The 72089-nt window shown below is 42.2% G+C and overlaps 3 protein-coding genes across 3 annotated transcripts; 1 reads left to right on the plus strand and 2 right to left on the minus strand.

The window, feature by feature from the left end:
- Positions 1–35007: 35007 nt before the first annotated feature.
- LOC119356699 (protein RCC2 homolog) lies at positions 35008–42543 on the minus strand. Its single transcript, XM_037623674.1, has 16 exons — positions 42214–42543; positions 40908–40969; positions 40775–40842; positions 40469–40590; positions 40019–40124; positions 39835–39886; positions 39624–39741; positions 39504–39534; positions 39297–39320; positions 39093–39217; positions 38222–38303; positions 37942–38064; positions 37795–37848; positions 37633–37702; positions 36529–36562; positions 35008–35605 (listed from the first exon to the last, which is right to left on the minus strand). The coding sequence occupies exons 1-16, from the start codon at positions 42395–42397 to the stop codon at positions 35268–35270; spliced, it is 1593 nt and encodes a 530-aa protein (XP_037479571.1). The 5' UTR covers positions 42398–42543; the 3' UTR covers positions 35008–35267.
- A 5706-nt stretch (positions 42544–48249) lies between these two features.
- On the plus strand, positions 48250–49366 carry LOC119356701. Its single transcript, XM_037623676.1, has 2 exons — positions 48250–48609; positions 48948–49366. Exons 1-2 carry the CDS (start codon positions 48323–48325, stop codon positions 49267–49269), a joined length of 609 nt encoding a protein of 202 aa, XP_037479573.1. The 5' UTR covers positions 48250–48322; the 3' UTR covers positions 49270–49366.
- A 184-nt stretch (positions 49367–49550) lies between these two features.
- LOC119356700 (endoribonuclease YBEY, chloroplastic-like) lies at positions 49551–54567 on the minus strand. The gene is made up of 13 exons (XM_037623675.1): positions 54187–54567; positions 53850–54101; positions 53653–53748; positions 52601–52775; positions 52420–52500; positions 52232–52332; positions 51713–51805; positions 51270–51341; positions 50835–50954; positions 50693–50743; positions 50386–50571; positions 49899–50184; positions 49551–49815 (listed from the first exon to the last, which is right to left on the minus strand). Exons 1-12 carry the CDS (start codon positions 54511–54513, stop codon positions 50134–50136), a joined length of 1605 nt encoding a protein of 534 aa, XP_037479572.1. The 5' UTR covers positions 54514–54567; the 3' UTR covers positions 49551–49815; positions 49899–50133.
- Positions 54568–72089: the final 17522 nt, after the last annotated feature.

Here is a 72089-nt window from a genome sequence, read left to right on the forward strand (position 1 = left end):
GGAACTCCCTGAAATTTTCCTCCCCCTCGATTCTACCACGGTTTTTCCATCATGGACGGCCCAAAGAATGTCATGCAGCTGCGTCTCCGGCCCGCCCAGGACGAAAAGCCTATTTTCTATGACGATAATTGTGACAAAACCCGGTATCATCATAAAGTGCCCAGGATACCGGGTTTTGTCACAATTATCGTCATAGAAGTGTCATATGTATGACAGAAAAAAATTTCGTTCGGCCCAAAATGTCACGGATGTGTCTTTTTTTTGTAGTGATACTTTCTATTCGGATATAAGAAAACATAACTCATTATGTTGTCTTCCTTGTCCAACATCAACTTTTTAGCAAGTCATATTTTAATGAGTGCTCACAATTATAAAAGACGTCCAAGATAGTATATTTATATTTGAAGCCTCTCTTTATTTATTACTTCCTATGAATTGCAACAATGACCAAAACTATGTTTGTCAACTCCCAACAATTTTTATTCATCATACTCTTTATATGTGAAGTCATTACTCTCCATAAGATCAATATATGATCTTTTTATTTCTTTTTCTTTTTTTCTTTTTTTAACTCCCTCAAGATCATAGCAAGAAAGCAAAGCCCTCAACTCAAAACTACTCTTTATTATATATGTCAAGGACTCAATTACAAGGACTCAATTACATAGAGGGAACATAAAGCAAAACTCAAGGCTAGATCATACTAAAACTTTATTCTACTAGATCAAGATGTAACCAAAAGGATCGAACTAAGAAAAATGATAAAGATAAAGGTGTGATGGTGATACGATACTAGGGCACTCCCCCAAGCTTGGCAATTTCCAAGGGGAGTGCCATACCCATGTATTTAGATCTCTTTCTTCGGGGATGGTGATGTGATATTCTTGGCGATGATGCCCCTCAGGATACAATTCTCTTCCCCGAGCTTATTAATTTGCTGCTTAAGATCCATCACTTCCTTGCGAAGTTTATTCGTGACAGCTAGAGCTCCATCCACCCATGGATGTTTCCTCGTTGCGGGAGAAAAAGCAACACTCTTTTTCATATTTTAACAAGAGAGAAATCTAGCATTGGGAGGAATAATCGAATTTGGTATTGTTGAGCTCTGAAGTTCCTCCAGCATGAATCTGGTTTGAAGCAGAGAGGTAACTTCTTGATCCTCCTCCATGGCATCCACTCTTTTCAAGTCAGCCTCCATCTCTTCCTCCGTTGCTGGCCCAAAGTGGTTAGCATCTCTGTGTGCTCTTGGGCCTGGTGCCGGGTGAGATACCCAACTCTCCCCATCCGACTCTTGCGAAGACATCTTGCTCCAAATCTGCTGCAGGAACAACTCAAAACAAAAACAGAGGATTTTGTCGTGGTACGGTGGTCAAAACCTTTGGGAGATTATGTAATGAATTTTTACCAACCATAAGAAGTATCGTGCAAGAAAACGGAGTCCGAAAGGCACATGAGGTGGCCACAAGGACGGGGGCGCGCCCAGGGGGTAGGGCGTGCCCTCCACCCTTGTGGTGGCCTCGTGTCTCTTTCGGACTACTTTTAATTTTCCTATTTTTTAAATATTCCAAAACAGAGAAAAATTAACATTGGAAACGTTTTGGAGTCGGTTTACTTACGTACCACATACCTATTCCTTTTCGGAGTTTGAAGCGTTATGGAAAGTGTCCCTTATGTACTCCTCTGGTGTTACGGTATTAATTACATTGGTTTCAACATTTATGGGAGTACCTAAGGTATAATGTTTGATTCTTTGACCGTTTACCACCTTCGGATTTGCGCCTTCGGCATTGTTGATCCTTATGGCACAGGAACAATAGACTTCCTCGATAATGTAAGGGCCTTCCCATTTAGAGAGAAGCTTTCTTGCAAAAAATCTTAAATGAGAGTTGTATAGAAAAACATGATCACCTACATTAAATTCACGCTTTTCTATCCTTTTGTCATGCCATCTTTTAACTTTTTCTTTAAACAATTTGGCATTCTCATAGGCCTGGGTTCTCCATTCATCAAGTGAGCTAATGTCGAATAACCTCTTCTCATCGGCAAGTTTGAAATCATAATTGAGCTCTTTAATAGCCTAGTATGCCTTATGTTCTAGCTCAAGAGGTAAGTGACATGCTTTTCCATAAACCATTTTATACGGAGACATACCCATAGGATTTTTATAAGAAGTTCTATAAGCCCATAATGCATCATCAAGTTTCTTAGACCAATTCTTTCTAGATCTATTAATAGTCTTTTGCAAAATTAATTTAAGCACTCTATTACTCAATTCTACTTGACCACTAGACTGAGAATGATATGGAGATGCAATTCTATGATTAACATCATACTTAGGAAGCATTTTACAGAAAGCACCATGAATAAAATGTTAACCACCATCAGTCATTAAATATCTAGGGACACCAAACCTCAGAAAAATAACTTATTTAAGCATATTAATAGAAGTGTTATGATTAGCACTACTAGTTGGAATAGCTTCTACCCACTTAGTAACGTAATCAACATCAACTAAAATGTGTGTATACCCACTAGAGGAAGGAAAAGGTTCCATATAATCAAAACCCCAAACATCAAATGGTTCAATAAAAAGTGAATAGTTCATAGGCATTTCCCACGCCTACTGATATTACCAATTCTCTGGCATTCATCACAAGACAAGACAAACTTACGAGCATCTTTAAAGAGAGTGGGCTGCTACCTCTTGAGCTTGCGTTGGTTTTCCCTTGACGGGGAAAGGGTGATGCAACATAGTAGCGTAAGTATTTCCCTCAGTTTTTGAGAACCAAGGTATCAATCCAGTAGGAGACTACACGCAAGTCCCTCATACCTGCACAAACAAACAAGAACCTCGCAACCAACGCGATAAAGGGGTTGTCAATACCTTCACGGTCACTTACGAAAGTGAGATCTGATAAAGATAATAAGATAAATATTTTTGTTATTTTTGTTGTATAGATTGGAAAATAAAGATTGCAAAACAAACAGTAATAGAAATAGCAAGTTGATATAAAAATAATATGATGGAAGATAGACCCGGGGGCCATAGGTTTCACTAGTGGCTTCTCTCAAGATAGCAAATTCTACGGTGGGTGAACAAATTATTGTCGAGCAATTGATAGAAAAGCGCATAGTTATGAGAATATCCAGGCATGATCATGTATATAGGCATCACGTCTGCGAAAAGTAGACCGAAACAATTCTACATCTACTACTATTACTCCACACATCGACCGCTATCCAGCATGCATCTAGAGTATTAAGTTCATAAGAACAGAGTAACGCATTAGGCAAGATGACATGATGTAGAGGGATAAACTCAAGCAATATGATATAAACCCCATCTTTTTATCCTCGATGGCAACAATACAATACGTGCCTTGCTGCCCCTGTTGTCACTGGGAAAGGGCATCGCAGGATTGAACCCAAAGCTAAGCACTTCTCCCATTGCAAGAAAGATCAATCTAGTAGGCCAAACCAAACTGATAATTCAAAGAGACTTGCAAATATATTTAAATCATGCATAAAAGATTTCAGAGAAGAATGAAATATTGTTCATAGATAATCTTAATCATAAACCCACAATTCATCAGATCTTGATAAACACACCGCAAAAAGAATTACATCGAATAAATCTCTAAGATAATCGAGGAGAACTTTGTATTGATATCCAAAGAGAGAGAAGAAGCCATCTAGCTAATAACTATGGGCCCGAAGGTCTGTGGTAAACTACTCACACATCATCGGAGAGGCTATGGTGTTGATGTAGAAGCCCTCCGTGATCGATTCCCCCTCCGACCGAGCGCCGAAAAAGGCCCCAAGATGGGATCTCACGAGTACAGAAGGTTGCGGCGGTGGAAATAGGGTTTCGTGGTGCTCCTGGATGTTTTCGGGGTATATTGGTATATATAGGAGGAAGAAGTACGTCGGTGGAGCTGCAAGGGGCCCACGAGGGTGGGGGCGCACCTCCCTGCCTCGTGGCTTCCTTGCTTCTTTCTTGATGTCAAATCCAAGTCTCCTAGATCACGTTTGTTCCAAAAATAACTCTCCTGAAGGTTTCATTCCATTCGGATTCCGTTTGAAATTCCTTTTCTGCGAAACACTGAAATAGGCAAAAAACAGCAATTTGCACTGGGCCTTTGGTTAGTAGGTTAGTCCCAAAAATAACATAAAAAGGTATATTAAAGCCGATTAAACATCCGAAATATATAATATAATAGCATGGAACAATCAAAAATTATAGATACATTGGAGACGTATCAAGCATCCCCAAGCTTAATTCATGCTCGTCCTCGAGAAGGTAAATGATAAAAACAGAATTTTTGATGTGGAATGCTACCTAGCATAATTCTTAATGTAATTTTCTTAATTGTGGCATGAATATTCAGATCCAAAAGATTCAATACAAAAGTTTAATATTGACATAAAAATAATAATACTTCAAGCATACTAGCAAAGCAATCATGTCTTCTCAAAATAACATGGCCAAAGAGAGTTATCCCTACAAAATCATATAGTCTGGCTATGCTCCATCTTCACCACACAAAATATTTAAATCATGCACAACCCCGATGATAATCCAAGTTTCATACTTTTGTTATTCTCAAACTTTTTCAATCTTCACGCAATACATGAGCATGAGCCATGGACATAGCACTATAGGTGGAATAGAATGGTGGTTGTGAAGAAGACAAAAAGAAGAAGATAGTCTCACATCAACTAGGCGTATCAATGGGCTATGGAGATGCCCATCAATAGATATCAATGTGAGTGGGTAGGGATTTCCATGCAACGGATGCACTAGAGCTATAAGTGTATGAAAGCTCAACAAAAGAACTAAGTGGGTGTGCATCCAACTAGCTTGCTCGCAAAGACCTGGGGCATTTTGAGGAAGCCCGTCATTGGAATATACAAGCCAAGTTCTATAATGTAAAATTCCCACTAGTATATGAAAGTGACAACATAGGAGACTCTCTATCATGAAGATCATGGTGCTACTTTGAAGCACTAGTGTGGTAAAAGGATAGTAACATTGTCCCTTCTCTCTTTTTATCTCATTTTTTTGGTCCTTCTCTTTTTATGGCCTTTCTCTTTTTTTAGTATGGAGTCTCATCCCGACTTGTGGGGGAATCATGGTCTCCATCATCCTTTCCTAATAATGATGATCATCATACTTTTATCTACTTACAACTCGAAAAATTTACAACTCGATACTTAGAACAAAATATGACTCTATGTGAATGCCTCCGGCGGTGTACCGGGATGTGCAATGACTCATGAGTGACATGTATGAAAAATTATGAATGGTGGCTTTGCCACAAATACGATGTCAACTACATGATCATGCAAAGCAATATGACAATGATGAAGCGTGTCATAACAAACGGAACGGTGGTAAGTTGCCTGGCAATATATCTCAGAATGGCTATCGAAATGCCATAATAGGTAGGTATGGTGGTTGTTTTGAGGAAGGTATATGGTGGGTTTATGGTACCGGTGAAAGTTGCACGGTACTAGAGAGGCTAGCAATGGTGGAAGGGTGAGAGTGCGTATAATCCATGGAATCAACATTAGTCATAAAGAAGTCACATACTTATTGCAAAAATCTATTAGTTATCGAAACAAATTACTACGCGCATGCTCATAGGGGGATAGATTGGTAGGAAAAGACCATCGCTCGACCTCGACCGCCACTCATAAGGAAGACAATCAATAAATAAATCATGCTCCGACTTTTTCACATAACGGTTCACCATACGTGCATGCTACGGGAATCACAAACTTTAGAACAAGTATTTCTCAGATTCACAAGTACTCAACTAGCATGACTCTAATATCACCATCTTCATATCTCAAAACAATCATAAAGTATCAAACTTCTCATAGTATTCAATGCACTCTTTATGATAGTTTATATTATACCCAACTTGGATGCCTATTATATTAGGAGTAATTTTATAGCCAAAGAAAATTACCATGCTGTTCTAAAGGACTCTAAAAATGATATAAGTGAAGCATGAGAGATTAATAATTTCTATAAAATAAAACCACCACCGTGCTCTAAAAGATATAAGTGAATCACTAGAGCAAAATTATCTAGCTCAAAAGATATAAGTGAAGCTCATAGAGTATTCTAATAAATTCCGATTCATGTGTGTCTCTCCAAAAGGTGTGTACAGAAAGGATGATTGTGGTAAGCTAAAAAGCAAAGAATCAAATCATACAAGACGCTCCAAGCAAAACACATATCATGTGGTGAATAAAAATATAGCCTCAAGTAAAGTTACCGATAGATGAAGACGAAAGAGGGGATGCCTTCCGGGGCATCCCCAAGCTTAGGCTTTTGGTTATCCTTGAATTTTACCTTGGGGTGCCTTGGGCATACCCAAGCTTAGGCTCTTGCCACTCCATATTCCAAAACCCATCAAATCTTTACCCAAAACTTGAAAACTTCACAGCACAAAACTCAACAGAAAATCTCATGAGCTCCGTTAGTATAAGAAAACAAACCACCACTTCAAGGTACTGTAATGAACTCATTCTTTATTTATATTGGTGTTAAACCTAATGCATTCCAACTTATCTATGGTTCATACCCCCCGATACTAGCCATAGATTCACCAAAATAAGCAAACAACACACAAAAAACAGAATCTGTCAAAAACAGAACAATCTGTAGTAATCTGTAGGTTTTGAATACTTCTGTAACCCCAAAAATTCTAAAATAAATTGGTTGACGTGAGTAATTTGTCTATTAATCATCTTCAAAAATAATCAACCTAATCTCAATCTCTAGTAAAAAATGGCAGCAAATCTCGTGAGCGCTAAAGTTTCTGTTTTTTATAGCAAGATCGCAAAAACTTCCCCCAAGTCTTCTGAAAGGTTCTACTTGGCACTAACACTAATTAAAAGCATAAAACCACATCTAAAAATAATCTAGATGAACTATTTATTACTAAACAGAACCAAAAAGTAAGAAACAAAAATAAAATTGGGTTGCCTCCCAACAAGCGCTATCGTTTAACGCCCCTAGCTAGGCATAAAAACAAGAATAGATCTAGGTATTGTCATCTTTGGTTTTAATTTTTTAGCGGAGTCATGCTTGAATCCGGGAGATTCTTTACGTTTCCCTTCATATTCGGAAAATTTTAGATCTAAATATTCCAACCACTTATTGCAAAGGGTAATCAACATATTCATGTGGTGAAGGTTTCCGCTAACACTCTTAAGAGGTTCGAGAGACTTTTGTAAAATTTTCGTTACTACGCAAATCTTCTCAAAAACTTGTGTCTCTTCCTGGTTATGATGTGGCCCCTTTTGTTGAGGTAGTGTTCCCACTATTCCCTCTATGATTTCATGAGCAATACTGGGATCAATTTCAATAAAATTTCCTTTGGCAACGCAATCCAAGAGTTGTCTATGGGACATATTTAGTCCAACATAAAAATTACGAAGTAAAATTGTAAAACTCACCTCTAAGGTGCAATTGCGATAAGATTTCATCATCCTATACAAAGCATCTTTTAAGTTTTTTCCTTGTCTTTGTTTGAAGTGAAGAACTCCAAACTCGGGAGACAAAGGAGCAGAAAAAGGACTAGCCATAACAGCAAAACCAACGATCTAACACACGGACACACAAGATGCAAGAAAAAGGGCAAACGGAAAAGAGGCGAATAAAATGGCAAGGGTGAAGTGGGGGAGTGGAAAACAAGAGGCAAATGGCAAATAATGTAATGCGAGGGATAAGAGTTTGTGATGGGTACTTGGTATGTCTTGACTTGTGCGTAGATATCCCCGGCAATGGCGCCAGAAATCCTCTTGCTACCTCTTGAGCTTGTGTTGGTTTTCCCTTGAATAGCAAAGGGTGATGCAGCACAGTAGCGTAAGTATTTCCCTCAGTTTTTGAGAACCAAGGTATCAATCCAGTAGGAGACTACACGCAAGTCCCTCATACCTGCACAAACAAACAAGAACCTCGCAACCAACGTGATAAAGGGGTTGTCAATCCCTTCACGGTCACTTACTGAAGTGAGATCTGATAAATATAATAAGATAAATATTTTTGGTATTTTTGTTGTATAGATTGGAAAATAAAGATTGCAAAATAAACAGTAATAGAAATAGCAAGTTGATATGAAAATAATATGATAGAAGATAGACCCGGGGGGCATAGGTTTCACTAGTGGCTTCTCTCAAGATAGCAATTTCTACGGTGGGTGAACAAATTACTACCGAGCAATTGATAGAAAAGTGCATAGTTATGAGAATATCTAGGCATGATCATGTATATAGGTATCACGTCCGCGACAAGTAGACCAAAACGATTCTACATCTACTACTATTAATCCACACATCGACCGCTATCTAGCATGCATCTAGAGTATTAAGTTCATAAGAAAAGAGTAACGCATTAGGCAAGATGACACGATGTAGAGGGACAAACTCAAGCAATATGATATAAATCCTATCTTTTTATCCTCGATGGTGACAATACAATACGTGCCTTGCTACCCCTGCTGTCACTGGGAAAGGACGCCCCAAGATTGAACCCAAAGCTAAGCACTTCTCCCATTGCAAGAAAGATCAATCTAGTAGGCCAAACCAAACTGATAATTCGAAGAGACTTGCAAATATATTTAAATCATGCATAAAAGATTTCAGAGAAGAATCAAATATTGTTCATAGATAATCTTGATCATAAACCCACAATTCATTGGATCTCGACAAACACACCGCAAAAAGAATTACATCAAATAGATCTCCAAGAGAATCGAGGAGAACTTTGTATTGAGATCCAAAGAGAGAGAAGAAGCCATCTAGCTAATAACTATGGACCCGAAGGTCTGTGGTAAACTACTCACACATCAACAGAGAGGCTATGGTGTTGATGTAGAAGCCCTCCATGATCAATTCCCCCTCCGACGGAGCGCCGGAAAAGGCCCCAAGATGGGATCTCACGGGTACAGAAGGTTTCGACGGTAGAAATAGGGTTTCGTGGTGCTCCTGGATGTGTTCGGGGTATATGGGTATATATAGGAGGAAGAAGTACATCGGTGGAGCTGGGAGAGGCCCACGAGTGTGGGGGGCATGCCTACCCCCCTGGGCGCGCCTCCCTGCCTCGTTGCTTCCTTGCTTCTTCTTGACGTCAACTCCAAGTCTCCTGGATCACGTTTGTTCCAAAAGTAACTCTCCCGAAGGTTTCATTCTGTTTGGATTCCGTCGATATTCCTTTTCTTCGAAACACTCAAATAGGCAAAAAAACAACAATTTGCACTAGGCCTTTGGTTAGTAGGTTAGTCCCAAAAATAATATAAAAAGGTATATTAAAGCCCATTAAACATCCAAAACAGATAATATAATAGCATTGAACAATCAAAAATTATAGATATGTTGGAGACGTATCATGGGCCAATAGAAACCGGATTGCAATACCTTATGTGCAGTTTTGTCTCTAGCGTGGTGTCCTCCGTAAGACTCGGAGTGACACTTACGTAGGATTTGTTCCTGTTCATGCTCAGGTACACAACATCTAATAACACCATCTACTCCTTCTTTATAAAGGTGTGGATCATCCCAAAAGTAATGTCTGGAATCATATAAGGTCTAAACTTATCACATGCAAATACAACTGCTAAAAATTCTTTTTCAGTGGTAGCATAATTTCTCTAGGCACTGTCTAGAGTTTTACTAGCATACTAAATAACATTTAATTTCTTATCAACTCTTTGTCCTAGAACAACAGCATCAACATAATCACTAGCATCACACACAATCTCAAAGGGTAAATTCCAATCAGGTGCCTGAACAATAGGTGCAGAAATCAAGGCTTTCTTAAGTATTTCAAATGCTTCTATACAATCATCATCAAAAACAAAAGGAACATCTTTTTGCAAGAGATTAGTGAGAGGCCTAGAAATTTTAGAGAAGTCTTTAATAAACCTTCTATAGAAACTAGCATGACCAAGGAAACTTCTTATACCTTTGATATCTTTAGGATAGGGCATCTTTTCAATAGCATCAACTTTAGCTTTATCCACTTTAATACCTCTTTCAGAAATTTTATGCCCCAAGACAATACCTTCATTAACCATAAAGTGGCACTTCTCCCAATTCAATACAAGATTAGTTTCTTCACATCTATGCAAAACTCGGTCCAGGTTGCTTAAGCAATCATCAAAATAAGTTTCATAAACGGAGAAATCATCCATGAAAACCTCAACAATCTTTTCACAAATGTCAGAGAATATAGCAGTCATACATCTTTGAAAGGTAGTAGGTACATTGCATAGACCAAAAGGCATACGTCTATAAGCAAAGGTACCAAAAAGGCAAGTAAAGGTGGTTTTCTCTTGATCATCTTTTGACACAGGTATTTGGGAGAAACCAGAATAACCATCTAGAAAGCAAAAATCTGTTTGCTTGGATAATCTTTCTAGAATTTGATCAATAAAAGGTAGGGGGTAATGATCTTTTCTAGTAGCTTTACTTAATTTACGAAAATCAATTACCATTCTATAACCTGTAACAATTCTTTGAGGAATCAATGCATTCTTATCATTAGGAACAACAGTAATACCTCCCTTCTTAGGGACACAATGAACATGACTTACCCATTGACTATCAGCAATAGGATAAATTATACCTGCCTCCAGAAGCTTTAGTATTTCATTTCTCACCACTTCTTTCATATTAGGATTTAACAGTCGTTGGTGATCAACAACTGGTTTAGCATCTTTCTCCAGTTTAATTTTGTGCTGACATAGAGTGGGACTAATGCCCTTAAGATCATCAAGGGTATATCCAATAGTGGCACGGTTCTTCTTTAGAGTTTTTAATAATTTCTTTTCTTCCCACTCTGAAAGGTTAGCACTAATAATAACAGGATACATCTTCTTTTCATCAACATAAGCATATTTCAGAGTATCATGTAATTGTTTAAGCTCAAACACAGGATCACCCTTAAGTGGAGGAGGATCCCCAAGGATTTCAACAAGCAAATTGTGTTTCAAAATAGGTCCTTGTTTAAAGAATACTTCATCTATTTCCCTTCTTTCATTCATAAACATATCATTTTCATGGTCTAGCAAATATTGTTCTAAAGGATCATTAGGAGGCACAAGAATAGAAGCAAGACCAATAATTTCATCCTTACTAGGCAATTCTTTATCATGGGGTTGTCTATGAAATTTAGAGAAATTAAAATCATGAGACATATCCCCTAAACCAACAGTAACAATATCTTTCTCACAATCTATCTTAGCATTAATAGTATTCAAGAAAGGTCTACCAAATATAATGGGACAAAAATTATCTTGTGGGGAACCAAGAACAAGAGAATCAATAGGATATTTAATTTTCCCACACAAGACTTCAACATCTCTAACAATCCCAATTGGTGATATAGTATCTCTATTAGCAAGCTTAATAGTAACATCAATATCTTCTATCTCAGCAGGTGCAATACCATTCATAATTTCTTTATACAAGGTATATGGTATTGCACTCACACTAGCACCCACATCACATAATCCTTGATAACAATGATCTCCTATTTTAACAGAAACAACAGGCATGCCAACAACAGGTCCATGTTTATCTTTAGTATCAGGTTTAGCAATCCTAGCAGCTTCATCACAGAAATAAATAACATGCCCATCAATATTATCAGCCAAGAGATCTTTAACCATAGCAATACTAGGTTCAACTTTAATTTGCTCAGAGGGTTTTGGTGTTCTAATATTACTTCTGTTAACCACAGTTGTAGCTTTAGCATGGTCTTTATTCTAACAGGAAAAGGTGGTTTCTCTATATAAGCAGTAGGAACAATAGGAGCAACATTATAAGTAATAGTTTCTTATTCAACTTTAATAGTTTCAACTACTTTCACTTCAATGGGAGGATGACATTTAAACCACTTCTCCTTTGGTATATCAACATGGGTAGCAAAAGATTCACAGAAAGAAGCTACTATCTTAGAGCCAAGTCCATATTTAGTGCTAAAATCACGAAAAGCATCGGTATCCATAAAAGATTTAACACAATCAAACTTAAGTTTTATACCTGACTCTTTACCTTCGTCGAGTTCCCAATCTTCAGAGTTTCGTTTAATTATTTCCAATAAATCCCATTTGAATTCAATATCCTTCTTCATATAGGAACCAATACAAGAAGTATCGAGCATGGGTCAATCATTATGAGAAAGCCAAGCACACAAATTTTCAATAAGAATTTATCTTGAGAGCTCATGATTGGGACATGAATATAACATTGAGTTAAGCCTCCCCCAAGATTGAGCGATACTTTCTCCTTCACGAGGCCAAAAATTATATATATATATATATATATATATATATATATATATAATTCCGATCACGATGAACCAGATGCATAGGATAAAACTTCTGATGAAGAAATTCCAATTTCAGTCGGTTGTAGTTCCATGATCCAATATCACCCAATAGCCTATACCATGTAAATGACTTTCCCTTCAAAGATAAAGGGAAGACCTTCTTCTTGACAACATCCTCGGGCATACCTGCAAGCATATATAATCCACAAACTTCATCCACGTAGATTAGGTGCATATCAGGATGTAATGTTCCATCTCCGGCATAAGGATTAGCTAGCAGTTTCTCTATCATACCCGAAGGAATTTCATAATAATTATGTTCAGTAGGTGCAGTAGGTTGAGGAGCAACTAATTGCGGTTCTAGTCGAGGTGAAGATACCCCGAACAAACCCCTCAAAGGATTATTTCCCATAGTAACAAGTGACGACAGCAAATTTCAACATACTATATAAATGTTTCCTTACCAAATTCCACTTACCAAAGGCACTTCACTCCCTAGCAAAGGCGCCAGAAAAGAGTCTTGATGACCCACAAGTATAGGGGATCTACCGGAGTCCTTTTGATAAGTAAGAGTGTCCAACCCAACGAGGAGCAGAAGAAAATGACAAGTGGTTTTCAGCAAGGTATTCTCTTCAAGCATTGAAATTATCGGTAACAGATAGTTTTGTGATAAGATAAATCAATAAAAGTAAACAAGGTGCAGCAAGGTGGCCCAATCATTTTTTAGCAAAGGAAAAGCCTAGACAAAGTCTTATATAAAGCAAAGCGCTCCTGAGGACACATGGAAATTGTTATCAAGTTAGTTTTCTTCATGCTCATATGATTCACGTTCGTTACTTTGATAATTTGATATGTGGGTGGAGTGGTGCTTGGGTGCTACCCTTCCTTGGACAAGCCACCCACTTATGATTAACCCCTCTCGCAAGCATCCGTAACTACGAAATAAGAATTAAGGTAAACCTAACCATAGCATGAAACATATGGATCCAAATCAGCCCCTTATGAAGCAACGCATAAACTAGGGTTTACGCTTCTGTCACTCTAGCAACCCATCGTCTACTTATTACTTCCCAATGCCTTTCCCTAGGACCAAATAATGGTGAAGTGTCATGTAGTCGATGTTCACATAACACCACTAGAGGAGAGACAACATACATCTCAGCAAAATATCAAACGAATACCAAATTCACGTGATTACATATAACAAGACTTCTCCCATTTCCTCAGGAACAAACGTAACTACTCATAAAGCATATGCATAATCATAACCAGAGGAGTATTAATTATCATTAAGGATCTGAAAATATAATCTTCCACTGGATAAACCAACTAGCATCAACTACAAGGAGTAATCAACACTACTAGCAACCCACAGGTACCAATCTGAGGTTTTGGGACCAAGATCGAATACAAGAGATGAACTAGGGTTTGAGAGGAGATGGTGCTGGTGAAGATGTTGATGGAGATTGACCCCCTCTCGATGAGAGGATCGATGTTGATGACGATGGCGACGATTTCCCCCTCCCGGAGGGAAGTTTCCCCGGCAGAATAGCTTCGCTGGAGCCCTAGATTGGTTCTGCCCAGGTTCCGCCTCGATACGGTGGCGCTTCGTCCCGAAAGCTTTCTTCTGATTTTTTCCAGGTCAAAACACACCATATAGCCAAAGATGGGCACCGGAGGCCTGCCAAGGGGCCCACAAGGTCGGGGGGCGCGCCCGGGGGGGTAGGGCACGCCCTCCACCATTGTGGCTGGCTGGTGGCCCCCTCTGGTACTTTCTTCGCCCAATATTTTTATATATTCCAAAAACATGCTCCGTGAAGTTTCAGGACTTTTGGAGTTGTGTAGAATAGGTCTCTAATATTTGCTCCTTTTCCAGTCCAGAATGCCAGCTGCCGGCACTCTCCCTCTTCATGTAAACCCTATAAAATAAGAGAGATAAGGCATAAGTATTGTGATATAATGTGTAATAACAGCCCATAATGCAATAAATATCAATATAAAATCATGATGCAAAATGGACGTATCAATGATTGATATATAAATTCCCTATGTTTTGCTAAATTTTTAAAAAAAATGGAGTATTAGAGGTATGGTCATTGTTCAGATCATTACAGACTATTTTGTTTTTGAAAGATTCTGGTTTCAATGCATAGTTTGCTTGTTTTCTACTTTCTATGGCTTATATTTCTCAATATAAATTGTAGAAATGATAGGGTCTAGTAGGCATTGTATTAGAACAATTATGAATATTGTCTTAACAGTACCAAATTGAATGGCTTGCTCTTTATCATACTAAACTATGTCACGAAGTTCCATTAAGTTTTGTGTGATTGAAGTTTTCAAGTTTTGGGTGAGATATCGATATGAGGAGAATAAGGAGTGACAAGACCCTAAGCTTGGGCATGCCCAAGGCACCCTAAGGTAATATTCAAGGAATTCCCAAGCAATTAAGCTTGGGGATGCCCCGGAAGGCATCCCTTCTTTCGTCTTCAACATTATCGGTAACCGTACTTGGAGTTATATTTTCATTCATCACATGATATGTGTTTTGCTTGGAGCATCATTTTATTTTGTTAGGATTTGCTTTCTATTATTTATAATAATGTTTTGCATCTTTCATTTCAATAAATGTGTTAAGGATAGCCTTTACCATACTTATTTTGCAAGTCTTTATGTGGCTATTTGAAAATAGAAAGTTCCACGCTAGTGCGTCAGTTGTTAAAAAATGTCAGAATGTGATAAAATGTTGAATTTTTTGCACAATAAGCCATGATAAAATTTCTACAGTCTGGTAAATTTACAGAACTGTTGGAGTTAAATAAGTATGAATCTTCTTGCATTCTTTACAGACTATCCTATTTGACAGATTGCTATTATGTTTGCATAGTTTGCATATGTTTGTTTGTTTAATAATTCTATTTGAGGATATGAGTATTAAATATGAAGAGGCATTTAGTATGCAATGTTAAATAATAATTTTAGTGATTTGCTACAGTAGATAATGATAAGGTTATTGCATATGATTTACACTAACTTATCTCACGAGTTCTTTTTGAGTTTTGTGTGGATGAAGTTTTTAAGATTTAGGGAAACCGTGATATGAAAGTGGTGTCTAGTACGCAACTTTATTCTTGTAGACATGTGTTGGGCCTCCAAGCACAGAATTTTTTAGGACAGTAGCAATTTTCCCTCAAGTGGATGACCTAAGGTTTATCAATCCGTGGGAGGCGTAAAATGAAGATGGTCTCTCTCAAGCAACCCTACAATCAAATACAAGAAATCTCTTGTGTCCCCAACACACCTAATACAATGGAAAATTGTATAGGTGCACTAGTTCGGCGAAGAGATGATGATAAAAGTGTAATATGGATGGTAGAAATATATTTTTATAATCTGAATAAATAAAAACAGCAAGGTAGAAAATACTAAACGGGCACAAAAACGGTATTGCAATGCTTGAAAATGAGGCCTAGGGTCCATACTTTCCCTAGTGCAATCTCTCAACAATGCTAATCTAATTGGATCATATAACCACCCCTCAAAGTGCAATGAAGAATCACTCCAAAGTTCCTATCTAGTGGAGAACATAAGAAGAAATTGTTTGTAGCTATTCTTTCCGATCGATCTATCCAAGAGTTCGTACTAAAATAACACCAAGTTATTCTTTCCGATCGATCTATCAAGAGTTCATACTAAAATAATACCAAGTTATTCTTTCCGATTGATCTATCAAGATTTCGTACTAGAATAACACCAAAGCAAATTCAGATTCATAATACTCAATCCAACACGAAGAACCTCAAAGAGTGCCCCAAGATTTCTACCGGAGAAACAAAAGACAAGAACGTGCATCAACCTGTTACCCCAATGTCACCGCGAGAATCCGCGAGTTGAGTGCCAAAACACATATCAAGTGAATCAATATGATACCCCATTGTCACCACGAGTATTCATATGCAAGACATATATCAAGTGCTCTCAAATCCATAAAATTATTCAATCCGATAACAACGAAATCTCAAAGGAAAAACTCAATTCATCACAACAAGATAGAGAGAGGAAAACACCATATGATCCAACTATATTAACAAAGCCCGCGATACATCAAGATCGTGACATCTCAAGAACACGAGAGAGAGAGAGAGAGAGATTAACCACATAGCTACTGGTACAAACCCTTATCCCGAGGGTGGACTACTCCCTCCTCATCATGGTGGCCGTCGGGATGATGAAGATGGCCATCGGAGATGATTCCCCCCTCCGACAGGGTGTTGAAATGGGGTCTAGATTGGTTTTTGGTGGCTACAGAGCCTTGCGGCGGCGGAACTTCTGATCTAGGTTAACTCTGATGGTCTCTATTTATAGGATTTTTTGGCGTTGGTTTCACGCTAAGATGGGCCTCGAGGTGAGCACAACCCACCGGGGCAAGCCAGGCCCACCAGGCGCGCCCTGGTGGGTTGTGCCCTCCTCGTGGCTCTTCTGGCCCTCGCACGAAGCTTCGGGGGTCTCTTTTGTTCCAAAAAAATCCGTCAAAAAGTTTCAACTCATTTGGAGAACTTTCATTTCTGCACAAAAACAACACCACGGTAGTTCTGCTGAAAACAACATCAGTCCGAGTTAGTTCCATGCAAATCATACCAAAACCATATAAAATTGTTGTAAACATGGCATTAATACTTCATAAATTATATATACGTTGGAGATGTATCATAAAGGAATTAAGGAGACACAAAAGCTCAAGCTTGGGGATGCCCAAAGCATCCCAAGATAATATTTCAATAAGTCTCAAGCATCTAAGCTTGGGGATGCCCCGATAGGCATCCCACATTTCTTCATCAAGAATTATCGGTTAGTATTGGTTGAGCCTGAGTTTTTGCTTCTCCACATGAGTTGTGCTATTCTTCAAATGTCATTTTATTTTGTTTTGCTTGCTATTTTAATAAAATACTTAGATCTGAAAGTTTCTAAATAAGAGAGAGTCCTCAAATAGTTACCCATTTACTAAACTACTCGCTTGATCTTCACTTATATCTTTTTGGAGTAGTTTGTCATTTACTCTCGTGCTTCACTTATATCCTAAGAGTAAATTGTTGAATGAATTGAATATCATGAAGTTGAAATTACATGTTCATATTATGCCTAGTAGTAGCTTCACGTTGGGTTTAGAAAGTGAAATCTTTTGAAGCTTGACAATCACAATATTGGTCATACAAGAAATTCATAAATGATTAGTATAAGGAAGAGAACTTTCACATACAAATTAATATATTATCTTGGACATCCTCTATGATTGTGAATACCCATTAATTATTTTCAAACTTGAGAAAATTAGTTGAAGCTGGACAAGGAAGACAATGTAATGAGTTATGGTTGTGTATATTTTCATAGAAGTTATATTGTTATGGATCCTCCAACATGTGGTGTTTGTTTAGGATCTTTAGTTAGACAAAAATTCATACTAAGTAGAGATACTACTTGTGCATCCAAAAACCCTTAAACCCAGTTTCTTTCCATGAGTGCCCACCATACCTACCTATGGATTGAATAAGATCCTTCAAGTAAGTTGTCATCGGTGCATAAAGCAATAAAAATTGCTCCTAAATATGTTTGATCTTTTATTGTAAGGGAAAATAGGTGTTGTACAAACTTGTGATGGCAAAGTAATAAAAGTGATGGTTTGCATAATAAAGGTTGCTATCATAAGGGGCAATATGACGTGATGTTCCTTTGCATTAAGAGCTTGGGCGTCCAAAAATTAAAAGTGCATGACAACCTCTGCTTCCCTCTGTGAAGGGCCTATCTTTTACTTTTCAGTATTTACTTTTATGCAACATTCAATAGTATGCATTATAATTTCAACCTCAATTATTCTCTAGTTGGCAAGCATCATGTGGCGGGGAAAGATCTAGGCACATATGGCCAGTCAAATATATTTGATCATGATTTATCATTGCTGACAATTATCTCTGTGATAAATGAGTTGGGAGGCGAAACATTAAACCCCTATCTTTCTCATGATGTGTTTACAATAATTTTATATGGTTTTGGTATGATTTGAATGGAACTAACCGGACTAACGTTGGATTCGGCAGAACTACTATGGTGTTGTTTTTTGTGCAGAAATTAAAGTTCTCAAAATGCAGCGAAACTTTTTGATGATTATTTTTGGAATAAAAGAGGCACTAGAAGCTTTGTGGGAGGGCCAGAAGATGCACAAGGGCCCCACAAGACACCAGGGCGCGCTAGAGGGGCCTGGCTCATCCTAGTGGGTTGTGGTCACCTCGAGACCCATCTTAGCGTGAAACTAATGCCAAAAAATCCTATAAATAGAAAAATCCCAAGAAATAACCCTAGATCAGTAGCCGCCACCGCAAGCCTCTGTAGCCACAAAAGCCAATCTAGAGCCTGTTCTGGCGCCCTGTTGGAGGGGGAAATCATCACCGATGGTCATCTTCATCATCCCGGCAGTCACCATGATGAGGAGGGAGTAGTCCAGTGTCGGGGTTGAGGGTTTGTACCAGTAGTTGTGTGTTTAATCTCTCTCTCTCTCTCGTGTTCTTGATTTGGCACGATCTTGATGTGTCGTGAGCTTTGTTAATATAGTTGGATCATATGGTGTTTTCCCCTCTCTATCTTGTTGTGATGAATTGAGTTTTCCCTTTGACATTTCGTATTATCGAATTGAATACTTTTATGGATTTTAGAAAACTTGGTGTATGTCTTGCTATGAATACTCGTGGTGACAATGGGGTATCATATTGAATCACTTGATATATCTTTTGGCACTCAACTCGTGGATTCCCAAGGTGACATTGGGGTAGTTTATGCATAGGGGTTGATGCACGTTTTCGCCCTTGTTTCTCAGGTAGAAATCTTGGGGCACTCTTTGAGGTTCTTTGTGTTGGATTGAGTATTATGAATCTGAAATTGTTTGATGCATATCATATAATCAACTCATGGATACTCGTGGTGACATTGGAGTATCTAGGTGACATTAGAGTTGGTTGATGTGTATCATGTGGTGTTATTTTAGTACAAACTCTTGGATAGATCGACCGGAAAGGATAACTTGTGTTATTTTAGTATGAACTCTTGGATAGATCGATCGGAAAGGATAACTTTGAGGTGGTTTCATACCCAACAAACAATTTCTTCTTATGTTCTCCGCTAGATAGAAACTTTGGAGTGATTCTTCATCGCACGTTGAGGGATGGTTATATGATCCAACTATATTAACATTGTTGAGAGATTGCACTAGCGAAAGTACAGACCCTAGGCCTTGTTTCCAAGCATTGCAATACCGTTTGTGCTCACTTTTGTTACTTGCTACCTTGCTGTTTTTTATTGTTCCTACTACAAAAATCAATATCTACTATCATTACTACACTTGTATCACCATCTCTTCGCAAACTAGTGCACCTATACAAATTACCATTGTATTTGGTGTGTTGGGGACACAAAACACTCTTTGTTATTTGGTTGCAAGGTTGTTTGAGAGAGAGAGACCATCTTCATCCTTCGCCTCCCACAGATTGATAAACCTTAGATCATCCACTTGAGGGAAAATTGTTATTGTCCTACAAAACTGTACGCTTGGAGGCCCAACACGAGTCTACAAGAATAAAGTTGCGTAGTAGACATTGATGTCTACTACACAACCCTCTTATTGTAGACGTTGTTGGGCCTTCAAGTGCAGAGGTTTGTAGGACAGTAGTAAATTTCCCTCAAGTGGATGACCTAAGGTTTATCAATCCGTGGGAGGCATAGGATGAAGATGGTCTCTCTCAAACAACCCTGCAACCAAATAACAAAGAGTCTCTTGTGTCCCCAACACACCCAATACAATGGTAAATTGTATAGGTGCACTACTTCGGCGAAGAGGTGGTGATACAAGTGCAATATGGATGGTAGATATAGGTTTTTGTAATCTGAAAATATAAAAACAGCAAGGTAACTAATGATAAAAGTGAGCGTAAATGGTATTGCAATGCGTTGAAACAAGGCCTAGGGTTCATACTTTCACTAGTGCAAGTTCTCTCAACAATAATAACATAATTGGATCATATAACTATCCCTCAACATGCAACAAAGAGTCACTCCAAAGTCACTAATAGCGGAGAACAAATGAAGCTCAAAGATATCCTTTCTGATCTATCTATTCAAGAGTCCATAGTAAAATAACATGAAGCTATTATTTCCGTTCAATCTATCATAGAGTTCGTACTAGAATAACACCTTAAGACACAAATCAACCAAAACCCTAATGTCACCTAGATACTCCAATGTCACCTCAAGTATCCGTGGGTATGATTATACGATATGCATCACACATTCTCATATTCATCTATTCAAGCCAACACAAGGTACTTCAAAGAGTGCCCAAAGTTTCTACCGGAGAGTCAAGACGAAAACGTGTGCCAACCCCTATGCATAGGTTCATGGGCGGAACCCGCAAGTTGATCACCAAAACATACATCAAGTGGATCAATAGAATACCCCATTGTCACCACGGGTATCCCACGCAATACATACATCAAGTGTTCTCAAATCCTTAAAGACGCAATCCGTTAAGATAACTTCAAAGGGAAAACTCAATCCATTACAAGAGAGTAGAGGGGGAGAAACATCATAAGATCCAACTATAATAGCAAAGCTCGCGATACATCAAGATCGTATCACCTCAAGAACACGAGAGAGAGAGAGAGAGAGAGAGAGAGAGAGAGAGAGATCAAACACATAGCTACTAGTACATACCCTCAGCCCCGAGGGAGAACTACTCCCTCCTCGTCATCGAGAGCGCTGGGATGATGATGATGGCAACCGGAGAGGGATTCCCCCTCCGGCAGGGTGCCGGAACGGGTCTAGATTGGTTTTTGGTGGCTACAGAGGCTTCTGGCGGCGGAACTCCCGATCTATTCTGCTTCCCGATAGTTTTAGGGTATATTGGTATATATAGGAGGAAGAAATGTGTCAGGGGAGCCACGAGGGGCCCACGAGGGTGGACGGCGTGCCCAGGGGGTGGGCGCGCCCCCCTGTCTCGTGCCTTCCTCGTTGCTTCCCTTATGTACACCCCAAGTCTCCTGGATTGCTTCTGTTCCAAAAATAACTCTCCCGAAGGCATTCCATTTGGACTCCGTTTGATATTCCTTTTCTGCGAAACACTGAAACAAGGGAAAAACAGAAACTGGCACTGGGCTCTGGGTTAATAGGTTAGTCCCAAAAATCATATAAAATAGCATATAAATGCATATAAAACATCCAAAGTTGATAATATAATAGCATGGAACAATCAAAAATTATAGATACGTTGGAGACGTATTAGACATCAGTGGTACGAAGCGGTTGTACCACTCGAGACGTAGCCATCACTCGTGCTTGGGCTTGGCGGTTGCACCGACGCAACCACTGCCTGAACTACTGCCATTGGGGTGTCTCCTCTCTGGCATTAAGCGTTGTTGGGAGGTGATGGAGCGGTTGTTCCAGTTGGTCCTGTTAATCGGTACTACCGGCCACTCCACCGGTTGTACCGCTGGGTAGGGTTTTTGCAGGGTACCCATGTTTTCCAGTTGTACCGGCACTCATAGCGGTTGTATCGCTGCAGTGTAAAAACTATTGTAACGGTTGGATTTGGGGGACCTATTTAAGATGGTGGTTCCTCCACCTACCTTCTCACCTATTTCCTCTCTCTCCTCCATTTACGCCCTTGAAGCTTTCTTACCCGATCTCTCTCTAGATGCTCAGACTTGTTGATTTGCTTGGTATTGAAGGGCGAGACCTAGATCTACACTTCCATCAAAGGAAATTTTCTTCCCCCATACTTTCTTGTGTGTATTTTGTTACTCTTGGGTATTTGGGCACCCTAGATGGAAGAGGTCACCTCAGAGCTTGTTACTTCTTGAACTTGTGTTGATTTTTCCCTTGAAGAGGAAAGGGTGATGCAGCAAAGTAGAGATAAGTATTCCCCTTAGTTAAGAACCAAGATATCAATCCAGTAGGAGGCACAATCAAGTTTCCAATCTGTGCACCTGCACAAACTAACAAACACTTGCACACAACGCGAAAAAGGGGTTGTCAATGCCTACACGGTCACGAACAAGAGTGAGATCTAATAGAGATAGGTATAAAAGATAAATAAAAGAGCAAAGTAAAGTAAATATAAATAAATTGCAGCAAGGTATTTTTGGATTTTCGGTTTATAGATCTAAAAATATATGATGGAAAATAGACCCATGGGCCATAGGTTTCACTAGAGGCTTCTCTCTTGAAGATAGCATACGGTGGGTAAATAAATTACTATTGAGCAATTGATAGAAAAACGCATAATTATGACGATATATAAGGCAATGATCATGAATATAGGCATCATGTCCATGACAAGTAGACCGAAATGATTCTGCATCTACTACTATTACTCCACACATCGACCGCTATCCAGCATGCATCTAGAGCATTAAGTTCATAAGAACGGAGTAACGCCTTAAGTAAGATGATATGATGTAGAGGGATAAAATCAAGCAATATGATGTAAACCCCATCTTTTTATCCTTGATGGCAACAATACAATATGTGCCTCGCTACCCCTTCTGTCACTGGGTGAGGACACCGCAAGATTGAAACCAAAACTAAGCACCTCTCCCATTGCAAGAAAAAAACCAATCTAATTGGCCAAACCAAACAGATAGTTTGAAGAGAAATACAAAGATATCTTAATCATGCATAAAAGAGTTCAGAGAAGACTCAAATAATATTCATAGATAATATGCTCATAAATCCACAATTCATCGGATCTCAACAAACGCACCGCAAAAGAAGATTACATCGAATAGATCTCCAAGAACATCGAGGAGAACATTGTATTGAAGATCAAAGAGAGAGAAGAAGCCATCTAGCTACTAGCTATGGACCCATAGGTCTGTGGTAAACTACTCATGCTTCATCAGAAGGGCAACAAGGTTGATGTAGAGGCCCTCCTTGATCAAATCCTCCTCCGGCAGAGTGCTGGAAAAGGCCCCAAGATGGGATCTCATGGGAACAGAGGCTTGCGGCGGCAGAAAAGTATTTTGGTGGAAGCTTCTGATGTTTGGGGAATATTTGAGAATATATAGAGGTAGAGTTAGGGTTATGGGACTCCTGAGGGGCCCACAAGCCTGAGGGGCGCGCCCTAGAGGCTTGTGGCCTCCTCGGGACTCTTCTGGCCCTCTTCCCAAGTTTTCTGGGTGTCTTTTTGTCCAAGAAAAATCGTCGTAAAGTTTTATTCCGTTTGGACTCCATTTGATATTCCTTTTCTGTAAAAGTCAAAACAAGGAAAAATAGAAACTGACACTGGGCTCTAGGTTAATAGGTTAGTCCCAAAAATAATATAAAATAGCATATTAATGCATATAAAACATCCAAAACAGATAATATAATAGCATGGAACAATCAAAAACTATAGATACGTTGGAGACATATTAGAGCCACATTCCATTATGGTGAAGCTCCCTGGTGGTATATATTGAGAGCCTCCAATTCGGTTGTGAAGAGAGCCTCAACCTTGTTTGTAAAGGTCCAACCACTAGTGGAATCACGACATCTTGCATTGTGTGAGGGTGTGAGGAGAATACGGTTGCCCTAGTGGCTTTTTGGGGAGCATTGTGCCTCCACACCGCTCCAACAGAGATGTACTTCCCTTTAAAGGGAAGGAACTTGGTAACACATCCTCGTCTTCACCGGCTCCACTTGCGGTTACTTCTTACCTTTACTTTGTGCAAGCATTACTTGTATTGTATATCGTGCTTGCTTGTGTTGTTGTTGTTGCTAGCATCATATAGGTTGCTCACTTACTTGCATATCTAGACAAACTATTTGTTGCAACTCCTAATTTGTTAAGAAAAGCTAAAAATTGGTAATTGCCTATTCACCCTCCCACCTCTAGTCAACCATATCGATCCTTTCACATAAACAACATTGTATACCTATTATGCACGTAATAATCTCAAAATAAAATATATACACGTATTTTCTCCACAAATCGAAACAATCTGCAATTTGCACCAAAGATACCCTTTTTCTTTCAAAAAGGATAAAATCCATGATAAAGATTCACCGAAAATACAAAGACACTTGTTGCACTTCACAAATGATAACAATCAACAATAATATAGTATTAATCTCATGTCTCTTCTAATTAACAAGTTAAACAAGTAACTCGTTCGCTAGCCACATTCTATTAGTGAGCTCATATCAAACTCGGCTTGCAAGATGCCCATGAGGTTTTGGCAGATCTTATTATGCCGATTTTAGTCCTATTATCCAATAAATAAAGAGCTCCCAATTTCCTTAAAAACGAAAAGTGTAACGAGACATTGTATTAAGATACCATGTACTATAATTTTTACATGGTTTTCTGTGAGTTTTGTTTATTAAGACATTCTCCCATATGAAAAGGCAGATCCCATGCATTTTATTCTAAAAATAATTCCTATGAGCATATAGAAACGTAACTAGTAAATGTGAGCCCCTATACGCCTGCAGACGTGGTCCGCAGACAGCATCGAATAGATCCCTGTTTACCCGCATCCACCACCACACTCCTCATATCTCAATACCCAAATCCATGCACTATTGATCATACAACACAAATTCAATGATATAAATATAGTTTAATCCAAATAAAATCAGTTCATGCCAAACTAAAAATCAATAGTTCATACATAGATACGTGATACATGAATGAATTGATGACTTCAGTTTACGTGGTCACTGATCCTCTTCTTCATACGGAGCAACCACTTCTTCTCTTCATCATCCAAGAGATTGATGTCCTGTAACATGATCCTCGACTCCTCCGCCTCCCTTGCAAGCTGCAACTTCTCTTTCTTGTGCTCAAGACCATGCATTGTCACCCTTTGTTCAAGCTCCAATTTTGCAACCTTCTCTCGCCTCTTCAATTCATCTTTGTTCTTCTCCAAGATCAACCTCTCCTGGTCAAACTCCATCTTCTCCCTTTGTGCGTTGATGAACATCTTGTACCTTTCCTCCTTCTTCACCATCTTGGCCGGAAAAATGCCCATCCGAGTGGCCTATGCTTCTCTCACTTGTTCCTCATCACTTGCCGGTTTCTCTTGAGCACGGTTACTCGCATGCCTGCCCCATCATTTTCTTCTTCCTCCTCATACAATCCAATTGAACGAACAGAACTAGACCCATCATTTTTCTTCATCTTGTTCGTGTCATTTTCAATATCATGAGGACGGTCTGCACTTAGGTTTCCTAGTTAATTTCATCCAACAGTGTCAAAAAGTGAATGCCTTCTTCTCTACTTGATTGTACAATGTCGCCGCCAAAGTTTCATGGGTTTGAACTCCGATGCCGCTTTGGTTCTGGACAAAAACTTCTTTAAGATAACCAACAATTTTTCTCATGGCCTCTTGGATGAGTTACCATCTATGTTGGAGATAACATGGGACACGGTTCGTAATGATTGGGTGTGGCTTCACATAGTGTCTTTGCTCATGGTAAAGTTTATGAGTTTTTTCCCAATATTTCTCGCCTTTTTGCTCAGTTCCACATATTTGGTGCATGCTCGTGTTACACCAACTTTCACACAGCGGAACATCTTCAAATTGTGTGAATGCCGACTACTTTTGCACCAACTTTCTTCTTCCTTTTAGTGCGCGATGTTTGCCCAAATTCAAACACCGAGGAATTGGTATCCTTCATGGTAAACTGAAAAGACTCTTGACCATCATTTATCATGTCATACAATATTTGTTCCTATATTTAACTATCGTCCTACAAGTTTGATCCGATGGTATGCGCAACAAAGGAATTAATGAATGCAAGTAAGAAAGGGGCAAAGATTGTACTATGCAAGTAGGAAAGGGGCAAATATTGTATCGGGTATTGGTCGGGCATTCCATCAAACAGGTTGCGGGCATGCCCTGAGCCGACATTGCCCGACGCCGTGCATTTGGAGTTGCGACGAGTCCACTATCGTGTACAGGTCAAGGATGGCTTGCAAGAATCTCAAATCCAGGATGCCCCGTCCACTGGGAGAGCGGAACGGAGTCAGACTCGGATGACATGTTGTTTGTCCCCGCGGCCACGACCTCCTGATTGGTGGTTGTTGCGGCAAAGTTCGTGTCCTCAGCAACTGGGACGAAAGGCATCTCAGGACCGGCCGCCTCATGCTCGCGCTGCCACCGACGATGCTCCTTCTGGGCAAGGTTCTCCGCCTTGCAATGAGCCGCCAGGTTGGGGAGGCTTACCGGTTCCGCCGAGGAATCATCTGTGGCCATGGCGGCAGACAGGGTTGTCCGCAATAGGGAATGAGGATGGTGAGCACGGGAGAAGGTGGGCGGCCGCACTGTGGCGTGAAATGGAGGACGGGGTGGAAGGGTTTCAGTCGAAGAGGAGGCAGAGAAGTCAATTTTGAGAGGAGCTGACGCTCGGGCGTCCCCATATCCGTCCCAAATATGAACTGGGCATGGGGAGCGCCGGTTAGTCCAAACTTTTGGGCCGCATTTGCGAGGTCCGATTGAATGCGTTTTTTTTGTCCGGTCAATGAGGCAGCCCGCCCGGTCGTTTGGGGTGGATATGTGGGGTCTGGTTATAGATGCTCTAAGAGTTTTGTTCCAGCTCTGGATCTAGTTTAGTTTTAGTTATTTTAGGGTTTTTAAGTCATTTTAGGGCTTTTAAGTGGCAAAGTATAATCCACACAAGTGCATGTGAGCCTGGACAATGTGGGCCACCTTGCTTCTAGTCTGACCATGGGCCCCACGGAGCACGTGCCTGCTTTTGGTATAAAATCCGACACGTCAGTCAATTACCACCCTTCTCTCGTGGTGGGCTGAGGATTGCACGTTACAGCCACGTGCAGTAGCAACGACACTATTTGCTCAAGAAAAAAGAAGTAGCAATGACACTATCTTTCACTTCCATTCAAATAATATAATAAAAGAAGACACTATCCTTCACTTTGTACCACCAGTACAAGAGACCTTTCCGTCAAGCATCTTCTTCTGCCTCCTCTCTGATCTCCCTATTAAACAAACTTAAACACCGTCTCGTCTTACTAATTACCTAGCTAATTAATAATCAGCAACCAGATGCATGCAAACACCTGGGTGCTTTTTGGCATGCAGAAATGGTACAGCAACACGTGAGTACTCCCTCCGTAAAGAAATACAAGAGCGAAAGCAGCGATCTAAATGCTTTTATATTTTTTTAGGAAGGAAGCACTCAATAAACTAATTAAAAAGTCTCGGCGCGAAAGGAGAAAAAGAAAAGAAGGACGACAACCAGCAGGTGTAGATCTAGAGCGAGAGACGACCAAAATCCGAAGGCACAATCAGCCATGATTCTGGAGCAACGCTGTTAATAGCAGTAGTACAAGTACTTTCTTGTTTTCATCATCAAAATGAATTTCTTTTCTGTGGTTTCGTACTTGACGGTCCTCCTAATTAGCAGGTCAACAGCTGATATGAGTGGTTATGACCATAGATTTGTGCCAGCAAACATACTAATTGAGAACTAGAAAGTAATTAAGTGGATGGGAAAGAAGGCGTTTCTTGTGATCCGGATCAAGATCAGACGTAGATGTCTCAACTTTCACTAGCCCGGTGAGCTGCGCAAAGAAAATAAGCTAGGGAAGCCAAAGGTCGCTGTCCCCTCACCCTCTTCCCCATTTGTTAAACCACGGGAATTCAAAGCAAGAAGGAGATAAAGCAGCGAGCACATCTTCCATGGATGACAAAGGTCGGCATGCTCGTGCATTTCCAGCACAATTCAAAGGGGCACACCACCACCTTTCTTTCTCCTTTCTCTTTTGTTTTCCTCTTTGCAGATCAGTGCAATTGGTTGCTTGTTTCAGAAGCACACGACAGTGATTGGAGCCGCAGGGATCTCACGGCATGCCATGCTCCATTGCTCATGCATGCATGGATGGACCAGATTAGAAAGCCCAAATCGCGTCAGATGGGCCATGATTAGGTCTAGGTTCGCTGTGGTTGCTAGCTTGTCTTAGCCTAATCAGAGGTGGTTAATCGATTAATCAGTCCGACTTGAGGGTGGTTAACTGGCTAATCAGTCCCAATACAAGGTGGTTACTGGCACAAGGTGATTAATCAGTGGCCAAGCAGGGTGTCACTGTCAGAGAGAGCTGGGGGAGGAGGCAGTGACAGGCCACTCCATGTTGCTTGTGGAGGAAAAAGAGATTCAGGTCTGAGGGGCACAACACAGCACAGGGCCATCTATAGGGGAGTGGATCAGAGTGGCCACTTGCCATCTCTGATCCCAGAATGAGATCCAGTGGCAGTGGGTTCCCCGGCTATTATCAGCCCTACCCATCTGGACAGTACCCACACACACATGATTATTATTATGTTCGTCCTAGAAGAGCATATAAGTAATGAGAATTGGAGGAACAATTTATGGTCGACGCATCAGGAGGAACAGGAGAGGCAGATGGACGGTTTGATGCCTGGGAGTAGGTGCAGAATTTCCATATATATGAACATAACTGTGATCAGGACTACCATGTAGTACCACTACCATCAACCAACAACCGATGCACATGTATGAACGGTTTTACTATTGGCCTGTGGGCTAATTAAACCCGGTCCTCATCTTAGCGAGCTGTACTGTGCTTATAGTACGACGCACTGATCTGGATCCTTGATGGCAGCGATGGGACGGCGATATTATCCTAATGAATATGGTGATGGAAATAATAAAAGGGTGGATTAAGAGGAAGAATACAAGTATGAAGTGCAATTATTTGGGGGCTTGTCATTTGTTAGGAGGGCAGATGTATGCTCATCTGGGATGCATGTGTCTACCTCCCTACCTACCAAAGCAGTACCAAAGCCTTCCTGATGCTGGGCCCAAGAGAAAAATTCCGATTTAATTATATGCTACGTTATGTACTTGACGAATTATTTCGTAAAAGGTCGTATCACGATAATTCTTGGGACAACTTATTAACATTTTTGGGTACAGCTTCAAACAATTAGTTAATGATGTCTTCAGAAGAAACTTTCAGTGGAAATGATGGCTTAACAGAAAGTGATCGAGAAGGTGGCTAATTAAACAATAGTGGTAGCTAAAGAGAGATCGAACTTCCATTTCAAATCGGATTTCCAGTTCGTCAGGGAGGCCTAGTTGTAGGACAAGAGGTTTAGGTGGAGAGTGGTGTATGTTGGTTGAGAAGGTTTGTTTTTGCATGCTACAGCTAATTAACTGTCTCTAGGTAGCTACTGGGCATCTTATTCATTCATTTATATACGATTTTAGGGAAACAATTGAATGCTTCATGCGTTTTTCATGAAACTAAACCTGGAGAGCCAGCTAATCCGACACAGACATTCATGCTAACGCAACAACAACCGAACTTATCAGTTCTTGATCCCGTTTTTGTCGTCAGTACAACCTCATCCATGAACCCACTTTAGTCTATTCAAACAATGAACGGTAGAAATTAATTCAGCTCAGTTAATGATATGATGCTGAAGGCAATTTGGTCTAAAGCCATGTTTTTCAGTTCGGTGTAATTTCATCTGAAATATTTGCCTTTCAGTCAAAACATTTCAGCAATTTTGGTAGCACACACAAATTTAATATTTTTAAAATTATCTTTTGAATTTTCAACAATTTTTGGTTGGATTTCAATAAAATTTAGGCGGAATTTTTCGGTCCTTTGGCCGAAATGAAAACCAAAATCACTAAATTTCAGTGATCTTGGCTACTGCTGAAATAGTTCTGAAACTGAAATTCAAAACCATACCCTAAAGGTGATGCACATCAATGAAACAAGTACATGCAATCCTAACACATACACGTTCTAATCAAGATGATGCCACCACTCTTTGGCTTTGCTCCATTGCAAGGCAAGGGAACAAACAAACAAACAAACAAACAATTAAATGGCTGGAGCAGAAGAAGCAGCAAATCACAAGGTAGCTTAGCATCTAGGAATCTTAGAGAGGTGGAAAAAACTGAAAATGACAAGGGTTAGCTGGGTAGCCCTAATCCGTGAGAGACTTTTGCCTCAATGACTACTAGCACGATTGAGGACAAGGAGACTCCACCTCTCCCCTCCTTCTTTTCTCTTGCAAAGACAACGAGGCTCCACCTAACCGTACTACTAGTAGTATGGTTGCTGTTCAGATTCTCGTTTTTTTTTTCTTTTCAGTTAGCTAGGGCAGCACCATCTCTCTCTGTGTGTGTGGCTTTTCTTATCTGTGTCACCTACTAATTGTTTTGACAACACATTCCAGCATGATGAACCACACCCTAGCTAGAAGAATAGAAGATGCTCGTGCTGCGTAGCTAGCTACAATGCGGTAAGCAACGGATGGGGTTTTTGTTAAGCATACTACACTCTGTCTTGACATGACCGTTGAGTCTTGTCTAGTGGAAGACAGACTGTAGATTAGAGCCTGTGGACAAGTAATGGTGATTAGGACAAGATAGCCGAATCTTGTTTGTGTGATGCGTTGAAAGAAGTTGTTGTCTTGTGTTGGTTGAGTTATTTTATACAAGTACTATATTGACATGGTTTTCAAGCTGACACTTCTATCATTAACTATGCCTGAAAAAAAAAGTTGGAACCTCACACCCCATAATTGCGCACACACTAATTACCATCTCACAGAGATAGCATCCATGAGTTTTTTTAATCCATCCTTTAGCATCACCTGACTCGGATAATCGCTCTCTTATTTTGTTTGCCAGTTAACATCGAGTAGGGCATTTTGGAGACCGAGCTCCATGGAGCCCTTTATTTTGAAAAATTCAAAATTCACAAATTTGGGTTTAAAAAATTCTGAAAAAAATTAGACATGTATGCAAGGATGTAAAGTGTATGTGTGAAATTTTTTAGGATGAAATACCTTGAATTGCGAGCTGCACAAAAAAAAACAAAATCATGGACTTTAAAGATGAACAGTACATATGCTAAAAAGCCTCAGATTTGTCTTTTTTGTGTACCTCACATTTTATTGCATTTCGAACTAAAAATTTGCACACGTGTACATTATGTATCTAGGTATATGTGTATTCATTTTCAGAATTTTTTGAAACTAAAAAGTTTGAATTTTGAAGTTTTCAAATAAAGGCCTTCATGGAGCTCGGTCTCCGTTTGGCATTTTCAGTTAACTTCCCTCTAAATATCCTCTCACATCTGGGTCAGTTGCATATTGTTTTGACAACACAATCCATCCTGATAAACCCCACCCTAGCCACAAGAGGCTCAAGCTAGCAAGGCTATGCCTTAGCCACAATGCGGCAAGCAACGGATGGAGGTTAAGCACGCTACATTCTCTTGACATGACCGTTGGGTAATGGGTACCTTATCTACCGGGCAAGGCGACAGACTGTAGCCTAGAGTACATGAACAAGCAATGGTGATCAAGACAAGATAGCCAAAATTAATCTGTACTATGACGCGGTGAAAAACAAGAAGTGGTTCTCTTTTGTTGGTAGAATTGTTTTAGATGTTGGCATGGTTTCAGGCTCACAATTTTCTTTTCTTTAGCAGTGTCCAAGATTTCAGGCCGCCACTTTGATCGTAACTTTCCACGTAAGTGTCCCTATGCGACAACTGCAAATGTCAGTGGTTTGTGTCATTATGTGTGTTCATAAGGATGAGCGGTATATACATGTTTGTGAACATCTGTGTCTCTAAGCTATTGTACTATATTTCACAAAAAAAAAAGTCGGTGGCTTAGGGGGAATCAGCCGGGTCAATCTGTAGAACGATTAGAATCTTTTGAGTTCCTCGTAAGACCGATCGGACAATTTTACTGCCCAATTCTGCATGTCATGTGACTTATGTACTACCACCGATGTATGCCTCGCGTGCTTAGCTGTCGATGGAGCCGGGGATGGGAGGTCGGATACGAATGAGGACTCCTTGGCCAAGGCAATGCGTCGTAAAGCAGTGCATAACCTCAGCAATACAGGTATAATGTCATCATCCAAATCCTTTTTATCCTTCTCTGCTACTACAATTGCTTCAAATCTAAATAATGTTGGTGTTAGTGTAGGTAGTAATGAGAAGGAAATTTCTGTTCCGACTAATGCTTTGGGACGTATGGAGTATAACCGGTTAGAGGTTACTCCATTGGTTCCTCGCAGACACACTCCCTCTCATCTAGATGAGGAGAGCTGCATGCCACGGTAGATGGTCAGCTCCTAGCTCATGTAGTGGGAGAGGTTTCGGACGTAGGCTTGGATCAACCTGGGCTTAGTTCATTGCATGAACTTACAGCATCCAGACGTAAGTCTAAAGCCTCCCGTTCGAAAAAAGGTCAAAAGTCCTCTAAGAGGGCCAAAATGTCTAAATCTCCCATTATTTCCTGATGAATGGCATGTTTAAATAGCAGAGGTCTTGGTGACTTGGCAAACATTTATTCATTGCGGATTGACTCTAGAAGAATACAAGATGCTCAAGCTGCATAGCTAGCTACAATGCGGTAAGCAACGGATGGGTTTTTTGTTAAGCATAACTACACTCTGCCTTGACATGACCGTTGATTCTTGTCTAGTGGAAGACAGACTGTAGATTAGAGCCTATGGACAAGTAATGGTGATTAGGACAAGATAGCCGAATTTAGTTTGTGTGATGTGTTGAAAGAAGTTGTTGTCTTGTATTGGTTGAGTTGTTTCATATATTGACATGGTTTTCAGGTTGACATTTGATGAAAGAATAGTTGGAACCTCACACCCCAATAATTACCCACACACTAATTACCATCTTAGATGCATAGTAGTAATTGGTTAATCGCCCTCTTAATTTCATTTACCAGTTAACTTCCTTCTAAATATCCTTACATTCCAGTTTCATTATACTCCATGAACTGAATTATAAGGATATTTGGACTGAAATACTTGCTCTGAAACATAAGCATGGCAATTGGCTAACCACTCGCTTATTATGTTTTTTCTTTTTTACAATTATCTTCCTGTGTTCCATGTCACAACATGCAGTTTTACGCCCAGTGTTCCTTTAGACTTTCCCTCAGTTGCATTTGTCACTACATATTTTGTGTGATACACATCTCGCATCTTGGTGGGTTGCATGTCGTTTTGGCAGCACATTCCCAGCCTGATAAACCACACTCTAGCTACAAGATACTCAAGCAGGTAAAGATGCCTTAGCCACAATGCGGCAAGCAACGGATAGGAGTTAAGCACACTACACTCTGTCTCGACATGACCATTGGTTGCCTTGTCTACCGGTCGAGGCGACAGACTGTGGCCTAGAGTACATGAACAAGCGACGACGATTAAGACAAGATAGCCGAAATTAATCTGTACTATGATGTGTTGAAGAAGAAGAAGTGGTTCTCTTGTGTTGGTCGAGCTGTTTTAGATATATTGGCATGGTTTTCAGGCTGACATTTTTCTTTTCTTTAGCAGTGTTCAGGATTTTGATCATAACTTTGCCATGTAGGTGCCCACAACTGCGAATTTCAGTGGCTTGTGTGTGTTTATAAGGATGAGTGTGTATACGTGTTTGTGAACAAGCGTGTCTCTACTATATTTCACACAAAAAAAAAATACCGGTGGCTTAGGGGGAATCAGCCGGGTCAATCCGTAGAGTAGAGCGCTCAGAATCTTTCGAGTTCCCCGTAAGACCGATCGGACAATTTTACTGCCCAAGTCAGCGTGTCATGTGACTTATGTACTACCCATGATTTTGTTAGCACTTAGCAGCAGGCAGCAAGAAGCATCTTCAGGTTTCTGTATCAACTGAAGATGGTACTCTACTGGTAATAAGGCTCCAAAACCAATGAGCACCGAAGAATCCTCCTCGTAAGTCCAACCCACGCACGTTGAGGACTTGATGCCATGGGCAGACAATTTAGCTCGGAATCTACCATGGCAGCAGGCCAGCAGCCTCATGGTCAATGGTGTCCTCTGGTACGTACCCTGATACGCGCCCACATGCCGCTGCTGCCACCAAGCCACTCGCCCACTCCACGTCGCCGCTACATGCTGCTATAGTGGGAGGTAGGCGCGCACATGGACAGTGAAACGTTGCCGAGGACGCCCGTATATGTTTATGGGGGATGGCCGTCCGTTTGAATAGATAGATATGTGCAAGTGCCGTCGTGTTTATTGTCGTCGTTCTCGCAGGGGGCATCCAGTGCCACATGGATAAGCCCGGGGAAGGGACACTGCATGTTACTGCTACTCGTACCACTTGATCGCATGCTCCCAACTGCCTCATCTCATCGACTCTATTTATCAGGGGCAATTCAGTTTGGAGGTAGAGAGAGGTACCAGTAAACTATTCTTGTAGTACCATTGGATGCGTATTGCCACCCTTATACCAGGAGGAGTACATTCAAAGATAACTCTTGTGAACGTGCAAGTATATGACTGGTGGATCTGAAGAACATGTACGTACGCTGGCCTGCGAACTACAGTGGCAGTACTAGGAGGAAACGAATACCAACGGAAAAAATAATGCACTTGTGGGTACACCGGAGCCAAACTGGTCGCTGTTTCGATGTACTGGGTGAATAAAGTTTGTTCTAGGCCCATTCCAGCCCAGATTGCTTCTGTCAGGACCACCGCGGGATTCCATTAGGTTGGCTCAAATCATTCTGACGGGATGTTTCTTCTCAGACAAAAGTTATGATGGGATGTTCCATATACTCAGCAGCATCGGAAAAAATTAAGCCAACAACTCAAGCAGAGCGGATTCCACACGATTGAGCAGAAAAATTCACTCACGGTCACCAATGAATAATACGGTTGCGCATGCTAACATTACAGGCTCACAATCACAAGATTACCACTACACGGAAAAAATCTCTCGAATAGCAGGCAGTCAGAGAGTACTGTCGAATGGCCGGGCTGGATCACATCATATCAGGTGTTAGATATCGCTTGACCTGATTTCACCAAAAAGGCTCGCCGGAGAGGTCTAAGACTTCCGGGGTCTGCCTCGGCTCCTCTTCCCACCTCGTCCCGAGCTTTCAGCCGGGCTCTCAGTTTTCTTCGGGCGGCCTCTGCCCCTCCCAGACGACTTCGGCTCTGGGGTAGCCTTCTTGGCTCCCCTGCCTCTGCCCCTGCCCGATGGTTTGCGGCCACGCTTGCCCTTTGCACCCCTTGCATCACCGTTCTCATTGTCTTCGCTATCATCCTCGTCCTCGTCCTCCTCTTCTGATTCGGAGAGGTCCTTGGTTTTCTTCCGCTTGTTGGACTTGGAATTAGCGCTAGCAGGCGCCTTCTTGGTCACCTTTGGCTCCACAGTCTCTTCTACTGCAGAGAAGAGTACAAAACCATCCATGAGCATATACAGGAAACACCAGGATGGTAATCGCGTAAGCAGGGTACAGTATTTTGGCAGTCGGCACAATTCCAACATAAACCAGCTCATTTGGGTTTTATGCATCATGAAAATTGATCTTCAAACATACATCATTAATATAAATATTGTTGGACATGAAAGCAATGTCTTAACATAGTAGTATTGGCCAGCATAATCAAGAACCTCTAAGCTAAACAGAACACAGCATATTCAGTGCAACAGAGGCTACTAGTGTTGTCAAACATCATACCAACCAGGCAACAACCACATATGTGGTTTTGTTTTCTAGTGTTATACTGACTAACATGGCATTTGTGCTCCATATCATGGCAAATCTAATGAACCACCCAAACGTTGCTAGAAAAGGGCCACACACTGGCCCAATGAGGTGCAAAGTAACAAGTTATTCAGTTAATGAGATCAAGGTATACAATTCTACTCCCTCTGTCCCATGATATAAGAACGTTTTTGACACTAGTGTAGTGTCAAAAACATTCTTATATTACAGGACGGAGGGAGTATATCCCAAGAGCTGCTGCTTGACATCATTGCGGTGCAACGGCAACAATAAAATTAAGTTAAATATCATCAATGCAGCAGACAATTGTCGAGTTCATGGTATAAAAGCATTGCAAGATAACATTTACTCGATTAAAAATAAGGACTAAGCCGAGAATAAGTTTTTGAAAAGATAGCTAATTGTCTGACATGAAAGGAGAATATATATTTAAAAAGAGAGGATAAAGCTTTCTTTTGTAACAGATCAAACCAAAACAAACCAGGATTAGCTTTTGCCCATTACATGTTTCAAGCTTGCAGACCAATGCATATGTTCAATGATGTCATTGTAAAGCAAAATAAGATGAATACAAACCTGGGGTGGAGGCATCACCATCATAAATATCCAGCTGAGACAAAAACAAAACATGTACACATATATTAGCTGGGTAATGAAAGGATACATATTCTGAGGTTGATGTGCTCAAATATGTAGTATATTATTACTCTAATCACTACAACTACAGGAAACAGACATAAGGGGCAAAGACCCCATGAAGAACAAGTATGGAGGATAAGAAGACACCATAAGAGGTACTCCTTAAATTCCTATAAAAGGGGTGTAATTTTTGTTTTGCAAAGACCAACAAGAAGTAATGTGGCCGTTTATGGTCTGCCCCTAATACACCTCACAATTAGCCTTACTTAGAACGCCACCATCGCCATTGGACTTTTTGCTAGAGGTGCTGCATCCACTCGTTGTGCCCTAGCATTTACTTCCAGCACACTCCATGCAAGGGAGTATTAGATCTGGGCGTGGTGCATGCGGCCTTTTTTTCCTTGGAAATCATACATGTGGCATTTAATCCCAACACCTGGCAACAGGGAGGGCTGCCTTTCTTTTTCCCTTATCTGATCACGAGTGCATGCTGATGCCCAATGGTTCGGCCACAGAGAAACTAAAATTGCACGGAACTAAAGGAGGGAACCCAATGTTTTCGGAATAATTTTTTCCCTACAAAAAAGTATGCCCCCTTTTCAGGAATTGAGGGAGTGTTATGTTAATGGATCGATGTGTGTGACACAATTTGTTTCACTGTAACCTCCTAGTTTTATTTCAATCGTATGTAGCATACATATGTGACTGTTCACCTGGATCTATTACTAATATGCTATTTTAGTTGCTGAAGAGCGTTGTATATTATCGAACAGAGCTCAACTAAGGGGCTGCATGCCTAAAAGAAATGCCTGGAATCCAAAGGTTACACATAACATCTGATAGATGATGCAGACTAAATGAGGTTTTAGATATGAAAACTATGCTATAACATGCTAGTACCGGAAGTACATCTGCTCACTGATCCAACCCAGTTTTATTGATTAGCTTTAGCAATACAAATGATATATTACATTAAATTTTAAAGTCTAAGTAACTTCAAGCAGTTAAATAGTTCATGCATGAACACATATGTATAGTTACCTGATCAAGCTTATCACCAGCTTTTGCTCTGTCCACAATAATCAGAGACAGTCCGAATCCACAACCAACACTGCAGAAAGTGCTCTCAACTTAGTATTGACTATACTACTAACAAGAGATGCTAATAGATATACATAGTGATTCAGTGTAACTACTAATTACCCTGTAACATGCATTCCTTCAAGACTGTCAACCTTCTTAGGATTCGCAGATGACCTACGCATAGCAGTAACTTGTAAGAGAAGATTAACAGTTGAAAGTTTGAATAGCTACTATTTCATGTAATATCAGCATTTTAAATACACATACTTCTGTCCCATAGGACCATAACCAAGCTCTCCATATTGGGCATTACCCCAGCTTATGCAAGAATCATCTGCACCAACAACGTGGTGCATGGTACCAGAAGCCATGCAGCGGATGTTCCAACCACTGAAGTAAACAAAATATCAATTAAACATATGGTTGAGGATAATGCTACTTCAACAGGTAGCCAAATGTGGCAATAGTAAATAACAGAAAAATATAGCTAACGGTGTCGCTGTTCATTACTATATTATTCCACAATTATTGACAGTTTGTAAGGAACCTCAAATCCATTAGTGGCTTCGGATACATCGTGTCATCGCCTGTAGTCTTCATCTTTCCCCACATGTACAACTGCCCCCCGCCTAATAATGAAACAAAATGATCAACAGTTAATGGTAACGTTTCAGTTATAAATGGTACAACATAATCAACACCAATCTGGTTGGCAGAATTCAAGGTATATAATTAATATTTGTCACAAACCCTTTATAGTGGTATATGGTATGAAATCTCATCTAACTGGCAGAAGAAGAAACTACTTGAATAACTGTAGACCCAAGCACATGGGAAACTAGATGCACGTCACATTATAATGCACCTAAACCCAAGCAGAGAACTTATAGACAAACAAAAATGTACATGTCTTCCATACTTCAGAAAATTACTTGACCATCAGAGTGATAAAGTCATACGCCCACAAAACAGGACAATTTGGCTGAATGCTCAAAACATAGTGACCAGAAAACTTCATGAATAGCCTTGCTCTAGAAAATGCTTACTGGAACAAACAACCTGCTAAAGCAATTAACTGCCTCCAAGTGTATGTATGCAATCACAGAAACTATTCCTGGTACAATGATATTTGACAGGCTTGAGGAACAGTATCAGTGTGCAGAAGGCTAGGTTCCATTACACACTCCATTGGCCTAAGCCATTTTCCTGAGATGCATCAATAATTGTACAATCACCTCATCCAGACAACATATAACCAATGTGCTACACAAACATAACTGAATACTTGGCCATCTACAAGCTCAAAACTGCTCCTTCCTAATATATTTTTGTGATAAGGCCAATAATGAACTCCTAATAATTTATACACCAAAACGCATTATAAAATATTCTGTGCGTCACAGAAAGCTATGTCATACCAGCAGTGCATGCACAATTTGCAGAACCAGCTGACAGAATAGCATTGGGAGGCAGAACATTGTGCCTTTGAAATATTTCAACGAGGCGAGGTTGCCACTCGTCCTTCTGTTCTCTGTGGCCCAACCTATGTAATAAGCAAGTGGACAGATGAATATTGTTGGATATATCAAGATTATAGCAAATGCATGACAAGAATATCTTACCTTCCATATCCGCCATACCCCCATCTGGCAAAATAAAAAAGAAAAGAGTAAAACACAACTATTTGCATAAGAAAAGAGAAAACAGGACTTTAACAAATTGTATGTAATAAAGGAAGGAACTTGGAACAGCATATGTTAGACATTACAGTATAGGTCATAACTAGTGTGTTTTAACTGTGTCAAGCAAATGATGGATAAAGAACATACGTGTAAACAAAGCCACTCGAATCAACTGCAACTGCAATAGAAGTAAAAAGAAGGTGCGGGGATTAGTGTTAATCCACACGATTCAAAAGAAATATTAAAAATAAAGAGAGTAGAAAGTACCTGTATGGTTTGTTCCGCATGCAACTTTGACAATAGTTTTCTCAGATAATGTAGCTATTGCCCTGGGACGGGGCTGAGGATCATATGATAGCTTTACTGACGAATCTTTGGTATTGTACTGCAATGGCATGAATCAAAACAGAATTATTTGATGATGGTGATGATGATAATAATAAAATTGACAGATTTGTTTTACGGGGTAGCAATAAACCTCATTGTCGGTTCCATGACCAAGTTGGCCATACTGAGGAAGGCCTGCTGTACTGAAAAAGCACAGAAGAATGAAACACTGCTTAGAAAACTGACAAACATCACTCGCTAACTACAACCCAAAAAAAAACTCAATTGGAAGGAGATCAAGATGTTTAAGTTTCACAAATTTCAGTAGGACATACAGTATAGTAGAGCCCTCGACTGACGACAGCCAGACAGTAAAATCAGCACCACAAGCAACACCAATCACTTCCGTCACAAGACAGGGCACTGGCGATGCCTCAATTTCTGCAGCAATTTTAGAACAACAGGGACAAGAAATAGTAGTGTAAGAACCAAAAGGTAAAATAAGCTGCTCATAATATTCTAAAATTTAGTCGGTCATCCTAAACAATTAAAAGACCTGGAATGTCTTGCACATTTGTAAGATGTAATAGGTTGCATGGGACAACTAAATTAGATCATTAATGGCTCGACAAGAGATAGCATGTTGAAAAATTTCAAGAAAACAAATATCAAGCATTCTCCAAGCAGACACAACCCTAATTGCCCAAGTAAAGATTATTTCTTCACACAACAATTTTATAATGCTGATGCCATATCAACCACAAAGAAATGAAAGAAGTGCCAACCATTCTTTAGGGAACCTGTCCCCAACTGTCCAAATTTGTTGTGGCCAAATGCGAAGGACTTCCCGTCATCAGTTACAACCACTGTATGATTTTTTCCAACACTTGCTTTAATTATTTTATATCTGCACAACGAAAAACTGCTCATTAGCATTTAAACACATACTGAGGCAACCTTTACCATCTATAACCGTTGCAACTAGACTAGAACTGCTCAGTTCGTGAATTTAGCAATAAAATATGCAGTACACAGCTATTAAAAAATTCATATGGAAGTAAGGAAATAGGTATTGCACACAGTTATCTTACTTTGATAGTTCAGAAACAACAGTCGGTAGGTTACGTTGAAGAGTATCCCCATGTCCCAACTGCCCCTTCTGCTAGAAAGGAGTAGTGCTGAGTATCACATCAAACAAAATGAACTATGAAGCTATATTTATACCTCATTGCGACCCCATGTATAGCAACGCCCATCAGCACCCAAAGCAACACAATGGCAAGCGGCTGGCAAAATAAAGAAATCATCAACAAAGTGCCAAGGTATGTCGGGTCCCCAAGTATGTAAAGCTAACAATAAGATATCAGTTGAAACTAAGGATGACAGAAGACAAACATGTCATGGTAAGAGAAGAAACCCTGTAACAATTCCAGAGAACAATCCCTGCCTCTCTCCCTCGCTTACTCATTCCTGGGTTCATTTGGTTCTCAGGCTAGCATCCACCTAGTCCTGGCCTTGCTAGACAAGAGTGGCTGTTTGATATCACGACAAAAGCCTTGCTTTGCCTGACAAGATTGCTAACGACAACCAAGAAAAGCTTGCATAGAAAGCAGTGTTAGTGTTGAGGGAAATTATTTTGTGCCCTTCTGCAGTTACCTAGGTTACGCACCTCCCTGTGGCACTTATGGATGGAATTGTGAGGTTAATAAAAGGCAGAGGTGTCACGGTCTCAGGATTAGGAATGTAATAAGCACTACAAGGTCTGCACGGCTGTCAACGAAGAGTCGAAGAGCTTGCCAGGCAGTGGAATCAGGGAGCAACGCGTGGCAGATAGCAGGGTTGAGAGAAGAGAATGGGAATAAATTTGGGGGTTATACAGACGACAACCTAGGAAATTCAGGCAGGTGAGTTATTTCGCTGCAGCACGCAATCCAGGCATGTTCTAAGATCCCAAATGCCATTAAGGTTTGCGGAAACGACAAATATCTGGAGCGAACGTTCAGAAAAAAAAAACAGCTTCCAGCACGATGCGGTTCCACTCTGTTCGATCTTGCGTGATGTTACCGCACGCTGCCGTTAACTGATGACGCAATAGCTGACACTGACAAGCCTGTGTCAGTGCGCATGTACCGCGTGCTCAGTTGGTCGTGCTGTAGTGGACTCCTAGCTGAAAATGTCATATAATATATACACACATCATGGTACAGGGAGGCCTTGCGGCACAACCTGCAGCATCGACTTGCTAGCAACTAACATAACGGCAGAATTCCAGGATAATCTCCTCCAGAGCACCCACGAATGTGAAACTAGCAGAACTAGAGACAAACTCTAGTTCCCTCATCTCTTTTATTCTCCTTTCGTGATAACTACTTCCCTCGTTTCGCACCCGTGCGGCGCTGCTAACCCACGTACTCGAAACATTTCGACGCGCGCCAGTCCCCATCCATCCCCCACTCTAGAAACAAACCACGGAATCGTCACAGAGTGCGGGGAGTGAGGGAGGGAGGGAGGAAGGGGCGAAGGGGCTCACTGCAGCCGGAGGCGACGGAGACGATGTCGACGCCCATGAGCGAGCGCAGCCGCGTCGGGGAGACGAGGTTGCCCTGCATCCCGCTGGCCAGCTTCCGGTTGATGGCGTCGAAGTTGGTGGCGCCGCAGTAGAGCAGCTCCCCGCCGGACCCGGCGGCCTTCTCGGGCGCGGCGCTGGCCGACATTCTCGCCGGCGGCGGCGGTGGGCGGGGCGATTTCGGGGGGCCGGAAACCCTAGATGCGGCGGGGAGCAGGCGGAAAAGGGCAAGCGGAGGAGGGCGGTTTTTGAAATCGAAAAACGATACCACCAACCTCCCGAGTCGACTGAAACACTTTTCTGCGGCGGGATAGATATTTATCCCGCCGCAGCCGCAGTGCAGTGGGGCTCGATCGTGGAGGTTTTTGTGTGCGGTTGCTCGTGGCGTGAGGCTGGCCTGTGGGACCGCTCGGTTGTCGGGGCCACTGGTCATTGGGTTTGATCGTGGTTTGTGGGAGAGCATTTGTGTTTTTGGTTGAGGGCGCGGCTCGACTTTGTGGGTTTCCTTTTCGGTGGGGCATGCGAGGCTGACTTGTGGGCCGTTGGGTGGTGTGGGGTGCCCGTGTCGGGTTCAGCCGACGAGCAACGCGATGGTAGAACTGGGTACTAGTACTAATTTTGTTGGTCAGGTGGTGTGATGCAGCGATGGGTTCCGAAATTTTCTGATTGTCCTAGATTTCTTTCTTGTGGGACCACGTGCTAAAAAAACCTAGTATCATTCTTTTTCTTTGAGAGAAGAGGATCATGTCGACTTTTTTTTTGCGGGGTATCATGTCTGCTTTTTTTTTCTGACAACTAGGTATCATGTCTACTTTGTTGAAGGAGAACATGTAACATGGCATGATAAAAAAAATCATGATTAAATTGCCTACCATTTTGGCAAATGTTTTGCGTATGACCGACCAAAGGAAGATTGCGCTTGTCCCACGCAAGCCTCACGATCAATCGTGATCATGCGGCCAGCAACAACGCGCCCCCCTTCATTATCAGCATTGCACATTTCTTTTTTCTCCTCGAGCGCAGCTCAGCTTCCCCTGTCCCGGCAGCATCAATCCCGTTCCGCACCACCTGCATCGCCGCCGCGACCCTCACACCCCCTTCCCTAGGTCTTCCTCCACCCATTCCTTCCTTTCTCACTGATGGCCAACGCTCGGCCCTGCAGCCCTGATCCCTGACGACCATCTCTCATCGGAGATGGGACACAACATGGGGAGTGTTGCGTGGATGGCGATGCTAGAACCAAAATCTGGTTTTGCTGCAACTGGCCAGACAAGAGCTACCACAGGCGGCAGCTTTGGCCATTTTCCTGCAACCGGCCAGACCAACAGGCGCAACCGGTGACACCGACAGCTACCATAGGCGGCAGCTTTGGCCATTTTCCTGCAACAGGTCAGTCCAGTGCTGCAACTGGCGCCGACGGTAGCTATCACCAGGCGACGACGTTGGTGTTTTGCACTTTTGTTGCAACCGACCAGTTTTAATGCTAGAATCGGCTAAACCAGAGCTGCAACCGGCAGCTAGAACCAACGACAACCATGTTGCGACGCTGCCGTCGACGTTTGTTGCTGCAACCACAATCGTGGATGCTGGAACCAGCAAATCTGGCCGTTGCTATCGGCGGCGTTGATTTTTTTTTTTGCTAGATCCGTGATGGGTGGTGTTTTGCTATGACCGGTGACGGGATTTTTTCTATAACCAACGACTTATTCTGCATGCTAAGTTTCTGCATGTAGTGAATCATGTGAAACGTCAACCAGTCATGCACATGCTTGGCAGGGTCGAGGGAAAAGCAAACACCCGCATCCAACAGGGGGCCTTGGAAGTATGTCTACAACTCGCTTGCTAAGTGGCCTAATAACCCAGGATGGGCGAAGTATATGAAGAAGACTGTAATTTATATTAGTACCTTTTTCGTTGCAGTCAATGAATTGCTACAATGGGCGGGACAACGAAAAAAGTTGCCTTGAGATCCAAAAACTTAAAATGGCATAAATTTAGGGCGTGATCGGCAACTGCCCAGCTCCTGGCTTCTGATCCATGATTTTTATCAAGAAGCTGGAAGCAAGATTAAGGAGCCGGATTTGAGGATTTCTTGGCGCTAACCAAACATGCCCTTAGGAGCTTCTTGCCCCTATCAACTCGCTTATGTTTGCATACGATCTCATAGTGTATGGATCAACACCGACAATAATGGTCGGACTATTGCTTTGGTGATCACTCATTATGCACTTAATTGGGACAACCCCTTAATTGGGATAAATATATCATCGTATTCAGTAAAATGTATTGGCCTCACATCTTCAGCTAGCATGTCATTTTCGATGATCTTGGCACGGATTTCTTTCCTACTTATAAAGGTTGGAGTTGATGGTGAGTTCACATGCGGAACCAACAACCTTCACCAATAAACAAACACATCTCTACCCACATTGAGAATAGCAACCTTCCAAGAACATAGATAAACAAATGTATTGCTACTCACATGTGGGACCTAACATAAATAAATAACTACACTACTACTTTCATGCGAGACCAACACTTATAAATGGCACAAATAACAAATGCAAAAATGTGACTCCAACTCAATATAATGCTATTGTTTTCCTTTTTTTTCAACCAAGTTATTTCAGTTTTGTATCATAGAACAAGAGAATGAACAAATTGTAATTCAAAAATGAAACAGACCTTGTCCTCCTACCTGATCCACGCCCTTGTGGGTCAACTTACCAATGTCTCATATGTTTCAACATTCAAAATGTTGTGTCTGTAAAGGACTATGGTCACTTCAGATTCTCCAATGCCTGACGTGTGATCTTTTGTTGTATTTTTGTTCTTTTCAAAATAGCGAACCACACGCAAAGGCCATGTGGCGCCAACATATTTTGACGATTTCCTAAGCCAGTGACCTAACTCCTTGTATTATAGTTTCGTAGCAACACACGAGCATTGTGCTAGTATAGATATAATACAACTTGGTCATCCTGATTTCTTACTTGCAAAAAGAGATATGTCCTTCTCCTATTTAAGTTTACAAGTTCAGAGCTAAATTAAACAGGATACAAAGCAAACATGCTTTCACACGCTGGAAGTTTAACTTTAGTCAAATGTGTGTTTGCACCTATCCCTATTTACTTACTACTCCCTCCGTAAGTGATCTAAAAGTCTTATATTAGTTTACAGAGGGAGTACATGTCTTGTTCCTTGTTAAATACAAGGTTTGTCTACGAACTCACTAAATACCGTTAGAAATATGTTGGAATGGTTTTCAAAATAAAAATTCTTTGAAACCTCTTTGTCTCAAGTACTAGGATAAATATGCAAACATGTCTAGTAAGGTGGTTTAGGCATTCCCATGTCTGCCTAGCAAATAATTAAACAACCAAATGCCTTTTTGGCGGTTGTTGTCAACTCTAGACAATTCCCATATTCTTACCTCTGTTTGGGAAGCTAATCCCTTCATCATAAAAATTGCCTTTTGGTCTTCTGTTTTAAAAGTTTTGCTTTTCATGCTTGAATCGCGCAAAACAACAACTAAGCATTTCAGCGCCAAACAAATTAGGATAGGCTAGAGTTGAAACCACCCATGGCCACTATTAATTCTCCTCCCACTCCCATGTCAAGTTTGGTTTACCCCGGCCTTCCTAGACATTATCATCATGCTTATCCTTCTGTTATGCACCAGTGCTTCTGGAGGCATGTGTTGTATATGTCCAAACCACCTCAAACAATGTTGTACAAGCTTCTCTTTAATTGGTGTTACTCCAGCTCTATCATGTTTCGAACCTGATCCTTTCTTGTGTGGCCGCATATCCATCTCAACGTGTGCGTCTTTGATACACTTAATTGTTGGACATGTTGACTTTTAGTTGGCCGACATTATGTGTCAGACAACATCGTAGGTCGAGTCACCTTCCTATAGAACCTGTTGTTACCTTTGTATGTGGCACTCTCTTGTCATAAGAGGATGCTAGCTTGGCGCCGCTTCATCCATCCAGCTTTTGATCCGATGGCCCACATCTTCATAGAAGGTATGAAGATAATAGATTCATTGGGATTCTACCAAGGTTGGAAAAAGCGGTAGGCGTAAGCGGGGCGGTTGGCCTTTGCCTAGTGCCTAGGCGGTGCCTAAGCACCCTAGGCGCGGCATAGGCGGTAATATAGTTTTTACTCGAAGTGTATTTGTGACTTTTATATGAATGTTGATATTAATTTAGGGCATATGAATAAGGTAATTACTGGCTACTCCCACTGGAATATAACCTGCTTGGCATATATGTGCAGTATGTGGCATGATTTCTTGCTTGGGTAGGAAATTCCTTGTGCTTCCCATGCCTAGACCTCCATTTATGCCCTAAGCGAGGCATTTGGCCATTGCCTAGCGCCTAGGCGTGCCTAAGCGCCTCCTAGGCACTGCCTTTTCCAACAGAGGATTCTACCAATCATCAATGCTCAAACCACAGGCCATAGCCCTCAAGCGAGGACTGAGATGGCTTCAAGCATCGGAGTTCAGTACCTCATGGTGCAGTTGGATTGCACGAAGCTTGTGCATCGTTGAATAGGGGGGCTACTTTTTCCCCTACCGTGGTTGCTCCTATCATTGGCGATGGTTAGGTAGCACTGTGGACTAGTTTGGTTGATGACCTGGGGGCTTCACGCCTGGCCTGGGCGCTCCCTGGACCATGCCTGGTGTTTGTTTGGATAGTGTCCTGAAAACTACTCCTAGAATGCTTGCCTGGCCTGGGAGTCCATGCACTGGCTGCCTGGTCCATGTTAAAAAAATAAAAATAAAAAAAACAATTTTGGCCCAGGCACGTAATTAGCCTGACCCAGGCGTCATGTTTCTTTCGCCTGGCCAGCTGCCTGGCACTATAAAGAGTCATGTGCAGTATGGTCCATCGTTTAAAATTTCTTTAATCACTAAATGGCAAAAACGCCACCCAGGGATGGAACCAAACATACATGCCCAGGCTTGCCTGGCCAGGCAAAAAAGGTCCACCACCCCAGGCTCCAGGCAGCACTTTCCTCCAGGCACAATGTTGAGGACTCGATCCAAACTAGCCCTGTATGCGTGAGACAAATAGTGTCGCCCCACAAGCTAGCAAGCATGGCTAGAGTTTGTCCTCCGTCTCTATGGATGGAGAGAACGCACCTCAGTCGACCATTCGATAGATTGTGGATGATGCATCTCTGTTTGAGTTGGAATAAAACTAGTCATGATGATGACACCTAGAAAAAGCAAGTTTGACTCCGCTAGGTTTATCTTTTGCTTCAAGCCACACCAAGTAAACATTTCTGGCAATTTTGCTAACAACTGTGCTCACGTCGACAAAGTTAGCATCTCCCAAACAAACAGGCTTTAAGCCATGCACCCCGTTTCCACCCTATCCAAATCGAGTCTGAGACCAGTTAAGAAAACTTGTTTGAGACATTTATTTTGGGACGGAAAGAGTATATATTTGCGTGATTCTTTCTGTAGCCAGCAGCCCTAGAGAACCGAATAAACAAGCCAATCTCGCAGCAGCAGTTACTAGCCCTTAGCGCAATCAAACTCGTAACCGAAAGCACCATGTCGCCACCGTAATCTATCTTATCCCGGCTAATCCGCGGAGATAAGCCCCATTTTCTCCCTCACCCCCGCCGATCGGTCGACAGGGTCCCGTAAGATAAGATGCTTATCCTGATGAGCCAGCGTAGTTTATCCACGTCCCTTTCACATGCCCCGATACATAATTGCTTGCTCCCGGCAACCAACACATGTTTCCGTCTCTTGCTCCCTCTGAAAACAAGTGTTTCCACATGCGCAAACGCTCCAGACAGTAGGAATGCCCAGTACTTCATTTGGTGATAAGACCGACACTCTCTGTACGGCAAGGATAGGCTTGGTTTTACTTTCGGCGCCAGTCGACGGAAGCCTATCTGAAGCGAGCAAGACGCCCGTCTGCCCACGGCAATGGTTCTTTTTTTTTTCCTCCACCCCTCGCGTCTGCATATATAGGGGGTCCTTCCCTTTGCCGTCCAAGCTCCCAACATCCCAAGAGATAACCATTGCTCCTGCCTCTTGTTCAGCCCTGTGATGGATGAAGCTTGCAACGAGGCTCTGTGCCGTGAGGCCGCCTGCGTTTGGCAAGGAGAAGGAGAAGATCACCCTGACGCTGCTTCTTGCACCTCGCCCTCGGGAACGTCCAGCGGGTCGTCGTCGTGCTCATTGGGGTTGAATCTGGGTGATGGGTCGACTTACTCCCCACCTGATGATTATTCTTCGGAGTTGTCTTCAGCGTCGTCGAGCACCTTGCATCTGGACTCCGAGGCAGAGGGGCCTCTCTACGAGCTGTCTTCGCTGCTAGCCCAGCTTCCTGCCAGGTACATGCCATGCACCTTGATAACGTGGAATTTGGCCGTCTGTGTTTCCCAACCTGTATGAGAAACACCAAAACTTTGTCACCCTTTCCAACAACATGCATGCTAACAGGTCTTCGAATTTAAAATGACATGCTCCTAAGTGATAGCTTCTGAGGTTCCACTTTGCACAGGACAAGTATTTAATGCATTGGTTATGAATATTTCCCTAAAATACATACTGAACAACTAGAGAACACAATGTCACGGTTCTTTCCATATAACTTCTATAGAATCCACTTGAAATTGCAAATTATTCAAAAAAGGAGTGCGATCTCTAACAAATAATTTAATTTCCACAGGAGAGGGTTGTCCAAGTACTACCCAGGGAAGTCCCAATCATTCACATGGATATCTAATGCTACATGTCTTCAAGACCTTGGAAAGGAAGTTACCTACAGCAAGAGGATGAAGACATGCAAGAGCTACGCAGCAGGATTAGGCATGAACCAGCGGTCAAATCACTTACCGAGGACATGCAACAAGATGATAGCCAAGAGGCCCTCAAAAAGTTCATTTGCTTGTCAAATGTCCAGAGCAAGCAGCACCAACCTCTTGTACAGGAGTGCCAATTTACCTGCACACCAGAATAAGGAAGATGTACAAATGCATATGAACTCTTAACTAGCTACAACTATAATGCCAGGACTCCACTTCCCATGAACATACAGTACTTACTGTACACTTTCACATGGAAATTCAAACTAATTTCTCATTCTGAGATCAGCCTGATTTCTCTTATGTCTGATTTTATTTTAGTCCATATGAAAGTTAACTGTAAAAATGAATAAAGTGACACTTGGTCCAGTCACAATCGGAAAAACTCAATAGACACAGCTCCTTGTGTTAAACTTGCCCATGATGGTACACCATCTATTCTCTTCTTATACACACGACGCCACAAGTTAGGGGAACCATTTATTAAGGAACGATAAAAAATGTTCCTGAAAGCAACTGTACAAGTATTCTGTGGAAAATCAGTATTGCCATGAATGATTACGATGACATGTTCATCAGAGTCAAGGGCCACAACATTCGCAAAAAAAGGGAGTCAAGGGCCACAAGAATATTTCTATTAGGTTATCACAAGTCGAAACATGTGATTTCACTTGGTGTTTGTCTAAACAAGCTCGTCTGGTTTTCTCTTCTCCTCACCTCCATGAAGTACATCTGTTAACAACAAGAGAAAGGCTCTCATAAAAACCAATGAAACTACTACAAGAGCATGGTTTTAAACTTCAAAACAAAATTACCTGAAGGAGATCAAATTTGCCACTCCAACACCCACATCCCTTTTCCAACATGCACAATGCACAAACCCTTTTGGTAGCCAGCCCTAAAGGATAGTATCACAAAGTTGCGACTCTCCATAGTTTCCAGACCACAATACCTTGTCTTTTGTACATCCCATATATGACATTTCCTAGAATATCTGAAGCTCTCAATCAGCACTCTCTTGCTAAAGAATGCTTCATCATGTCAGTTGGATCACTTGTTGCTTAGCCATCTGGTATAGTCTCCGACCGCCTCAAGATCAGACTGCATAAGCAGACATATAATGCTTGTAAATACATTCTAGTGGTGGTGATGCTTTCTAAGGGAGCACAATGGAAAGATGAAATAAGGTACAAAATCGCAGCAGGGGATTCCCCTACTACATTCCTTTAAAAACAAAGAAGATGAAATAAGGTACAAAAGGAACAGTAAAAATGGAGTTCATTGACGGGAACAAATTCATACATCTTCAGTTAATCCGAGATGATCAAGTAGAGCCCTTATACCACCACCTTTTGAAGCATTAAGGGGAACAATCTCAATTGCATTTGGCTGCTCTTTGATAACACATGCTTTCCCTTCTGTTAGTTCCGACCAATGCTGTGTGAGGACAGAAAAATCTTCGTTCTTGTTGCCAAGGAAAAGCAACTTCTGCAAATGCAAGTAAACCATGTAAGTTCACTCTAAACAAAACTGATCCAAAGATAGGAAAACTCATCATCCTTATAAATGGCACATCCACTTTGCATTTGCCATAGTTACAATAACAAACCTGAATCGATGAATATTCCAAGAGGTCCTCAACTGAAGGCATCACTTTTACCTATGACAAAACCTCAATGTTGGCTCAACTGCTTAATATAGTTGGAAAGGAAGAAAGAGAAGTTTATCTAGCAAAAACCTAAATATTGTACCTTGGTCTCATGGTGCACAGTGTGCAACAAGTTGACAGAAGGATGTTCAAACAAGGTCAAACATTGTTCCTCACAGTATGCAACAAGAGGAATTTTATGCTTCAAGGAGTACAAACATGCCTGCAAATGGAACAAAAGAAATTTAAATATAATACCTGACGATCTTATACATCGCTAAAAGGGGCACACAACCTTAACAAGTCAAAACTGATATGAAAATGATTCAAGCTCAATGATAGCACATTTCATGCCTAACATCCACATTCACGATAAAGAACTGACAAGACACGAAATGCCCCGCAAATCCTCCTAATAAAAAGAACAGTAGGTAATATTAAAAGTTCGATGGAAGACGAGCAGGCGCAGCACTAAATTTCTGACAGAAGTACGGCAGAAAGTAATCAGCTGACATACTGTAAAAGTGTAAATCACTACCTCCTTGCATATATCCACATCCAAGTTTGCTCTATAAATAAGTTGGCCATGCTCCCCATATACAAGCGAACCCTGCAGCGAACAGAGCAAAATATAACTTTATAAGGGTAAATGTCGATTGAAAAAAAAAACATATTCTTACTATTGCTCAAAGCCTCAAACAAGTATAAAGAATGATAATGACGAGGGCTCCACACTTACTTCCTTCTATCATATCCCCGTCGATTGAAAAATAAACATATTCTTACTATTGTTGCAATCTAAATTAGGATGCCTGATTCAGTAGAGCAATTGGACACAAATTTTTACTTCAAAATGTCCAGATGTGTCTAATTCAACAAAAAGGGATATGAGTGCCAAAAGAACACTTGCACAAAGCCATGAAGCTTTGATAACCAAACTTCCAAATTCTACAACTATTCAAGTAAGAATGGAGGATGTACCTGTAGAAATACACCAGCTGAATTCTCCGATATAAAATCACCTCTTCCTTCCATATTAAGAAGCTTGAAGGTTGCTATGGTGGAAGCACGGGTCTAATTAAAAGGGATGAAAATCAAGAAAATATTAGAAACATGCAATTATACTAAAAATGCAGCCATCTTATATAGAATATATATGTGCTTTGCTTTGACATTCCTTAGGAAACTTCATAGTGTACTTAAGATTAATATCACAAATAGTCAGCTGCAACTGATCACAAGTTGAAATCATGTTGCTTATTATTCGAATTCCATCTGAAATTAAACTGAACTAAGATGAGAAGCTACATAGAAGCACTAACTTTCATCAAGATTACTTCCACGTACTTTATGCTGTGGGAAAGTTACCCATATCATTGATAATCGGTAATATTGTTAAGGAAAGACTGAGAAGTAGCCTTAACCTCAAGATCAGGGCCATTCACATTGGACGACCGGATATCCTTGCATTCATGACGAATGCTTAAGACTAAAACCCACCTTGCCAGTAAGCATGATAACAGTTACTCCCCGTGATACTGCCTCTCTCAAAGATTCTATTGACTCTGAACGCAGGTGTCCTTCATAATCCACAACAGTACCTTAATAATTTTTGCAAAGAAGTTACTTGCTAGAAGTTGGTAAGATCCAGCATAAATAGTATACTTCTTGATGCTTCATCACCTCACCATCTATATCACATATTATATGGGTCAGTTTCGGCTGATGACCCTCCTGTAAACTCCTTTTCTCTATATCTCTATTGGCCTCTACATATTAAAAGTTCAGAGGTACTCCAGTGAGAAGAAACAAATGGCAACCCTTCACATAAAGAAAAATACACAACAATAGTGTGCAAGGGCGACCTACCATCAGAATTTTCTGAATGACCCATATCAGTACTGAAATGATACGCACTCCTAATGAGTCCTTTTCCTATCCATTCAAGAGTATTTAATATTTTTTCTTCTTCCTGCTCCATCTCTTCTTCAGCCTCCTTGCTGAGTTCATGATCAAAGCCCAATAAATGCAACAATCCATGAACCTGATAAAGATAAATTGGTTAACACAGAATAGGCTCGCAATCAGCAAAGCTATTCCAACACTGAACAATCGCACGGAGGTTCTCTTCATAAGATACACCAGAAGTAGCATCGAAGTAATTATTTGTTCACAGAAGGTAGTCAAGCGATCAAGCCAATAGGCAAAACTTGAAGCTTTATCTTGGTATGCAAATTTCAACTTTCAAGCATAGCACTAATTCAAAATAAATCTCATGAAGTAAATACACACCTAGGGCGTGCTTCGTTTGCAACCCCAATTGCCCAAGCCAACGTTTGGGTAAGGCCGCCTCTTTGGCTAGTGACTGGATTGAGGCCAATCCATTGGTGTGCACTCTGATGTTGCCTACCATTTGCCAACTAGCTCATAGCCAAAGTTGATTTGCAAATTTTGGCATTGCAATTGACTGCCAACCAATTAGGCTATTACTGGCAAGTTTCAACATTGCCAAACATTGGCTTGCCCAAACATTGTCACTGGGGCTGCAAACCAAGCACACCTCCATCTTGCTGTTACCTGGTGTGTTGTCAATATTGATCCAATTCTAAGTTTCAAAAAAGATATTGATCCAATTTCCTTAAAGGGCAGCCCCAGTGCATGTAGCTCCCGCTTGCGCAGGGTCAATATCTTTTTTGAAACTTAGAATTGGATCAATATTGATCCAATTTCCTTCATGTTTAATTTTGCTATTGTGACCGTTCAAACTATAATATGAGCTCAAAACCACCATTATCAGGCATCACTACTGCTACGGTCAATAATAGATCAGACGAAACCTACACAACTACAAAACAGAAGCACACGGGCACCCCAATAAGGATAACAAATGTGGTGCCAGAAATAAGTCAAGAAAGACTAACCATGAGAATTCTTATCTCATCAAGAAGTGTATGGCCTCTTTCTTCTGCTTGCCGTCGGGCTGTCTCAACAGAAATTACCAAGTCACCTAGTTGCAGCTGTTGAACCAAAAGCAACAAGTAAATAATAATATCGGACAGAAACATCTGTAACAAATAAACTAGTTCAACATCAACAGAAACATCTGTAAACGTCTTACAACGGGAATTTGGAGCCCCGGGATATGCTGCGACATTGACAGAACATCCGTCGCGCGGTCTTCACCCCTCCATTCCTTGTTCAGCTTCCTGATAAAATCATCATCACAAAGCAGCAGAGATACCTCAACGCTGTCGTACTCATCCACATTGCTTATGCAGGGGTCTCTGGTCTTGTACTCCGAGTTCCCCAAATTGTGGAATGCCAGCTTCATTGCCTTCCCAACATCCGTTCGAAGTGTTTCTGCAATACTCTGAGAAGCCATTCGTAATTAGTGACACAAGCTAACAATTCAACAAGTCCAAGGAGCGGAAATAGCGAGCGGAGGCTATTATCACCAGGACGAGGGGGTCGTCGGGGAGGGCTTCTTCGATGCCAATCTGCACGCTGAGCTCGGCGGGGCCCTTCAACCTGGCTCTCCTCCGCCTCGGAAACATCGACGGCAACGAGCCGCGCCGCCGTCGTCTGGATATGGGTGACGCGTAGTGCCGCGAGGCGGCGGCGAGGAAAGGGGGCGGGCTGCGACCATGGGGGTGAGGACGCGGCGGCGCCGGCGGCTGCGAGTGGAGCGGGAGAGTCGGGCGCGCTGAAAATGGGGCCGGAGAAGGGCGGAGGAGGTGGTTGGAGGCGAGCGCGCGGGAGAGAAGGCGGTGGAGGCGCGCCATTGAGAGGAAGAGGAGGAGGAGGCTGCGCGCGTGTGCAAAGTCGGAGAGGAGGAAGATAGGGTTAAACCATTCCATCTTTTTCTTGAAGCCACTGTACCATTTAGCGGGGCCGCGGCCCAGAATTGCGCCTCGCTCTAGGCGGGCTCGCTAGCTCTCTAGTTCTCTTGATCGGCTGGGTTTTTTCCCCTGCTCATTCCTCTCTTATTGGCTGATGAAAAAACCGTTTTTTTAATTTTGAAAAATTTGATGACATCAAAAAGTGTTCAGGTGATTTCTAAGAATTGTTCGGGAATTTAAAAAAGGTTCAAATTTTTAAAATATTTAAAAATTTGATTGTTTTTGGAGATTTAGAAATGATAACGAATTTGAACGTGCATTTAGAAAGGCTTGTGAATACAAAAAGACAAATTTAAATAAATTTCATGAGTTTGAAAAATGTTTCTGAATTTGAGAGAGTTTTTGTGAATTTTAAAAAAGTTCATGAATTAGAAAAAAATAGTGAATAAGAAAACAGTTCAGGATTTTTTTAAAAAAAGTTCATGAATTTGGAAAAAGTCCACAAATATTAAAAATGTTCACGGAAATGAAAATGGTTCAAAAAATTTGAAACTAAAATTTAAAAATGAACCGAAACAAAAACCGAGCATAAGATTCAGCAGAAAGAAACAGAAAAAGAAAAGCCAGACTAGAAGCATCTAAAATCTTCCCAAAAACGAAATGGCCCAATTGTTGCCCTGCCGGGCCATCCGCCCCACATTGCCTCTGCACGTCGCGTGATCTCCAAAGTTTTATTTTCTGAGCGAAAGGTGATCGTCGCAGCGTGGGTTAGACCATAAAAGACACATGTGTGGGAACCTGTAGGGGCTAACTACAAGTGACGAAGTATTCGGTGCCATAAGGGACAAAGTATTTGAATATGTTTTGACGTCCGAGTTGTCATAATTTATGGAGGACCCTCCATATCCAACCCACAAGCATTTGTGCTTGAAGGTTGGGGGCATTTGTTTGGACCGCACGTCATCCGCCAACTGTTCACGAGGGAAGTTTCATCCCAGCCTCTTTCTCCCTCGCGCAATCTGATCAATGACATTGTCGTCCATACGGTTGTCGTTTTCGTCCCTGCCAATGACACACTCGCATTTCCACCGGGTAGAGCGCCAATTAATGGTCGTCGTGTCGTTTCGTGCCCGCATACAGCAAATCAACCTTCATTTCTCGCTGGTGTGAGCTCCTTCGGGAGTACATATAACCACATAGCTCCCATCACCATCGCCGCCACACTCACTCCCTAAGTCGGATGCCACCTCGCCCACTCTCTTCACCCTCCCCGTCACGGCCACAATCACCCCCATTGACCTTGTCGGTGCGGCTGTGCCTTCCCCATGGACCTTTCCACCACGAGACCGAAGAGGTATGCGTTGAGAAAAAGTTCTAGAAGAGGGTGTGGTGTTACTCTGAGTAAGTCAAGGAGGAAACACACCATAAAGTTGAATCAACTGTCGGTCGTGCCCGCTTCCCGTCGCCCTCAAGTACTTCGACCACATCTCAACAACCGCCTGCACATAAATGGAAGCCGCACTCACGCCAATCTTCAAAAATGTGACCGTACCCACATCTAGGACGCATGGATGTTCGTTGACCACGGGCGTCTGTTGGCTCCCCCCCTTGAGGGGCCAGGTCGGCCCGCTTGTGCTTTGAGCGGTGACCCTTAGGAGAATAAGTCAGGGTGTTCAGGGCCTTGTGGGCAGAGTATCTCTTTCGAGGAGAGGATGGAGGAGACCTTACCGTGGTAGACGGCTGGGCTCCGGGCAGATTAGGAACGACAACCACTTTAGTGCCGTCGAGGCTCTCTTGATAGAAGAGCCCTGATGACCCACAAGTATAGGTGATCAATCGTAGTACTTTCGATAAGTAAGAGTGTCAAACCCAACGTGGTGCAGAAGGAAATGACAAGCGGTTTTCAGCAAGGTATGCTCCGCAAGCACTGAAATTATAAGTAACGAGTAGTTTGATAGCAAGATAATTTGTAACGAGCAAGTAATTGTAATAGTAACAAAAGTGCAGCAAGGTAGCCCAATCCTTTTGAGGCAAAGGACATGCCAAAATGGTCTCTTATAATAAGCAAAGCGTTCTTGAGGGTACACAAGAATTTCATCTAGTTACTTTCATCATGTTGGTTTGATTTGTGTTCGCTTTTTTGATAATTTGATATGTGGGTGGACCGGTGCTTAGGTGTTGTTCTTACTTGAACAAACCTCCTACTTATGATTAACCCCCTCACAAGCATCCGCAACTACAAGAAAAGTATTAAGAATAAATCTAACCATAGCATCAAACTTTTGGATCCAAAACAACCCCTTACGGAATAGTGCATAAACTAGGGTTTAAGCTTCTGTCACTCTCGCAACCCATCATCTAATAACTACTCCACAATGCATTCCTTTAGGCCCAAAATATGGTGAAGTGTCATGTAGTCGACGTCACATGACACCACTAAGGGAATCACAATATACATACCATCAAAATATCGAACACATATCAAGTTCACATGATTACTTGGAACAAGATTTATCCTGTAACCTCAAGAACAAAAGTAACTACTCACAAATGATAATCATGCTCAAGATCAGAGGGGTATTAAATAGCATAATGGATCTGGACATATAATCTTCCACCAAATAAACCATGTAGTAATCAACTACAGGATGTAATCAACACTACTAGTCACCCACAAGTACCAATCTATAGTTCCGCTACAAAGATTGAACACAAGAGATGAACTAAGGTTTGAGAGGAGATGATGCTGTTGAATATGTTGATGGAGATTGCCCTCCCCAAGATGGGAGAGTTGTTGGTGATGATGATTTGCCCCTCCGGAAGGAAAGTTCCCCCAGCGGAATCGCTCCACCAGAGGGCAAAAGTGTTCCTGCCAAGTTCCGCCTCGAGACGGCGGCGCTCCGTCTTGAAAGTCCTCTCCTTATTTTTTTTCTAGGTCAAAATGACTTATATACCAGAAGAGGGGCACCGGAAGTGGGCCGGGGAGGGCACTGTTGGGGAACGTAGCAATAATTCAAAATTTTCCTACTTGTCACCAAGATCAATCTAGGAGAGACTAGCAATGAGAGAGAGAGAGGGGAGTGTATCTTCATACCCTTGAAGATCGCGATGCGGAAGCGTTACAAGAACGCGGTTGGTGGAGTCGTACACGCAGCGATTCAAATAGCGGTCGATTTCGATCTAAGCACCGAATAACGGCGCCTCCGCGTTCAACACACGTACAGCCTAGGGACGTCTCCTCCTTCTTGATCCAGCAAGGGGATAGGAGAAGTTGAGGGAAAGCTCCGGCAGCACAACGACGTGGTGGTGGAGCTTGCGGTTCTCCAGCAGGGCTTTGCCAAGCGCTACAGAGGAGGAGGAGGTGTAGGAGATGGGGAGGGGATGCGCCAGGGGAAGGGTGCGGCTTCCCTCCCACTCACCCACTATATATAGGGGCAAGGGAGAGGGGGGCCGCCCCCCTCAGATCCCATCTAGGGGAGAGGCGGCGGCCAGGGAGGAGAAACTTGCCCCCAAGCCAAGGGGGCGCCCCCTTTAGGGTTTCCCCTCAACCCTAGGCGCATGGGCCCTAGGGGGGAATGGCGCCCAACCCACTTAGGGGCTGGTTCCCCTTCACATACAGCCCATAGGGCCCTCCGGGTAGGGGTGGAAAGTGGTAGCGGATAATCCGAGATATCCGATATTCGTATTCAAGAAAATGCCTATTCGTATCCGAAACATCCGCATCCGAACCAAAATGGAAATGGAAATTGTCCGTATCCGAATTTATTAAACAAATACAAAATAAAATATGGTAGGAGATTTTGACACAAATATGGATATGGAAGTGGATATATCCGTATCCGAAGAAGATTATGGGAGGTATTTTTTTAAATTCTAGGCCCCATATTCCAATTATCCAACATAAAAGCCAAATAAGTGGTTAAATTTTACTCTTTATATGATTAAACTTATAAATTATTATGCATTACAATAGTATTTATTCATAAACCTATTTATCATTGACTTATTGTATGTTGCAAGTTGATTATTTTAGGTCACATAGCTATCGAGTAATTTACTTAAGCAACATGTTGATATTATTCGTATCCGTTCCGAATCAAGAAAATATCCGATCCGTATCCGTATTCGAATAATAACCGAGCCGCATCCGTATCCGAGAACATCCGTATTCGGATTCGTATTTGTTTTGAAAATATGAAAATGGAAGTGGTAAGAGCACTATCCGATCCGCATCTGATCCGTTTCCACCCCTACCTCCGGGGCAGGTGGACCCTCCCGATGGACCCCCGGAACCCTTTCGGTGGTCCCGGTACAATACCAGCAAACCCCCAAACACTTCCGGTGACCGTATGAGGACTTCCCATATATAAATCTTCACCTCCGGACCATTCCGGAACTCCTCGTGACATCCGGGATCTCATCCGGTACTCTGAACAACCTTTGGTAACCACATACTATTTTCCATAACAACTCTAGCATCACCGAACCTTAAGTGTGTAGACCCTACGGGTTCGGGAACCATGTAGACATGACCGAGACATCTCTCCGGACAATAACCAACATCGGGATCTGGATACCCATGTTGGCTCCTACATGTTCCACGATGATCTCATCGGATGAACCACGATGTCAAGGATTCAATCAATCCCGTATGCAATTCCCTTTGCCTATCGGTATGTTACTTGCCCGAGATTCGATCGCCGGTATCCCCATACCTCGTTCAATCTCGTTACCGGCAAGTCTCTTTACTCCTTCCGTAACACATGATCCCGTGACCAACTCCTTAGTCACATTTAGCTCATTATGATGATGCATTACCGAGTGGGCCCAGAGATACATCTCCGTCATGCGGAGTGACAAATCCCAGTCTCGATTCGTGCCAACCCAACATACACTTTCAGAGATACCTGTAGTGCACCTTTATAGCCACCCAGTTACGTTGTGACGTTTGGTACACCTAAAGCATTCCTACGGTATCTGGGAGTTGCACAATCTCATGGTCTAAGGAAATGATACTTGACATTAGAAAAGCTTTAGCAAACGAACTACACGATCTTGTGCTACGCTTAGGATTGGGTCTTGTCCATCACATCATTCTCCTAATGATGTGATCCCGTTATCAATGACATCCAATGTCCATGGTCAGGAAACCACGACCATCTATTGATCAACGAGCTAGTCAACTAGAGGCTTACTAGGGACATATTACGATCTATGTATTCACACATGTATTACGGTTTCTGGTTAATACAATTATAACATGAACAATAGACAATTATCATGAACAAGGAAATATAATAATAACCATTTTATTATTGCCTCTAGGGCATATTTCCAACAGTCTCCCACTTGCACTAGAGTCAATAATCTACTTCACATCGCCATGTGATTAACACTCATAGTTCACATCGCCATGTGACTAATACCCAAAGAGTTTACTAGAGTCAATAATATAGTTCACATCACCATGTGATTAACACTCAATGAGTTCCAGGGTTTGATCATGTTATGCTTACGAGAGAGGTTTTAGTCAACGGGTCTGCAACATTCAGATCTGTGTGTTCTTCGCAAATCTTGATTTCATATTGTAGATGTTGCTACTATGCTCCACTTGGAGCTATTCCAAATGGTTGCTCCACTATACGTATCCGGTTTGCTACTCAGAGTCATTCGGATAGGTGTTAGAGCTTGCATCGACGTAACCCTTTACGCCGAACTCTTTATCACCTCCATAACCGAGAAACGTTTCATTATTCCTAAGGACAATTTTGACCGCTATCCAATGATCCACTCCTGGATCACTCTTGTACCCCCCTTGCCAAACACGTGGCAAGGCACATCGCGGTACACAGCATGGCATATCGTATAGAGCCTATGGCTAAGGCATAGGGGACGACTTTCGTCCTTTCTCTTTCTTCTGCCGTGGTCAAGCTTCAAGTCTTAACTTCACACCTCACAACTCAGGCAAGAACTCCTTCTTTGACTGATCCATCTTGAACTCCTTCAAGATCATGTCAAGGTATGTGCTCTGTGAAAGTCTTATTAGGCGGCTTGATCTATCTCTATAGATCTTGATACCCAACATGTAAGCAGTTTTACACAGGTCTTCCTTTGAAAAACTCCATTCAAACAACCCTTTATGCTTTCTAGAAATTCTACATCATTTCTGATCAACAATATGTCATCCATATATACCTATCAGAAATGTTGTAGTGCTCTCACTCACTTTCTTGCAAATACAAGTTTCTTGCAAACTTTGTATAAACCCAAATGCTTTGATCGCCTCATCAAAGCATATGTTCCAACTCTGAGATGCTTGCTCCAATCCATAGAAGGTTCGCTGGAGTTTGCATACCTTTTAGCATCCTTAGGATCGACAAAAACTTCTGGTTGTATCACATACAGCCTTTCCTCACGGAGACCGTCAAGGAAACTTTGTTTTGACATCCATCTGCCAGATTTCGTAAATGAAAAATGTAGCAACTACTAACACAATTTTAACAGACTTTAGCACTGCTATGATTGAGAAAAGTCTCATCACAGACAACTCCTTGAACTTGTCGGAAACTTCTTTGAGACAAGTCGAGCTTCATAAATGGTGACATTACCATCAGCGTCTGTCTTCTTCTTAAAGATCCATTTATTCTCAATGGCTTGCCGATCATCGGGCAAGTCCACCAAAGTCCATACTTTGTTCTCATACATGGATCCTATCTCGGATTTCATGGCTTCCAGCCATTTGTTAGAATACGGGCCACCATCGCTTCTTCACAACTCATAGGTTCATCGTTGTCCAACAACATGACCTTTAAGACAGGGTTACCACTGAGAAGTTGTACACACCCTTGTCGACCTACGAGGTTTGATAGTAATTTGGTTTGAAGCTTCATGATCATCATCATTAGCTTTCTCTTCAACTGACGTAAGTGCCACATAAACATCTTTCTGTGATACGCTACTCTTTGGTTGAAGTGAAGGTTCAACAACCTCATCAAGTTCTATCTTCCTCCCATTCAATTCTTTCGAGAGAAACTCTTTCTCGAGAAAGGACCTGTTCCTAGCGACAAACACTTTGCCCTTAGATCTGAGATAGAAGGTATACCCAATCGTCTTGTTTGGGTATTCTATGAAGATACAATTTTCCGCTTTGGATTCGAGCTTTTTTGACCGAAGCCTATCGCATAAGCATCGTAGCCCCAAACCTTAAGAAACAACAACTTTGGTTTCTTGCCAAACCATAGTTCATACGGTGTCGTCTCCACGGACTTAGATGATGCCCTATTTAAAGTGAATGTAATTGTCTTTAATGCATAACCCCCAAAAATAGCGGTAGATTGGTAAGAGACATCATACCCCATATCCGATAAGGTTCGATTACGACGTTCGGACACACCATCATGCTATGGTGTTCCAGGCGGCGTCAACTATGAAACGATTCCACTTTGTCTTTAGTGATTGCCAAACTCATAACTCATATACTTTCCCTTTGATCAGATCAAAGGAACTTGATCTTCTTGTTACGATGATTCTCAACTTCACTCTGAAATTGCTTGAACTTTTCAAACATTTCAAACTTATGCTTCATTAAGTAAATATACCCATATCTATTCAATTCACCAATGAAGGTGAGAAAATAACGATATCCACCGCGCGCGTCAACACTCATCGGACCGCACACATTAGCATATATGATTTCCAACAAGTCACTTGCCCGTTCCATTGTTCCAAAGAACGGGGTTTTAGTCATCTTGACAAAGAGGCATGGTTCGCATGTGTTAAGTGATTGAAAATCAAGTGACTTCAAAAATCCATTAGCATGGAGCTTCTTTCATGTGCTTTACACCAATATGAGCTAAGCGGCAGTGCCATATGAAAGTGGTACTATCATTATCAACTCTACATCTTTTGGCATCAGTGTTATGAACATGTGTATAATTATGACCGGGATTCAATAAACCATTCACATTGGGTGCATGACCATAGAAGGTATTATTCATGTAAGTAGAATAACCATTACTCTCTGACTTAAATGAATAATCGTATTACAATAAACATGATCTAATCATGTTCATGCTCAATGCAGACACCAATGCAAACAACATTTATCTAGGCTCAACACTAATCCCGAAGGTAGAGGGAGTGTGTGATGGTGATCACATCAACCTTGGAAACACTTCCAACACACATCGTCACATCGCCCTTAGCTAGTCTCCGTTAATTCCGTAGCTTTTGTTTCGAGTTACCAATATTAGCAACTGAACCGGTATCTAATACCCAGGTGCTACTAGGAGTACTAGTAAGGTACACATCAATAACACACATATATCAAATATACTTTTGTTGAAGTTGACAACCTTCTTATCTACCAAGTATTTGAGGCAGTTCCGCTACCAGTGACCGTTCCCCTAATAGAAGCACTTTGTCTCGGGTTTGGGTTCTTGGGTTTCTTCACTAGAGCGGCAACTGGCTTGCCATTCAAGAAGTTTCCCTTCTTGCCCTTGCCCTTCTTTGACACCAGTGCTCTTGTTAACCATCAACACTTGATGCTCCTTCTTGATTTCTACCTTTATGGCCTTAAGCACGATGAACAGCTCCGGGATTATCTTCCCTTGCATGCTATAGTTCATCACGAAACTCTAGTAGCTTGGTGATAGCGACTGGAGAACTTTTGTCAATCACTCTCTTATCTGGAAGATTAACTCCCACTTGATTCAAATGATTGAAGTACCCAGACATTCTAAGCACATGCTTACTGGCTGAGCTATTCTCCTCCATCTTGTAGGCAAAGGTCTTGTCAGAGGTCTCAACCTCTCAACACGAGCATGAGCCTGAAATACCAATTTCAACTCTTCGAACATCTCATATGTTCTATGGCGTTCAAAACGCTTTTGGAGCCCCGAATCTAAGCCATAAAGCATGGCACACTAAACTATCAGGTAGTCATCAGAACGTGTCTACCAGATGTTCACAACATCGACAGACGGCGCCAAAGGGGTTGGCACACCGAGCAGTGCATCAAGGACAGAAGCCTTCTATGTAGCAGCGAGGACAATCCTCATACTACGACCCTAGTTTGCACAATTGCTTACAATATCTTTCAACTTAGTCTTTCTCTAGGAACGTATTAAAACAAAGAGCTAAAGCGCGAGCTATTAATTCACAACATAATTTACAAAGACAATTTAGACTATGTTATGATAATTAAGTTCATCTAATCAAATTATTCAATGAACTCCCACTCAGATAGACATCCCTCTAGTCATCTAAGTGATACATGATCTGAATTGACTAGGCCGTGTCCGATCATCACGTGAGACGGACTAGTCATCAATGGTGAACATCTCCATGTTGATTGTATCTACTATACGACTCATGTTCGACCTTTCGGTCTCTCGTGTTCCGAGGCCATGTCTGTACATGCTAGGCTCATCAAGTCAACCTAAGTGTTTTGCATGTGTAAAATTGGCTTACACCCATTGTATTCGAATGTTAGAATCTATCACACCCGATCATCACGTGGTGCTTCGAAACAACGAGCCTTCGCAACGGTGCACAGTTAGGGGGAACACTTTCTTGAAATTTTAGTGAGGGATCATCTTATTTATGCTACCGTCATTCTAAGAAAATAAGATGTAAACATGACAAACATCACATGCAAATCATAAAGTGACATGATATGGCCAATATCAACTTGCACCTTTGATCTCCATCTTCGAGGCACGTCATGAACACCATCGTCATCGGCATGACACCATAATCTCCATCATCATGATCTCCATCATCGTGTCTTCATGAAGCTGCCTCGCCAACTATTACTTCTACTACCATGGCTAACGGTTAGCAATAAAGTAAAGTAATTACATGGCGTTTTCATTGACACGCAGGTCATAAATAAATTAAGACAACTCCTATGGCTCCTGCCGGTTGTCATACTCATCGACATGCAAGTCGTGATTCCTATTACAAGAACATGATCAATCTCATACATCACATCCTTTTGGCCATATCACATCACATAGCATACCCTGCAAAAACAAGTTAGACGTCCTCTAATTGTTCTTGCATGTTTTACGTGGCTGCTATGGGGTTTCTAGCAAGAACGTTTCTTACCTACGCAAAACCACAACGATGATATGCCAATTGCTATTTACCCTTCATAAGGACCCTTTTCATCGAATCCGATCCGACTAAAGTGGGAGAGACAGACACCCGCCAGCCACCTTATGCATCAAGTGCATGTTAGTCAGTGGAACCAGTCTCATGTAAGCGTACATGTAAGGTCGGTCTGGGCCGCTTCATCCCACAATGCCACCGGATCAAGATAAGACTAGTACGGGTAAGCAAATTGAACAAATCATCGCCCACAACTGCTTTGTGGTCTACTCGTGCATAGAATCTACGCATAGACCTAGCTCTGAAACCACTGTTGGGGAACGTAGAAATAATTCAAAATTTTCCTACGTGTCACCAAGATCAATCTAGGAGAGACTAGCAACGAGAGAGAGAGAGGAGTGTATCTTCATACCCTTGAAGATCGCGATGCGGAAGCGTTACAAGAACGCGGTTGGTGGAGTCGTACATGCAGCGATTCAGATCGCGGTCGATTCCGATCTAAGAACTGAATAACGGCGCCTCCGCTTTCAACACACGTACAACCCGGTGACGTCTTGTAACACCCCAGATGTAACTTTCCCTATTTGTACTCCAACTCTTGCCGTTTCTGGCGTTAAGTTATCTTATTTTCTCGGGTTCGGGTTTTTGTCTCCGTGTGTTGTTGTCTTTGTCATGCATCTCATATCATGTCATCATGTGCATTGCATTTGCATACGTGTTCGTCTCATGCATTCGAGCATTTTCCCCGTTGTCCGTTTTGCATTCTGGCGCTCCGTTCTCCTCCGGTGGACATTTCTAACTTTCTTTCGTGTGTGGGGATTAAACATTTCCGGATTGGACCGAGACTTGCCAAGCGGCCTTGGTTTACTACCGGTAGACCGCCTGTCAAGTTTCGTACCATTTGGACTTCGTTTGATACTCCAACGGTTAACCGAGGGACCGAAAAGGCCTCGTGTGTGTTGCAGCCCAACACCCCTCCATTTTGGCCCAAAACCCACCAAACTCTGCTCCATGTCCTAGAGCGTTCGATCACAATCGCGTGGCCGAAAACCGCACCTCATTTGGACTCTCCTAGCTCCCCTTATGCCTATATATACACCCCCCATTCCAAATTCGCGGTTCCTCTCCCCCTAACCCTAAAAATTCCCAGATCCGTCGCTCCGGACGTGTCTGGGCGGAGCCGGACAACGTCCGCCGCCACCGCCGCCCAACCGGGACACGCCACGTGGCGTCTGGCGCCCGCCGCCGCCGCGGCCCGAGGCCGGCCCTCCCGCGCCGCCTCCCTCCTCCAGCCCGGCGCCGCCCCTCCGCCGTGCCGCCGCAGCTCGCCCTCGCCGGCCGAGCTCGCCGCGCCGCCATCACCGACCGAGCCCGCCGCGCCGCCCCAGGCCGAGCCGGCCGCACCGCCCGCCGCCGCCTCCCAGCCCCGCCGCCCGCCGCCGGCGACCACCCCGGCCGCCTCCTCCACGCCAGCCCGCCGGCGAGCGCCGGATCCGCCGGTGAACAGTGCGCGAGATCCGATACGGTTCGCAGCTACAGTAACCCTAGATCTAGGTCATTTTTTTCCTAAGTCCTGAAATCTGCAGATCCAAGTGCCTCTGTTCGGGGCCCCGTAACTTTGCATCCATAGCTCCGATTTGGGCATATAGCATATCAAAATGTTCAACTCAGAGAGTACATCATTTCATTCCATTGCATCATTTTCATTTGAGCCCATCTTGATACCCGAAATGCTGTTAGAAGAGGGCTACTTGAGTTAATTGTCAGATCTGTTACTCCGTTTAGCACTTTTGTCATTTTTGCCATGATTAATGTGTGCATGCTATGCCCGTGACTTCTTCATATGTTTTTTTAAGGGTTTTGTCATCTATCCAGAGGTGCAACCCATGTATTTTTAGGATGTGTGTGGTGACTTGTGCAAGCTTGCAAAGTGGTGCACTTGCTAATTCTGTTTTCAGGGACTTAGTGATTTCACTGTCCTGGGATTGTTTAGTTCATGATGCCATATGTTCTTGTTGTTTCCTAGTGATCCGTGCCTCTTTTGAGGATGAATAGTAAGGGAGTTTTGTTAATCTTGTAGTTCTCTATCCATCAATGTCTTTGTTTGCAATTATGGAGCAACCTAGCTAGAGTCAATCGAGCTCTACTTTTGCTTCGTTGTGAATCTGGGCAGATCGTCAACTTGTTTGCGATTTTGCCGATGTTATTATAATTGATCCGTGCATGCTATGCTATTGTTCTTGCCATGTCTAGCTTGTGTTTTGTGCCTTCTTTATGGGTGTATGCTTGTCTTGCCATGACTTGCATCATGGTGAGTGCATCGAGCTCGTAAACATGCCTTCGTGAGTTATGTTTCAGCATGTCCCAGTTTTCACTAAGTCTGAAAACTGATTATGTTTTTGCTATGTTCGTGTGCTTGTTAGTATATTTTGTGATCCCTTTTGGCTCAAGGTCACTAAGGGACTTTTGTTAAGCTTGTTGAGTAGCTCCATGCCATGTCTTTCTTTGTCATGTTCAGGTCCTGTAGCATGTTGTTTTGTTGCTCCGATGAGGGCTATATGATCTGAAATTCCAGACAAGTGTTAATTTCACTAAGTCTGAGATCTGTTTTACCATTTGCGTTTTTGCCATGCTTGTTTGAACATGTTAATGGATGAATTGGCCATAGCTCAGTGCTAGACTTTTGTTAAGCATCTTGTGTGCATCCTTGCCATGTATTTTGTTGTCATGTTTGGGTGCTGTAGCATGTTCATTTCATTGCATTTAGATGCCTACTTGCTGTAAATCGCAGACCGGTGTCATTTTTGAATCGCTCGCCATTTCCAAACCGTAACTCCGATTCCGGCGTTCTTTATATCCTTTTCAAGCGATTTCATCTCATATTTCCAGTGGCCCACTTGGAATCCCAAGTTGAGACCAGGTTCATGCATTTTCCTGTCATATCTTGCATTGAGCATACCGCATCGCATCCCGCATAACATATCATCTTTGCATCGTGTTGTTTGAGTTCGCACATGGTTGATTGTATCCTTGTTGCTTGTTTGTCTTGTTTGGGTAGAGCCGGGAGACGAGTTCGCTAACGAGGAGCCCGTTGAGTTTGCTTTCGAGGATCCAGTCAACTCTGACAACTGTGCAGGCAAAATGATCATACCCTCGAAATCACTACTATCTTTGCTACGCTAGTTTGCTCGCTCTTTTGCTATGCCAATGCTACGATGCCTACCACTTGCTTGCAAGCCCCCCAAATTGCCATGTCAAACCTCTAACCCACCATTGTCCTAGCAAACCGTTGATTGGCTATGTTACCGCTTTGCTCAGCCCCTCTTATAGCGTTGCTAGTTGCAGGTGAAGATTGGAGGCCGTTCCTTGTTGGAACATCTTTTATTTACTTGTTGGGATATCATTATATTGCTATGTTATCTTAATGCATCTATATACTTGGTAAAGGGTGGAAGTCTCGGCCTCTCGCCTAGTGTTTTGTTCCACTCTTGCCGCCCTAGTTTCCATCATATCAGTGTTATGTTCCCGGATTTTGCGTTCCTCACGTGGTTGGGTTATAATGGGAACCCCTTGATATTTTGCCTTGATTAAAGCTTTTCCAGCAATGCCCAACCTTGGTCTTACCATTTGCCACCTACCCTTTTCTTTCCCTTGGGTTCTGCAGACTCAAGGGTCATCTTTATTTTAACCCCCCCGGGCCAGTGCTCCTCTGAGTGTTGGTCCAACTGAGCGATGTCCGAGGCTACAAGGGGCAACTCTGGGATGGCCTACCCGACGTCTGGCTCATCTGAGTGTGCCCTGAGAAAGAGATATGTGCAGCTCCTATCGGGATTTGTCGGCACATTCGGGCGGTGTTGCTGGTCTTGCTTTAACCTGTCAAAGTGTCTTGAATTACCGAGATACCGAGTCTGATCGGAACGTCTTGGGAGGAGGTCTATTCCTTCGTTGACCGTGAGAGCTTGTCATGGGCTAATTTGGGACTCCCCTGCAGGGTTTGAACTTTCGAAAGCCGTGCCCGCGGTTATGGGCAGATGGGAATTTGTTAATGTCCGGTTGTAGATGACTTGAACCTTAATTAATTAAAATGAATCAACTGAGTGTGTTACCGTGATGGCCTCTTCTCGGCGGGGGTCCGGGAAGTGGACACGGTGTTGGAGTAATGTTTGTGCAGGTTGCTCTCTAGTTTATCGCCCGCGCTTTGCCTGCTCTTCTCGCTCTCCTTTGCGAATAAGTTAGCCACCATACTTGCTAGTCGCTTGCTGCAGCTCCACTCATATTTTACCTTGCCATACCTATAAGCTTAAATAGTCTTGATCGCGAGGGTGCGAGATTGCTGAGTCCCTGTGGCTCATAGATTACTATTACACCAGATGCAGGGCCTGATGATTCCGCTCCAGGAGACGCGTATGAGCTCAAGTGGGAGTTCGACAAAGACTCTCAGCGATACTATGTTTCCTTTCCCGATGATCAGTAGTGGTGCCCAGTTGGGGGTGATTGGGACCGTGTCGCATGTTGGGTTTTCTTTTATTTTGGCGCCGTAGTCGGGCCATGAGTGTTTGGATGATGTAATGTTATTTATGTACTTGATTGATGTGGCGAGTGTAAGCCAACTATGTTATCTCCCCTTTTATTATTCTATTACATGGGATGTTGTGAAGATTGCCTAACTTGCGACATATGCCTTCAATGCGATTATGTCTCTAAGTCGTGCCTCGACACGTGGGAGCTATAGTCGCATCAAGGGTGTTACAAGTTGGTAATCAGAGCCTTCCCCGACCTTAGGAGCCCCATTGCTTGATCGTTTTTAGCGGCTGAGTTGTGTCTAGAAAAATGTTTTGAGTCTTTAGGAATTATATATCGGAGAGTTTAGGAATTCTTTTTACTTCCCAGTCTCCTCATCGCTCTGGTAAGGCATCCTGACGTAGAGTTTTGACTCTTCTCTTCTCAAATTTCACTAATTTTTTTTAGGATCACGCGGGTATCTTGGAATTGTTCCGATGGTTTTATGATGAGAACATTGTCTTGGTGCCTCCTGTTAGGGGTTTAGTGGAAGTGTCCCGGGGAGTTGAGCTCTGAGGTGTTGTCATCATAATTTTATTGTTGCAGTTCTGGAATACCTGAGTCTAGTACGCCGACATCGAAAATCTCTTTTATGCAGTTCGTTGGTGAGATAACCTCGACGCCACCCAGTACTGGGGCGGGAGTTCGGGAGTATCGCCATAACTTGTATAACAGATGCTTTTCGAAGGTTGAGGTAGATGGTTTCCGAAGGTTTCTTGGTTATGTGTTGAAGGATGGATACAGCTGGATGTAGGATTTGCTAGTTTGGGTGAGATATTATGCTTCCCCTGTATCCCCAACACCTGATTGCATAACCGGAAAGGTTCGGGAGTTTCATAGGTGGGAATTCTAGTAGCTCTAGTTCTTCTTCTACGGATATTTGTTTGAGATTGGGATTTCTTACCGATTATTCGTTCTTGATCCGTACCTTGTTGATTTATTTCTCTACCTTAATTCTACGTGGCTTCTCAATTTATGGATATGTGACCATTTCAAGAGGAATGCATTCGTTCATTTTGTTCGGATTTGAAGACTATATGATGCAATTTTCATTCCATTGGATTCAGCTTCAATAATTTATCTGTCAATGTGCTAATGGTGGTCAACCTCTTCAGGATGGCTCCTCCAACGCGCACGACTCCGAATCCTGATCCGCCACCACCCCCACCTCCTCCGGAGGCATGGCAAGCTGTGATGGCCGCAACCAATGCAAACACACAGTTGATCATGCAAATTCTTCAAGAGCGCAATCAAGGCAGTCAAGGGAATCAAGGCAGCAATCTGAGTCACTTTGCTACACTCAACCAGTTCCTTGCTAACGGGCCAAAGACTTTCAGCAATTGTGTTGAGGCAACCGATGCTGACGATTGGCTTGTGGATCTGTGTAAGCATTTCGAGTGCAGTAATGTCAGGCCTGAGGACTTTGTGAAGTTCGCTTCCTTCCAACTCAAAGATCAAGCTGTAGAATGGTTCCAGCAGTACAAGGACTCCAGAGGTGGACGTGTTATCACTTGGGATGATTTCCGTCGAGATTTCCGAGCTCATCATATTCCACAGAGCGTGGTTGAAAGCAAGCGTGAGGAATTCCGTAATCTGAAGCAAGGCTCTTTGTCTGTCTATGACTACAACAAGTTGTTCCAGAAGCTCGCCCGCTTTGCCAAGCAGGACGTCGCTAATGAGAAGAGCATGATATATCAGTTCAGCGGTGGTCTCAGAGAAGATATTCAGCTCGCTCTTGTTCTCTTCGAGCCCTTGAGATACGATGAGTTCCACAACATGGCACTGAAGCAAGAGGCTGCTCAGTTGAGGTGTGATGCTTCCAAGAAGCGAGTCAGAGATGTTACTCCGTCTTCCTCTACTCAAGTGGCCAAGCAGCAGAAGTTTTGGCTTCCTCCTCCTCCGTTCCGTCAGCCATATCAGCAGAAGAGTAAAGGTGGCAGTGGTTCTTCCCACCCACCCAACCCTGGCTTTCAGAACAAGACTTCGTCTCAAGCTCCAAGATCGAGTGCTCCGTATCACCGCCCGCTTTCAGAGGTTACGTGCAACAAGTGCCAACAGAAGGGTCACTATGCCAACAAGTGTCTCAACCAGAGGCGTCTTCCTCCTCCTCCTCCTGTCAGATCGACAAGTACAGCTGTGGTCAAGCATAACCCCAAGTCCGCCAAGGTCAACTTGATGAATGCAGCTCAGGCAGAGGACTCGTCAGATGTGATCATGGGTAACCTTCCTGTTAATGATATTCCTGCAAAAGTTCTTTTTGACACGGGTGCTTCGCATTATTTCATTTCGAGGCCATTTGTTTCTAAGCATGAGTTGCCTTTGCAAGATTTGCCTAGACAGTTATCTGTTGTTTCTCCGGGTAAATTCATGAATGCAAGCGCTTTTGCCCCAGATGTTTCTATCACATTGGCGATTACAAGTTTCTCTCTTCTTCGGTGGTTCTTGGTAACTCGGATATTGATCTTATTCTCGGAATGGATTGGCTTTCTAAGCACAAGGCTCAGCTTGATTGTGCAGCCAGGCAGATTCAATTGACTCATTCGTTTGAGGATGTAATTGTCTTTGCCTCTCGTGATGATACCATTCGTCTGTTTTCTCTCAATGAGAAGGGTGAATTGGATGCCATCTCTCAAATTCCAGTCGTTTGCGAATATCAAGACGTCTTTCCAGAAGAGCTCCCAGGAATGCCTCCGCACCGGCCAGTTGAATTCGTTATTGATCTTGAGCCTGGTACGGAACCTGTGTGCAAGCGTCCTTACAAGCTCGGACCTGAAGAGTTGAAGGAGCTGAAGAAGCAACTCGATGAGCAAGAGAGAGTGGGTCTCATCCGGCCTAGTTCTTCTCCG

This window comes from Triticum dicoccoides, chromosome 2A (genome assembly GCF_002162155.2).
Source record: "Triticum dicoccoides isolate Atlit2015 ecotype Zavitan chromosome 2A, WEW_v2.0, whole genome shotgun sequence".
Taxonomy (NCBI): Eukaryota; Viridiplantae; Streptophyta; class Magnoliopsida; order Poales; family Poaceae; genus Triticum; species Triticum dicoccoides.

What these genes read in the sequence shown, in the direction of transcription:
- LOC119356699 (XM_037623674.1), bottom strand. Translation starts at nt 42,397, where the DNA reads ATGTCGGCCAGCGCCGCGCCCGAGAAGGCCGCCGGGTCCGGCGGGGAG. An exon ending in GTCATGGAACCGACAATGAG is followed by an intron (nt 39,742 to 39,834) that starts GTTTATTGCTAC and finishes ATGCCATTGCAG; the next exon opens with TACAATACCAAAGATTCGTC. An exon ending in TATGGTCCTATGGGACAGAA is followed by an intron (nt 37,849 to 37,941) that starts GTATGTGTATTT and finishes TGCTATGCGTAG; the next exon opens with GTCATCTGCGAATCCTAAGA.
- LOC119356701 (XM_037623676.1), top strand. Translation starts at nt 48,323, where the DNA reads ATGGATGAAGCTTGCAACGAGGCTCTGTGCCGTGAGGCCGCCTGCGTT. An exon ending in CTAGCCCAGCTTCCTGCCAG is followed by an intron (nt 48,610 to 48,947) that starts GTACATGCCATG and finishes TAATTTCCACAG; the next exon opens with GAGAGGGTTGTCCAAGTACT.
- LOC119356700 (XM_037623675.1), bottom strand. Translation starts at nt 54,513, where the DNA reads ATGGCGCGCCTCCACCGCCTTCTCTCCCGCGCGCTCGCCTCCAACCAC. An exon ending in ATGAGATAAGAATTCTCATG is followed by an intron (nt 52,776 to 53,652) that starts GTTAGTCTTTCT and finishes TATCTTTATCAG; the next exon opens with GTTCATGGATTGTTGCATTT. An exon ending in CTGTGCACCATGAGACCAAG is followed by an intron (nt 50,744 to 50,834) that starts GTACAATATTTA and finishes GTTTTGTCATAG; the next exon opens with GTAAAAGTGATGCCTTCAGT.